The sequence below is a fragment of the Mauremys mutica genome, chromosome 5, assembly GCF_020497125.1.
Source record: "Mauremys mutica isolate MM-2020 ecotype Southern chromosome 5, ASM2049712v1, whole genome shotgun sequence".
Classification (NCBI taxonomy): Eukaryota; Metazoa; Chordata; order Testudines; family Geoemydidae; genus Mauremys; species Mauremys mutica.
Genome location: NC_059076.1, coordinates 79556317 through 79628405, shown reverse-complemented (window position 1 = coordinate 79628405; position 72089 = coordinate 79556317). Strand labels below are relative to the sequence as shown.

General features: G+C 41.3%; 2 long non-coding RNA genes across 9 annotated transcripts in view; both read right to left on the bottom strand.

The window, feature by feature from the left end:
- The window catches only part of LOC123371990, a 6388-nt gene extending 579 nt beyond the window's left edge, over window positions 1-5809 (bottom strand). For both annotated transcript variants that reach the window (XR_006580038.1, XR_006580037.1), the window contains exons 1-3: window positions 5784-5809; window positions 5125-5270; window positions 2847-3006 (exon numbers count right to left, since the gene is read on the bottom strand). This is a non-coding gene — a long non-coding RNA (uncharacterized LOC123371990). The remainder of the gene's footprint in view (window positions 1-2846; window positions 3007-5124; window positions 5271-5783) is intronic.
- Window positions 5810-20168: 14359 nt separating this feature from the next.
- On the bottom strand, window positions 20169-52176 carry LOC123371880. 7 transcript variants are annotated; one of them, XR_006579987.1, is made up of 7 exons: window positions 52087-52150; window positions 49723-49879; window positions 47758-47830; window positions 45687-45788; window positions 33345-33370; window positions 32370-32445; window positions 20169-20283 (listed from the first exon to the last, which is right to left on the bottom strand). It is a non-coding gene; the product is annotated as an uncharacterized LOC123371880 (long non-coding RNA). The 7 variants fall into 7 exon arrangements; XR_006579984.1 differs by lacking the exon at window positions 20169-20283 and adding an exon at window positions 27796-28064 and having other exon boundaries at window positions 49723-49863; window positions 52087-52176; XR_006579982.1 differs by lacking the exon at window positions 20169-20283 and adding an exon at window positions 27796-28064 and having other exon boundaries at window positions 49723-49863; window positions 52028-52155.
- Between the last annotated feature and the right edge of the window lie 19913 nt (window positions 52177-72089).

Below are 72089 nucleotides of genomic sequence, written 5' to 3'. Positions count from 1 at the left end.
CAGGGGGGATGGACTCGTTGACTTTTCAGGGTCCCTTCCAGCTCTATGAGGTAGGTATATCTCCAAATCAATTAAATTGAAGAAATAGAGGTTATTTTTCTTGGTATCTGTCAAATATATCGTTGCCCTTCCCAACTTCATATTTCTTACTTTACACTTAATAGTCTTACAGTAAGCTTCATGTACCCTTGACTCACAAGGAGGATTTGAATCTGTTTTGTATTAACATATGTTACATTAACAATTTTCTCAATCTCAATGGAAGCAAAAAATAAAAACAAAAGAGCACACCCCCATCATCAGGAAATCATTAATTAAAAACAGATTTCATCTCATGAAGCTGAAAAGCAGAAGCTACTCTTACAAAATTGATCCTCATATAAAAAGCAAGGAATGATGTAATGCTAGATACAATTTAGAAAGGATGTAGAGTCTCTCAGAGAGAAAATGGTTTGGAGACTCCATTAAAATACTTTTATCTTAACTTCTCACATTTCAACCTGCATGTTTCAAATAGATGAATGTACCTCCATCACACCCCAAAATAGCATTGGGAGATACTGCTAGGATTTAAGAATTACTCCAGAAGAGAACTAAATCAGTGGTGGCACTTTTACTTACCAGTAAAAGTTACGTTTTTGTTGGCGAGACTCTTACCAGGATATATTCATGATCAGAGTTAAATCAATGGGAATTTTGCCATTGATTTCAATGGACCCAGGCTTTGGCCTTTCACAATAGAGACCACATGAAACAGGTTGGGCTGGCTTTTCTAAGGGAATTGGTCCAAGCCCCACTTATTATCTGACCCCAGGTGATGGATTTGAATTTGGGCAGGTAGATAAGTCAAATCACCAGGATTACCTGATAGTAGTGGGCACAGGCAAGGAGTTCTGTTAAGAGGGAGCCTGTTCCTTCTCCAAGGAGAAGGAGAGAGAGCTGTAGGGAGGCTCCTACAGTGGAGCTAGATGGCACTCAGGGTCAGAGAGGACAGGGGAAGGGATTTTCTACTCCAGCCAGATGAAGCAGCCTGCAGTGAGAAGCAGGAAAAGAAGCCTAAAGAGGCTGGGGGAAATACAAAGCAGCAGGGCCAGAAGGAACTGTTATGCCCTCGCTGTCCTGACCTGAAGAAACTAGGGAACTGGGGAAAAACTTGTGTTGGTTTACATTGACATTTGAGCTGTGATATTGTATTAATAAACTAGACTCCAAGAAGTGTGTCAGTTGACTCACATGAGAACCTGAGTGTAATTATTGGGAAGCCCAAGAAGGGAAAGCTGAGGCAGCAGCAGGGTCTGACACTGAACTGGATAAATCCCTGTCACCCCCACACATCTAAAACCTTAGATAGTGAAACAGTATTACAAGCCAATTATGATTTATTTTGCCATCAACTACCAGCACTGAAACACTGGTATAAAGTTCTCTTATATTTGCTGACACATTAAACCTTTAAAAACAACTCCTGAAAGTGGAGGGAATATTGCTTCCAGATGAAACTGTCCATGCTTGTTCTCAGGCCAGAGATAACTTTCTTCTATGGAGAAGACTAGGTTGGAGGCATGTTTTGAAAGTTTCAGCAGAATCTCCCCCTACCCTCTCCCTCACTTTTTAAGGAATGCTAAATACTTAACTTATTTAAAAGTATGTTTTAAGGTGATTTTTGATTACACATCTCTCTGAAATGGCAGAAATAGTCAAAAGTCCAGGGGTATGATCTAACAAACCTTACTGACAAGATCAATCAGTTCCTGCTCACATAAGTAGCCTCACTGAACTCAAAGATTACCTAAATGAGTTAAACTTATTCATGAAACTAAGGGTCTGCAGGTCAGCCCCTAGGACCGTCTGGTTGGTTTTATTTGTTTTAACTACAGAAAAAACTAGTGTGTTTAAAAAAGTATAAATTTGCTGATGTGCTGTGGTAACATTTCTTAGTATTGGAATCTAACTACAGTGCAAAGAGTTTGACCCTGGTCAATCCAAGGTCAATGGAATCAGCTGTGGACCCTAATTTAAGTACCACAACTAGCAACCATGGAGAAAGTTTTCAGTGTTGGCATATTTCAGAGCAGAAACTTATTCTGTTTTGAAATTTCTATGTTTCTAACCTCAGTAGGCTGATCCCTTTCCCTGTAATGTTTATAAATCACAGCAAGTGCACGTTGTGGGGCTTCCAGACACAGTGAACTCAAGACCTGTAGTTCAAGACACTGAAGCTTGTAGCTTGTAAGCCTCTGGTGAAGCTTGTAAGCCTCTTAAACCTAGAAGCTGCACAGGGCATGGAAGATGAAGATGAAATCAAGGAAGCTGAGAGGAGCAAGCAGTTTTCTTAAGTAATTTAAGTAACCCAAACAGTCTTTATACTTTCTTCCCAGTTCATTATCTATTTTCATCTTAGTAGGGGCTTGGAGTACGCATGTTTTTTTTGTTTGCTTTTATTTTCATCTTACATGAATATTCCCACAGGGAACTTTATTTTTGTGATGTGGGTTGGTTTGTTGGGTTTTTTTTTAAATGAGAAATTCCACATAATTGATCGAGCTTGCTATGGAAAATATATTTTTGAGCACTGGTCTAAGGTTTATTTGTTTATGATCACCATTTTGTTAAATCACCATCTTGGATTCATACAAGTTGTTGTGTGGACTCCATTTTGGGTGTCCTTCTTGTTGAAATATTGGCACCTTTTCCCCCAAACGGCGGGAAGAAAGGACAGGAAAAGGGCACATGACTAGACTGTATAGTCAGTGCTCCCAGCACAGGGTGTTGTCCATCTGAGAGGCAGCCCGTGTACCATTTATTTGCACATACATCGTGAGTCAAGATCCATCACTGTTACTTACCTGGAAGACCATCTCCTATATCCAGATCCATGTTCCTTCTGTGTTGTTCTGTGTCCCACCAAAGCGCAGTTCGAGGTCCGGATTCGACTGGTAGCCGTGGCAGATCTGAGACACGTCCAGCTATCTGTTCATCTCCATCTGTGCACCAGAAGTCATCTACCTATAAGTAAAGTTCTGTCAATAAGCCCATAGTTTCTTAAGGGTTTATAGTGGAACCTTGGTTTCATTGCCTGTGAGAACAAACGTATGAGATGTTTTACTAGTTTCCTGTTAATAAACCCCTTTTTGCTTTTGCACCTTAACATTGAGTTGGTATTGCTTACCTGCTACCAAAGTGATAGAGATACTATTCCTGAGTCCAGAACACAACATTTCATTCAGTTTACTTTCCCTTGATAACACTGGGGCTGACTGCCACAAGGCCTGGTGCATATACTGTTCATTTTCTTAATTTTCATTTAAGATGCAGGTTTGTTTTAATTAACATTGCTAATGCTCCCAAATGTCAACAGCATGGAAAACTGAGGTGTTTTACAAAAATTATTGCATTAAATCTGTACAAATGAGGTTGCTTTTCAGTTTGGTGATATTTAGCACTTATTATTTAAACATGCTTCCTTCATACTCCACAGGGTGATTCAAATGGTAGAAATAATAGATGTCTGTGTAAGGTGGTTGCTTGGATCCCAACATTTTTGTGTTACAGTGAAGACGGTTATGCAGCACATGATTTTTACTAGAATTCAGTCTAACTGGAAGTCACTGTGAATTAGTTTATATCACATGGGCTGAGATTCTGTGCACTTTCTGGTAGTATTGTAAGTAGAAAGGGATCTTAAAGAGACATTACAGCACTTGGGCATAAGGGATATACACCTATTTTCCTACTGTGTTTATGGCTTTCGATTTCTATATGGGTAGGAGTTGAGTGAGTGCAAAAAGCAAAACAAAAAATTATGCAGGAGGAGAGACAAGTCAGGGTAACTTGCTCACTATAGAAAGGAAGGTCTCCTAAGAGGTACCAGCTGGACAAAGCCCAACTTCTGCTTGCACCTATTTTAAATATTGTGTACATAACAGCAAAGCACATGACCTTGTTGCTCTACAAATGCACATTAGGGCCTTGATCATACAAATATTTATGCATTTGCTTAAAGTGAGTAGTTTTTGCAGAAGTGTTTGCAGAATTGGAGCCTATTTATTATAACAAAAAACTTCCACTAAGTGCTCAATATGCAAATTTCAAACAGTCATAACTTTGTTAAATCAGTACCAAATTTCCTTCACGCTTAATGAAGCAAGCCCTTTTCACTGAGGACTATTTATAAGCAAGGTTTCAAGCTTTGAACTGTAGCCATTTTTAGTTATTCCAATTAAAAAACTGTGCTGCAAAATAAAATCATCATAATCAAACCTGAATACTTTACTTAAAGCCTATTAGAAAATTTGAATACAGGGATAAGCTCTATGACAAAATGTGTCAATATCTGGGCAGAAACAGAGTAAATATTCTGCACTACCAACACTACCCAATTTTTGGAGATGGAGTGAATAACAACTTTGGTAATTGAAACTACATGGGGAATTTAGTTAGGCAGAATGTAATTACTCACATTGGAATTTGGCCCAGAATCTGGATTTAACACTCCTTTGAAAAGTGGATAGAATCTTTAATGGCAAGTAAGGATCACAGTTTTACATCTCATCCAAAGGTGGCATTTCCAATGCTACACAATCAAGCTTTGGTGTTGTGTACTAATTTGCTAGTACTACTTCCTCTTGCACCTAGTGGAGTGTTTTGAAGGTGTCCCAGCCAAATACTGCTCAGATTCTACCCTCCAACCTTAGCTTTTTTATTATTATTATTATAAGCAGTGCCTGTAGTGACGCCAATATTTAAAGTTGCCGAACAGTTTCTATTATAAATCCCTGCTTTTAATTTCTTATAACATTGTTGATTATTCATCATATGAGCTGACATCCCCCCATACCTTCCCTTGCTTTCTGCCTCAGGCTGAATAATTTTGTAAAAGTTTCAGCAAGAATGTTTCAGTTATTTCTAAGAATTAAATTAGAGAAAAATAGATTTCAGAAATGTTAACACATTTCCTATCATTCCTTTGAAGAGCTTCAGACCTTCCAAGGTTTGGAGCAGCCACTTGAAATTCAGTATGGGAGTGGTCTTGGTCAGCAAGATTACTTTTGCTATCCCCATTTAAACACCTCCAGGTTTGACCAAATTATAAGCCCCAGAAAATCATCATTTATACATACTCACTCAATCTGCACTGAGTACATTCCAGCCCTTTGGAACTCCTTATAACATGGTGACCACAAACAGCAGGTTCTAGAAAGAGAGCCAGAACTCAGCAAGGAGGACACTGAACTAGATACAGCAGTAGCTGCTCCTTTTTCTTCTTTGCCCTAGGAGAAATCACGAGTTAGAGGAAGTGAGGACAGGGAGGTTTAACTAAAATGTGCTGGTAGCCAGAAGGAGAACATACATTCTAGTTTTCTCTTTTCCACTGACTGGTGTTAAATCTATACACTTCACAGACCTTAGCATTGAAGGGACAATAAGAGGCAGCCAAACATCATTTTACAGATGAGATAACTGAAAGCTTGCACAAGGTCATTTTTGGCAGCACTGGGGATAAAACCCAGGGGACAGACTCTACACTGTGTCTCTCAGGAGGTGCAGCAAAGCAGATGCAGGCTCAAGGGGAAAAGGTAGTTTTCTGCATAAGCAGCTGATTGGCCTCTGCATGTCACTGGAGTGGGGACTGGAATCTGGCCCCAGGTCTCTAATATCCAGACTAAGCCTCACCTACTTAATCACAGTTTCTTAGAGAATGAGTATGCTAAATCTGTTTAAGGTACCTATTTTGTCCCCATCACTATGGTATATGAGCATATCACAATTTTTAATGTACTTACCTTTACAGTACACATGTGACACTGGACTGGAATACTGGAGAGTTGGATTCTATTCCTGCATCTGTCACAGCATTTCCTTGTGATGTAGGCAAGGCTATCATATTGCATAGATATAAGGTTGCTTGGGTATAAAATATCTATATTATGGTTATGCAGTTGGTGTGTTGTGACTGCCGCTTTTCATACTGATGAATGTGATGTCATGGGACTTGGTCTAACTGCAACAGTTAGTACATTTGAATTAATCCACTTGAGCTAATGTAGCCTAGCTCAAGTAGAGTGACCATTCTGCAAAACAACACTATCACTATGCAGAGTGATAGCATTAACATTTGAGGAGTTATTGTAACTTGAGAAACTTCATCCCCACTAGATTACTAGCTAGAGCAGCAGCCGCACTTGAGCTTTCATTGAAGCTGTCTTGAGTTTCAAGCATCATTTAAAGTGAGTTAGAGATTTTTGTGTGTGGATATGAGTCAGGTTAAGGGCAAAAGTCAAGTTATAGCTCAAGTGAACAATGCATTGCTGCTTTCATTTGTTAACTGTATCCAATCTATGGTGTCATCTTATTCTTAGGGCTTGCCTACACTGTTACTTTAATGTGGATTAAGACGGGGTGTGACTTCAAAGTGGAGTAGCTATTCCTGATTAACTCCACATGTGGAAGGATTAATTCTAGAATAACTGTGCCCTATTCCAAATAAACAAATTGGGAATAAGGTTGTGCTGGATCCTGTGTTGTTTTTATTTGCTAAATTCTTGGTATAGTTGGTCAGTATTTTGAATCCTAATCTATTTTTGGTTTCTCTTTTGGTGTAGTCCACAATGTTTTGCTTAGCTGCTCTTTTATTTGCTCAAGGTCTTTTATTTTTCTAATCCACTTTTTTCCCTGCTTTCTAATAGTAGGGTTGGGAGACATCATTTTGCCAAATTTTGAATGTTATCAAATATTACATGCAAAATTCATCCCTGGCATCACTGTATATACTGGAGATATACCAGAGATTAATTTGGCCATGTGAGTTCACACTTTGGCAATAGAAAGAACATATTAAGATTTGTGTTCATAGAACCTTGCAACTTCCTTAATTTCATTCTTTTTATTTTATAATGTTGAGGTAGCAGTTATATTGTTCCATACATTGACCACCATATGTCTTGCAGATACAACAATGATAGTGTCCATATACATACTCAAAGCATCCTTATGCTTTCACAGTTCCTTGTCTTTCTGTCCCTATATTTACCTTTCCATTCTTCTACCCAGTGTCCTATACCCTTTATATTATCTTCCTGTCCACAGCAATCACAGACTTCCAGGATATCATTGGAGCAGCCTACAATAAAGATAGATATAACATGGGTTGTCTGGGATGTTTTGAATTAAGGACAAAACTGTAGCAAATGATCTTTCTCCACCTTCTTCAATGAGAGTGGATTGGGACTTTGAATCCATAACCAACTGTTTTTAAAACTTTTGTGAATACCATCCATTGTTTTGTCTGTCTTTCTGGATTTTTCCTATTTGTTTAATCTCAGACTTCCCCACTGTTAGAATCACAAAATCATAGAATATCAGGGTTGGATGGGACCACAAGAGGTCATCTAGTCCAACCCCTTGCTCAAAGCAGGACCAATCCCCAACTAAATCAACTCAGCCAGGGCTTTGTCAAGCCTGACCTTAAAAACCTCTAAGGAAGGAGATTCCACCACCTCTCTAGGTAACCCATTCCAGAGCTTCACCACTCTCTGAGTGAAAAAGTTTTTCTTAAAGGCAGTACATTGAAAACATACTTCAAAACTCTTGAAATCCCATGACTACATGGATTGATTTATAACAGAGTGACATCACTTACTGTATATCCTTAAGTAAGCATACTGATTTGCTCAGAGATATTTTGCACCCTAGGTGAAACTTCCACCTTGCACGCTTCTCCCTCTCCCCTCCCCCCAGAGCATTGCTTATTATAAACTTTCAAAAATGAATACAGTGGAGTCACATCTTACGCGGGGGTTAGGTTCTAAGGTCAGCATGTAAGAGGAAAATCATGTATAGTGAAAATTACCATAAAGTACAGTATATACAATATACACAGTATACACTAGAACAGGGGTCCTCAACCTATGGCATGCGTGCCAAAGGTGGCATGCGAGCTGATTTTTTTTTTAATGGCAGGCTGCGGGTCCCAGCTGCCGCTGAGCCTGCTGCAGGTCTGGGGTTCCATACGCCGGCTCCTGCCAGCCAGAGTCCTGGCCGCTGGCCTGCTCAGCCCACTGCCGGCCCCGCTCAGCCCGCTGCTGGCTGAGTGGACGGAACCCCAGGCCGGCAGTGGGCTCAGTGGCAGCCAGGACCCACAGCCTGCCATTAAAAAAAAATGGCTCACATGCCATAGGTTGAGGACCCCTGTTCTATTGCATACAATGTATACTGTGTATAAGGTGTGTACTGTACTTTATGGTAATTTTCACTATATTCAATTTTCCTCTTACGCGCTGACCTTAGAACCTAATACCCGCGTAAGATGTGACTCCACTGTAGTATAAAAAGAAATTGGGGGGCACCGCTTTTTGGCACCCCCAAATCTTGGCACCCAAGTGGCCGCCTAGTGTGCATATTGGTTACACCAGCCCTGGATTTGCTGTTTCTGTTACAACCTTTGGCTTCATTTTTAATGTTCAAATTTAATTGAAGTAACTAGAAAAGAATAAGTATTTTGTAACAGTTGCTAACAAGATGTACTCATGTATATAATGATCTTTGAGGGCAAAATTCCCATTGATTTAACTCTGATCATGAATATATCCTGGTAAGAGTCTCGCCAACAAAAACGTAACTTTTACTGATAAGTAAAAGTGCCACCACTGATTTAGTTCTCTTCTGGAGTAATTCTTAAATCCTAGCAGTATCTCCCAATGCTATTTTGGGGTGTGATGGAGGTACATTCATCTATTTGAAACATGCAGGTTGAAATGTGAGAAGTTAAGATAAAAGTATTTTAATGGAGTCTCCAAACCATTTTCTCTCTGAGAGACTCTACATCCTTTCTAAATTGTATCTAGCATTACATAATTCCTTGCTTTTTATATGAGGATCAATTTTGTAAGAGTAGCTTCTGCTTTTCAGCTTCATGAGATGAATTCTGTTTTTAATTAATGATTTCCTGACGATGGGGGTGTGCTCTTTTGTTTTTATTTTTTGCTTCCATTGAGATTGAGAAAATTGTTAATGTAACATATGTTAATACAAAACAGATTCAAATCCTCCTTGTGAGTCAAGGGTACATGAAGCTTACTGTAAGACTATTAAGTGTAAAGTAAGAAATATGAAGTTGGGAAGGGCAACGATATATTTGACAGATACCAAGAAAAATAACCTCTATTTCTTCAATTTAATTGATTTGGAGATATACCTACCTCATAGAGCTGGAAGGGACCCTGAAAAGTCAACGAGTCCATCCCCCCTGCCTTGACTAGCAGGACCAAGAACTGATTTTGCCCTAGATTCCTGAGTGGCTCCCTTAAGGAATGAATGCATAACCCTGGGTTTAGCAGGCCAATGCTCAAGCCACTGAACTATCCCTCCACCAAGCTTTGTTAAGTATGGTGAAATGCACTTCACCAAAACAGTGGAAACTTGGATAGGTTAGTCAATCTAGTTGCTCTCTATTTCCTGTCTTTTCAGGTGACAGGAAGGTTCACTTCAACATGGAGAATATATTTGGAAGGTCAGGTCAGTTGTAGACTGTAGAAACAGGCTAGGTGGGAATAATGTCTTATTATGACACTGAAGAACCAGCATTTCTCCTAGATTTTCAACTCATCACTGTGGTCTCTGGCCTCTGTAAATTCCAACTTTACATTTGTTCCTGTCACACCGTATCTTTAGGTTCATGTATGCAAAGTATAACTGCAGGATGAGTGCCCTGAAAGATTGCTCAGTTGGACTCTCTCTCTCCACTTCCAGACAGCCTCATTTTTCCTGCACTGTCACCAGAGAGAATGGACTTCTAGATTTCTAGCTCCACTAAAGAGACCGCAGCCTGCTAAAACTTTGAATGATTGCAAACTCATACTGAAAAGGTGGCTAAGGGCATATATTTTTCTACAGTTTTGCCATGTAACTTTTATTAATGCAAATGGAAATTATGTATGAATGTCTAGAGCAGAATACCCCCTTAAAATTTAATAAATAATTTCCAAGAGTGCCAGTCTCCCCAGTACATCTGTACAGGTAAGATAAGCCATGTGAAAATATAAATATTTTCTGTTGCTCTTTTGTCGTTTTATATGAATATGAATATTCCATATGCATTCACCAAGGACGATTAAGTGCAAACATTGGCACAGACCATGCTGGAAATAGAAGACGCTGTACAGTCCAAAGGCTTTGCTCCACAGCACTTTCTATTGAGCATTTTGCACAACAAATAATGGAACCGTAATGAGTACAGTAAAATATATATTTCTACTTTTTTTCCTTGTAGACTAACCTTTAGCAAATAAAATGGCCCTAGGAAGCTAGGAGATTTTTCTTAACTATAGCTATGTTTTTTTCTTAGGTAAATACCAACACCAGCAGGTGGAATTAAATGGAATGTTTGTTTCTCCCCCCATTCATTTGATGCTAAAATTTCACCAGCTAGATACACTCATAAAATGGTAGCTTAAGCAGTCATAAAACTGTGTTTTTGAATCTCATCATAATCAATCAAATATGAACTCTTGCTTAGCTAGAAAAATCTGTGTGGATCTGAGAATAAATTACTAATCTTTCCCCTTCTGAGTCCCACAGTGTTATGTACAAAGCACATTAATTTATGCCAGTGTTAATATAATTAGTTCATAATAAACTAAATTTATCAGGAAGACTTTTTGTGAATCCTAATGATGGGGAAAAATGGAAACTTGTGCTTGACCAATCATTTCTTTTTTAAAAGTTTACACTAAATTTGCATATAAAGTAAAGGTGCAGTAGTGTGGGTAGAACATCAAATGCTGTATATAGTGACAATTTCTGGTATATTTGCTGTCTTAATTCATTTCAAAGTCACTGCTGTGCACCAATTAAGTGTATACTATGAGTCTTCCCATTTCAAAGTTCAAAGGGCATCAAACTGTAGTAATTTGCAGTTTTGGATTAATCACTGGTATTTTTATGCTGTATAAAGAACTGGTGTCAAATTCTATAACCTTGATCTTACACTCAATGTCAGATCATCCTGCATTAAAGTACCAGATGTTGTCAATTTGCAATTTACACATTTAAATAATATACTAATTTAAAATACTACCTCATTAGAATTATAAAGGAAAGTATGTTTCTTTGGCATGTTACTGTTGAATAATAAAAAGCAACTGACAAGTTATTATGAAGATTTTTGACAGCATTTTAATTAAAATTGGTTACTCGGTGAATTCAGTAGATCATGTACCTAAATGCTACTTGAGCACTACAGTTTAAATTTTATATTAAATCCAGTCAATTAATGCAAAAATGTAATATGCTATACAAAGGACAAAAAAAGTCTTTTGGTAGAAGTAGGCTACATGTACAACAAAGTATTCTTCCAGCTAGCAAGCTCAAAGTAAAGTACATTAAAATGTGCAGTATCTTAAGCTTCACCTTATGTGCTTACTGTTGTTTGCCTGGTAAGTTCCTTCTTCGTACTGTGCCCAAATGTGTCCACTTAGTTCATGATGAACACAACATCAGGAGAAAAAGATTTTTCTATCATTGAGCTGACCAGAAATGTATACTTTTGGAGCTACTGGATGTGCTTCTACAAAAGGTCCCATTTTGGACAGGAAAAGATTGGACAGGAGGGGATTTTCTTGATTGAAAATGAGGAAAGGGTTCCATCAATATGCTTTTAGTGAAAGTTCCCCCCACTTCCAGAAAGTACCCAGGAGACAGAAAAATGATAATGTAGATTGACCGAATAGTTTTAACATTGGAACATAATGTTCCTGTGACAGACATATGAGATCTTCCCCAAAGTGTGCTGGGGTTTTGAGATAATGAATTTGGTATGGACTTTAAACTGTTGCATAAAACTAATTTCATGTCTGGATTGGCTTGTGGGTTTTTTTACTTTAGCTTTTTAGATTGTTTTTCTTTTTTAAGAATGGCTCAAAAATATATTTGGTGGGTGAAGAAAACATTGCAGTGGACTATATAGCAGATTTTCACCCACTATGGGGAATAAATGTTTAGCAGCACAGCTAAGGCAGATCCAGGCACCTGCAGCTGCCCCTGGAAAATACCCTGATGTGGTACTCCACAGCATGCAGCTTATCCCACAGGAAGGTTAATAAAGTCTCAGGCTCTTGAACTGCAGCCAACCTCAAGTTGCCATTTGTATCAGCTTTAGGGTTGTTTTGTGCTACCATAGCAGCACACATCAGCCTTAATACACTGGAGGATGTGACTTTCCGGCTGTAATAACTTCCCAAGTATTGGCACCACAGGGTAGGCAGTGGGAAGAGGGTTAAATGTGATGTGTGAGTTCATGCACATGGATCTTTGACCTTGTGGAGCTACCTTCACAAGGTCTGGATATGAGGCGGGATGATGGCATAGAGGAGTCTTATTCATTTTTCTGCACAGGCAGGGGCAATTCTGTGTGCAGAGGGGATCTGAAAGGCTCTATACAGACCTTAGGTTTTAAGTTATTTGGGGCAGGAACCATGTTTACTTCTGGATCTTATACAGCAATAAGCCCTCTCTTGGCAGTTCACAAAAATGTACCCAATCATTGGAAGCCTGTTGTCAAATGACCAAATCTCCCTGCACAGGAGGTGCCATAGTTCAAAGCAGTGCAATTAAAAGGGGAAATTGTAAGTGCTTTGTACAATTGAAGAGAAATGTGTAATTTCCATCTATGTCTTCTCTACAAATATCTAAAATATTCAAAAATTCAGTTATCCTACATTTGACAATTGCAGTACTTAACATGGCTGACACGTCAAAGGAGCATATAAAAAAACTGCTGACACATATAATAAAAGACATCAATTTTCTTATGATTATCTTTTTACTGGTGTGTTATTTCATTATTTCCAATTAGAAATTAAATGGAAAAAAATTTCCCTGGTGAAACTCATATTAAAATATATATTTAAAAAATCATAAAAGCTGCAGGTTTTATAATTAAGTATTCCGTAAGAACTAAACTATAATTGTCCATTTATCCTTTTCCGTAGAGACTGTCCAGTTTGGCCGATGTACATAGCAGAGGGGCATTGCTGGCATATGATGGCGTATATTACATTGGTGGACGTGCAGGTGAATGAACCCCTCAGACAGAGACCAACACCTACAAAATCTCCACCAAGCATTCTCAAAATCTCCACCAAGCATTCTCAGAACTACAGTACCCGCATGAGGAAATAAGGAAACAGATCAACAGAGCCAGACGTGTACCCAGAAGCCTCCTACTGCAAGACAAACCCAAGAAAGAAACCAACAGGACTCCTCTGGCCATCACATACAGTCCCCAGCTAAAACCCCTCCAACGCATCATCAGGGATCTACAACCCATCCTGGACAATGATCCCACACTTTCACAGGCCTTGGGTGGCAGGCCAGTCCTCGCCCACAGACAACCTGCCAACCTGAAGCATATTCTCACCAACAACTGCACACCGCACCATAGTAACTCTAGCTCAGGAACCAATCCATGCAACAAACCTCGATGCCAACTCTGCCCACATATCTACACCAGCGACACCATCACAGGACCTAACCAGATCAGCCACACCATCACCGGTTCATTCACCTGCACGTCCACCAATGTAATATATGCCATCATATGCCAGCAATGCCCCTCTGCTATGTACATCGGCCAAACTGGACAGTCTCTACGGAAAAGGATAAATGGACATAAATCAGATATTAGGAATGGCAATATACAAAAAACCTGTAGGAGAACACTTCAACCTCCCTGGCCACACAATAGCCGATCTTAAGGTGGCCATCCTGCAGCAAAAAAACTTCAGGACCAGACTTCAAAGAGAAACTGCTGAGCTTCAGTTCATCTTCAAATTTGACACCATCAGCTCAGGATTAAACAAAGACTGTGAATGGCTTGCCAACTACAGAACCATGGTTCTCCTCCCTTGGTTTTCACACCTCAGCTGCTAGAACAGGGCCTCATCCTCCCTGATTGAACTAACCTCGTTATCTCTAGCTTGCTTCTTGCTTGCATATATATATACCTGCCCCTGGAAATTTCCACTACTTGCATCTGACGAAGTGGGTATTCACCCACGAAAGCTCATGCTGCAAAACGTCTGTTAGTCTATAAGGTGCCACAGGATTCTTTGCCAGTTTTAAGTCTGTTGCATATTTTCAGGGCTGCCCAGAGGATTCAGGGGGCCTGGGGCAAAGCGGGGGAGCTGCAGCGCTTGTACTCACCCGGCGGCAGCCCGGGTCTTCGGCGGCATTTCGGCGGTGGGGGGCCCTTCAGTCGCTCTGCATCTTTGGCAGCACTGAAAGACCCCCCCGCCGCCGAAATGCCACCAAAGACCTGGAGTGACTGAAGGGCCCCCCACCGCTGAAATGCCAGCTGAAGACCCAGACCACTGCCAGGCCAGGGCTTGCGGGGTCCCTGTGGGGCCTGGGGCAAATTGCCCCACTTGCCCCCTGCTCTTCCCCCCCCGGGCGGACCTGCATATTTTTAACAATCATTCCCTTAAGGCAAAGTTATACAGCCTGATTGTTTAAAGAAGCTGAGAGTTCAAGGCTCCCTGCAAAGTGAATGGGAGCTGAAGGTACTTAGCACTTATGAAAAATCAGCTCAGTGTTTTCCCCTTCTTCAGATTGGTATTTGATATTTAAAAAACCCTTTTCATATTTCAGTCCCTTCATGGCTGCAAGACTTCAGAAGAGTCCTAGGAATTTACAGTAGATGTATATGTATTTTTTTGGAATCATAAGATTGACAGCCTAGAAGAGTGAAGTTCCCCATGTATCCAGAAAACAACATGGGTACTGCCCTTACAAATCTCTCCCTTTTCCCTTATGTGTTTCTAACCAGAAATGGAAGAAAGGTTAATTTTCATGATCCTTTGACCTATTTGTAATTGCTCACAAGGGTTCTATTCACATTCTGCTGTGATGCAGGGAGTTTTTGTGCTGTGGAAAGCTGTAGACAAGGGACTGGACTTCGACCTCCAACCCATTTCACATCTGATCGCTAGCGAACAACCCAGTTTCAATAGAACAAAAATACCTTTGTACCAGGTCTGGCATCAGTGGGGAGCTTGCCTCTGTTTAGTTCAGAATGTGAAGTTTCTGGGGCACAGATCATGGCCTTGGACAAGTCCCATTTGTGCTGTTTCAGCAGTGCAAAAAGGCTTGCAAAACTGCTCTAACAGTTTGGCTGGAATCCTGAAGTGGCACAGAGTAAGTGTGGTCAACTCCAAACCCCATCATGTGCCCTCCAGAGCATGCTAAGGGCCTGGTCATTAAAAAGGGGAAAGATCAGAGCACTGCTGGCAACCCCCAGCTGCCTTAAGAGCCCCTTGGGGGTTAGTACAGCCAGACACGAATTAGACTTCCTTATGCCAGGTATGGGATTGATTGAGTTCTCCAGGTAAAGGACAAGTGATTACATGACCCTTGGGGTAAGTTTTTTGTCTGTAGTGTGTGTGTTTGTGGTGTGCTTGCTGCTTGACAGAGATATACCGTGTGGTCTGTTTGTTTGGGGGATCATGTGCTGAGCCTAGCAACCTGCAAGGCAAGGCTGTGAGCTTCTTAAAAAGGCTTTGATCCCCATCAATCCTTAACAAGAGGGTGGGGCTACTCAGGAAGACCAGGGCTTTAAAAAGCACACTCCTAAGCAACCAGAGGAACTAGTGAACAGGAGCAGCTAACAGGGGAGTTTTGTGAGAAAATCTAGAGGGTGAGTGGTGTGCTAATACACTTAACACGCTTTAAACTTTTTTAAACTTAAAACCAAAACCATCCCCTGATGAAATAAAAAATTCAGCAAAGGAACAAGCTGCAGGAGTAAAAAGACAATGCAAGCAGAATCCAACAACAGAGTGGGGACTATCCAGTTTATTGTACTTCATGCAGCATGTAGGATCACTGCCCTGTGAGTAAAGGGCATACGTGTGCATTCAGTGCAAGGAGCTCCTGGCCCTCAGAGACTGTGTATGTGCTTTGGAGACCAGAGTGGCTGAACTGGAGGAGCTAAGGGAGACAGAGAGGTACATAGATGAGTCTTTCTGGGACACAGTAGAACTGTCCAAGCCCTGGTCTGACAGCCTCTGTGCTCTCTCAGGGAAGGAGAACATCCAACTGGAGCAGCGGGAAATGATCCCATAGTTGGGACCCTCCTTCCAGATGATGGTGTAGTATCTTCCCACACTGAGGATACCTCTCCACGGGAGGGAACACCAGTTTTTAGGAAGGTATAAGTAATGGCTGATTAGATCTTTAGAAACATAGATAGCTGGGTTTGCCATGACTGGGAGAACCGCTTGGTGACTTGCCTGCCTAGTGAGAAGGTTGCAGATCTTTTGAGACATCTAGATAGATTTATGTGTAGCGCTGGGGAGGAGCTGGTGGTTTTGGTGCATGTAAATACCAATGACATAGGGAAGAACAGGGAGAGGTCCTGGAGGCCAAATTTAGGCAGGTAAGTAAGAGATTGAAGTCCAGGACCTCCATGGTAGCATTCTCTGAAATGCTTCCAGTTCCATGCTGTAGTGGGGCGGCTCCCCCACTCCAGTGGAAAAGTGGTTAAAGTCAGCCCTGGGAGAAGGTTGCGGCTGAGAGCTGCTAGGCTGGGCTGATTGGGGAAGTGGCCGCAGCTGGGCCACGCCCCAATCAGGCCACAGCTGGCCTGTATAAAAAGGCCAAAGAGGAGTCTCTCTCCAGGATGGGAGAGAGCAGGGCCTGGCTGTCTGCAGAAAGGGTATTGGGAGTGAAGCAGGGCTGGGGAAAGGCCAGAGGATCAGGGGAGCTCCAGGCTGGCAACTCCCCAGGCTGCAGGGCCTGGTCCAAGGCCCAGAGAGGTACTAGGAGGCAGAGGAAGGCAGCAGGTCTGAACCCCCTTGCCTATGATGAATGGCTTTTACACTGCAGTCTGAGGAACTGTCCCAGATTGAGGTGTCATTAGAGGAGGTTTTGGAACAAATTGATAAATTAAACAGTAATAATTCACCAAGACCAGATGGTATTCACCCAAGAGTTCTGAAGGAACTCAAATGTGAAATTTCAGAACTAACTACTAACTGTAGTTTGTAACCTATCATTTAAATCAGCTTCTGTACCAAAAGACTGAAGGATAGCTAATGTGATGCCAATTTTTAAAAAGGGCTCCAGAGGTGATTCTGGCAATTACAGACCAGTAAGCCTAACTTCAGTACTGGGCAAACTGGCTGAAACTATAGTAAAGAAGAGAATTGTCAGACACATAGATGAACATAATTTACTGGGGAAGAGTCAACATGGTTTTTGTAAAGGGAAATCATGCCTTACCAATCTACTAGAGTTCTTATGTTTTTATGTTCTTATCAGCTGGCTCCAGGACTGAAGAAGACAGAGCTGCTTTTTCATATCCTCAGGCACTGAACCAAGAAGAAGTTGGATGGACATGTAGAGAGGGGCAAATGTCTTCTCTGTTCAGTGCATCTCTGAGAACACTGTTGCTGTTCAACAAACAAAAATAAATAAAGAACCAGAAGTATCCAGGAAACCTGCTTCTCCAATGTACCTGAACAAACTAGGATCACGCTTTGCACTATAATGATTTAAATTCAGTCTTGATAAATGAATTAGCAGGATACAACCACAATCTTGCAATGTTAAAGATCTGCCCAGTCAGAGAACATTGCTGTAAAGCATAGGCGATGACTTGTGGGTGCTCCAGGGCTGAAGTGCCCACCAAAAAAAAAAAAAAAAGCGTGCTCAGCAGTAGGTAGCAGGAGCACATATATGGCGCACAATGAAACTGGAAGGCAGAAAGGACCTGCTGGCAAAAACAAAAGTCAGCCCCTGTGCTGTAAAGGGTTGCTGTAGCATCACTTCTTTTCGGGCACTGGTCTTGACAAAGAATACCTGTCCTAAATACTATCAGTTTCTTCTCAGTTTTCTTCAGTAATCCTATGAGGACAACACAAAAAGAAACAAGATTTCTATGCTTCTTTGGAAATATTAGTAATCTAGTCTCCAGATGCACTGTAACATCAAGGCAAAAAAAATGGAGATACAGATTGTTAAAGACTGTTGAAAAGCATCAGCGGGTAACAGATCCACATTTGGCTTTATCAGCTAATAATGCAGCACTATTAGAATGTGGATTGTCTCCTGCAGAACTATTAATGGTAACTACAAAATGTTTACAGGAAGGTTTTTTTTGCATCAGTAAAGGGCAGTCCAACAATGAGGTCTTGCATACAAATGGAAGTACAAAAAAACATTTTAAGAGAACAAACCATCTAGCTTAATTGCTAAAGGATATAGCAAGTATAAAGGGACTTTAATCCTGAAACAAAAGGGCTACAATCTTAAAGCAAGCTATAACTCCACTTATATTATGTAATAATTGAGAACTGACACATTTCCAGAAGAAATAGATTCTTAGAGTAAGAAACTTTTCTGCTGAAAGAGAATCCATAACAGTGTGCTGTGGTATAATCCACCAATGAGTTATGTCATTCAAACAAGTGTCCCTGTAACACCAACAGACCCCAGTCATCGACAGGTGGAACTGAACATGAGACCTCTGAAACTTAGTACATGAGTCTCTCCTGTATGAGCTAAAAACCATATGGCTATTAGCTAAGGCTGTAGAGAAAACTCATTAATCTCTCTCTACGTGGTCTCTGTGCCACTACATGGGACAGAGCACCACATCCAGGATCTGTGTGAGTTGCATCTGCACATCTCAATGTAAGTGTGTAAGTCACTATTTTAAAGAAAAAAGAGATGATGTGTCTTATCTTGTCAAATGTTTTACCAAAGAAATCACCCCTCTGGAACCTGGGATGCTGCTTCTCATTATATTGTTGCAGGTGGCTCTGCCCCTTAGCTGGTGACTAGACTTTTGGTGTCCAGCAGTGCCCTTCCCACACTCTCTTGCTCAACCCCTCAAAGCTTCCACAGACTGAAGTGTTAAAATTAAGAAGCTGAGAAAACTCAACAGATGATTTACAACTGTTTCCTTTTTTTAATCTTAACTTTTCCATGAAAAATCAGAGACTAAAATATTTTTGCAGAAAATGTTTTGGTCAAAATTCTCAAGTTTTTTTTTTTTAATGACAGAAAAGCAAAAACCAAAAAAATAAAATTGATTAAAAAACTAACAAATTTGGAATATTTTCCCCCTTCCGCTTTTCCCCCCTATTACCAGTGGGACAGGGGAGGAGAAAAATGTGTTCCAAACAAAAAACCTAAAAAACAACAATGTATTCAGTTTTTGAGAAAGGTTTTACTAGCACTCATCATGGGTGACCTACATAATTCACTCTTGGCTTCTTCTCACGGGTAATGAAGCCATTTAAAACATATGCTAATTGAACTTTATATCGCACCATACCATGATGTATCTGTTTATAGAATGATGTAGATATTATGGACCATATGAAGATGCTAACAAGTCAAATCTATGCAGTGCATATACATAGACAAGAAACAATGTAATACATGTAAAACACCAAGTTATGACAAAGAAAAAAAAACAGAAACGGGTGAATTAAAATCAATAAAATATAGATTTTTTGCTAGAGGAAGCATATTAGCCTAGAAATTCAATTTCAGATTTTATATTTCAGTCAAGAAAAAAGAAAGTAATTGCTTTAAATAGGATTCGCTCTCTTGCTAGTAGAGTTCCTTCACCTTCCACTTATTCATTTATGACAGAACCAGTCTTTATAATCACCTTTTCCTTATGGTTTGCTACTGCTGATATTAGAGGTGAAATTCTGCTCTTGGTTTTCAGAGCTTCATGAGGATAGGGTAGGTAAGGAATTGGATGGTAGTGGCCTAGTGGATGCTCCCTGAACGACATGGTTATTCCAGTCTGCAGAGCTACTTACTGCAGCATCTAAAGGAATTTGCTTGCTTTCCCCAAGACCTGCTGGTGGATGTTGGTAGTCACACTGGTGGCCATCAGCATAGCCATGCCTCCTGCACAACCACGTAACACTGCCAGATGTATGCAAGACAGGAAGGAGTGAGGGATGAGCATGGGGTTGGGAATCAGGAGACCTTGATCTAATCAGGAGACCATGAGTTCTAATCTAATAGTCTAATACCACAGACTATGTGCCATTGCAGAAGTTACTTTGCCTTTCTGTCTCAGTTACTGTATCCATAAAACTGGTATAGTAATACTTACTTTCTTACCTCCCAAGAGTGTTTGTAAGGTTAATGGCTGTACAATGCCATGAATATCTAATACAGTAGTTAACTATCATAAGGTAGGCTTGCACCCAGCTATAGTGTGCTCCATATACCCAGCAGTTAAGACGGGAAGAGGCTTCTTTCCTGCAGTGCACAAGCACAAGACACATCAGAATTATGCTTGGTAGCCAGTATTTTTTCTTACTATAAATAGATAAATAGTTTGATATATGGGATAATTCTCCAGGAATCCTCACCTAGTACTTATGGTACTCATCCACTCACAAATCTATTTACCTACTTGACAGGCAGTTCACATCTCTAATGGAAACTGAATAATGTTTGATATTTTTTCATTATTATGTCAATTGGAACCACCTATGTTGCACAATAAATACATTAGTGATTTGAGCATCTGGTTTCTGTCATTTGTTCTACTCAGTAGGCAAGAGCAGTAAAATATGTCATACATAATCACACACAAATTGAATGATCAGAAATATATTGATACCAACAGCTGAGAACATGCTTTGAAACACAGACACTGGTTGTAACTAGGAGCTGATTTGAAGATTCTGAAGGTAATCTCAAAGAAGTGGTAACTGAGCACTGAACCCACAGAAGGAGTTAGGCACTAACTGCCAAAGTCTAAAGTCCAAAAGTTAGATCCTCAAACTCCTCCATGCTCAGCTGCCTGCTTAATACTGTAGGCATCTAATTTCCTAGGCATGTAAGTTTCCAGGGGTAAGGTCCCCTAGATGCCTACATTTTTTCCAGTTGGTGGCTCTACACATTTGCCACTACTGATCTATGGTGCCTAAGTCCCAATGTAAGTGTTTCTTGCCTTAAGGCTCTGGTGTTTCATTTATAGCTGGAGAAAATGTTCATTTTTTTTTCAAACAAAATTTAAGTTTCTGAAATGGAAAATTATTTGCCGAACCACAGAAGTTAGAGATGGGAAAGGCCTCTGTAGGCCATCCAATCCATTTCCACATTGATGTAGGATTGTTCCCTACAGCACATTCTTTAGCATATTGTCTTGTCTGGTTTTTAAATGCAGGGGCGGCTCTAGGAATTCTGCTGCCCCAAGCACAGGAGGTCTGCCGAAGCCGCGGGACCAGTGGACCCTCCGCAGGCAAGCTGCCAAGGGCAACCTGCCTGCCGCCCTCGTGGCGCCGGCAGAGCACCCCCTGCGGCGTGCCGCCCCAAGCACGCGCTTGGCGTGCTGGGGCCTGGAGCCACCCCTGTTTAAATACCCAAACAATAAAGCTTCCACCACTTGGCAACATGGTGGATCAGACCATGGGTCTACCTAGTCCAACATTCTGTTTCAGACAACAGCCTGTACCAACTGCTATAGAGAAAGGTGGAAGAAACCCTAGAGTAAGTAAACAGGTAAGTAACTGGAGGTTTCAGGGAATAAATTGCTCCAAGGGAAAAGTAAAGTAAATTTATTGCAATCATTGATAAGGTGCATCTTAATCTCCCCTCCATCCTCTGCACTGGCTCAGGTCTGTTTTCAATCTGATTGGCTGTCCACTATAGAAACTTTGAAAATAGCAATACTGACAGCTCTAGGATCTATAGTGCATATATTTATTTATTTATTTTATTTTTATTTTTCAGTGACTTATTTCCTGTTTGTGCTACTTAGCTTTCTCATGTGCGTGCTATTATTGTACTCACTCATGTTTGAAGTTCTTTCCAACTTAATATCATCTGTGATTTTTTATATTGCTGTTTAATTACATTTTAAATAATTAATGTAGATGCTAAATAAGACTAAACTTAATATTGGACCTCCCATAATCAGTACCTGGGAAGTTTCAAGCATCCATTCTTTATTTATTATCTAATTGCTAAAATTTCTGTTACTATTTTTGTCTAATTTAAGAAAATCGGTTGCAGTATAACATTGCACAGATGCTATCTAAATACTTACATTTAAGATACAGAGATATTGCTGCATTGCTTCCGGGATACTTTAATAAAAAAAAACTGTTTCTGGTTACTTAATTGAACTAGTAATTACTCTTGAACATGTGGGTTGGTTGTTGTTGGTTGGTTGTTTTCTGCTTGAAATAATTACCCAGTGAAGCCTTCACCAGGGCTATCAGCAGGAAGCAAACAATCGGTGTATTGGTAAGAGTTTATAAAGCACTTGTGTGTTTTGCCAGATGGAGGAACAGATGGGTGTATACACACAAAAACTGATTACATAATCTCAGGTCTCAACCAGCAGCCACAGCTGAAATGTACAAGAATCAGTTGCAACCACTCCACAGCTGCCTGCTTCCAAGGAGATTTTTAGATCACTGAGTCAAACAAATTCTTAAAGCACATACTCTGATTTTTACCTAAGCTTTCCTCTCCAAATTGTCAGCAAAAGGGGCTTATTCTTGCAAGGGAGGTTTATAACTACCATCAACATTCACTGAGTTATATTTGTAACTCTGTGAATTAATGGGAAACTAGTTCCCCAAATCAGAGTTCAGTCAGACTCAAACATAGGCTTAGCTATTGTTTTTGTCTTTCAATATTTGTGCTTTTTTGATCCATTGCTTTTTTGATACCTGTTCTCTGTTTACATAATTGCTGTCTTTTAACCTATGTAAAGCTGGTGCCATTCTTGTATGACTTTTTCCCATAGTTGTAAATATTCAAATATCTAATCTTGTCTATGGTACTTCTGAAATATTAATGGTTTTATACCCTGTTGTAGTGCATATTTTCCAATTAGAATGTTGCAGTTTCTGATTCCTGTCATATGTGTCAATTTTTACCCACATAAGTGCAATATTATGTCTCCTTCCCCAATAAAGCTGACATCTCAGTCTCACCATGTTAATTATAGAATAACAGTTGTATATGTAGAGTCAGAATGTGCTTTGGTTTGCCGGAAGTTATTGCTGTATTAATTTGAGGTTCAGACTTAATGCTAGCAATATGAAATACCATGAATGTTACCTAAGGGCATGTCTACACTGCACCACATTTCAGAGTAATGGGGTGCAAATAGCACTGTGCACCAAAGTACTGTGTTATAACTTGCTGTGGGTGCAAACATAAAGGTCACGAGATCACACTAACATACTCTTGTTTGAAGAGAACTACACTAGTTCATAGTCATGACCTTTACGTTTGTGCCTGCAGTATCTACGTAGGCGAATCACAATACGTCCCCCATTCTCACTGCTTAGACCAAACTGTGGTACAGCGTAGACATACCTTAAGTCAAAGTGATTACTGGAGAGAAAAATTACAGTAGATAAATAGTCTTGATCATGTGATTGGCACAGTGTAGCAATTTACAACTTTAGCACAACTTCAAGCTAGTAAGAGGTTCCATTATTTCATATTTTGGCCTCTGGATAATAGCGGGGGGGGGGGTTGTTTTTTTAAAAAGGACTATAAGGAACGAATACAACTTCTGATGAAAAGGGATGTGTGTTTCAGAAGCTCTGAAGAGATTAAATGAATAGACACCATTTACAATCCTATTTCAAATGCAACACAAATCTTTATGCCTGTAGTAGGGAACTAATACACACAGCCATGAAGGAATGTCAGGGAACAAACAGAAGGTGAACCAGAAGGATGTTCCATGCAGAAAACATAGGGCCTTAGAGTCACCACATACATCTGGAGAAACACTTTGAACAAGCACGTCAGGACATAATGAGAGTTTTAGTGAGATGCTGTTTGAATTTGCAAGGTATTAGGTAGTGTTTAGTGTTTGTGCCACAACTTCAATTTTAAAAGCAAACTAGGATGATATATTTGCAGGAGTAATTAATTTAGAAAACATTTTGACAAAATGGAAGATAAAACAGAGAATCCTATATTTAAAAAAGAAAGGCTGAGGCCTTGAAAAAATAAACAGATCACTAGCAAGCTTGCTAAAAGACAATATACTACTAAATTATTATAAGGTAGAGAACAGAGAGAACTCTAAAAAAAGAGTTTGCAAATATTTGCTTGAATCTGTAAATGAATTTGCTTTGGTCCTTCTCATATATTTTTTATGTTTGTTTTCCAGGATCTATTCCATATTCCAAGAGATTAAGATCCATTAATGTTAATTGAAAACAAGTTTCCAAGTCACATGTATGAGTACGTATGGAAACAGAATTTGCACATACAGTATAAGTAAGTATTCTTGATAGTATGCTTACTTAATTTTGGGGAAAAAACAATATTATTTGATTTATCTGAACAATTACAATGGGACAACAGAGTTCATATTTTGAGTATTGAATGCTTCAAAGAGTTATTCATGATGAATCCACCTACATAAATATGAAAAATCTGAATAAATTAAAGGAAATTATAATCTGCTGTCAGATATTCCACAAGTAGAGGGCAAGGCTAATTTTTTTCCAGAAATTATTCAGTGTGAACTATTTACTCATCAATGGCAGAGAGTTGGAAAAAATCAAATCAAGGCAAGAATTTTAAGATGATTTGGCTGTATCTGGTCATGGGGGAAGAGGCTTCATAGCTTCATAGTATTGGTTCTTGCTAAACACACTAGAAGGAAGCTTTTGATTGATGCAATACTTTTGATACTGTTGAGGTGATGATACTGGGCCATTCAGTCCCACTCAGCTCCCTTGGTGCCTCTCAGGCAGTGCAAAGTGAGAAGAGATTGCTTGTCACTTCCTTACCAGTGTAGGAAAGTTATCAGCAGGTGTAAAGTCAATGGACCTGGAGGTTTCATCACTATAGCCTTAGGTAGTGGGGAGGGGGGTAACAGGAGCATGCCAAGGCTTGTCAGAGATGGGGAGGAGCTGGAGTACATAATGCTTCTGCAACTCCAGCTGGCAAATGGTCTGTTGGGGACCACAGCCAGCTGGCACAGTTTAGAACAGTCCCCTAGCTCTTCTAACCTGTACCCAGGGCTGGGGTAGCCAGAGAATGGGGAAGGCAGAGCTGGCTTCCTGACAGCCCCTTTTCTCTTTTCCCACTGTGCAAATGAGAAGCTGAACAGAGTAGACAATCTGGCTCAATATTTCTAGCATGTTCTAGGGGAGACATCTAGGAATGGAATACTTTAGTATGATCAGCTAAGTGCTTCCTGCATGAAACATACAAGACACCTCAAGTACAATTTCTTGATCTGGCCTTAGATAATTCAGATGTTTGAAATGCATTTGTAGTAAAACGAATGTAACTGATATAACCATTTTACAGGCTCTCATGGCTATTAAGGAATTTGTATGAAAATGATGTAAAAGGTTTTTTTTATTGTAATATAAATGTGAAATATGTAATCTCTTTTTAGTAACCTTGGGGAAAATGAGACTGAAAAGTTGTCTTATTTTCTTTTTTGTATATTATTTTGGGAACTGAGAATTGTAGAGATTATAAAATGTTTGCAGGAGACTGACCCCAGAAAGTACCTCAATGAAAATAAACATTTTGGGTTATAACAAAAGGTTTAAACATTTTACAACATTACAATAACTCTACAGAAGTACAAATAAAGAGAGGCCAAACAAGCCAGCTAAAATAATCATTTTCTTGAGATGGAACTTGCAGTTTCCCACTAGTAGCTCCACCAGTAATTTCTAAAATAAATTTCTGAGGAAGTAGAGGGACAAAGGTTGCCTCGCTAAACTGCTCATATTTCATTGAGAAAAAATAATAATATAGATATGCATTTTCCTCTATACTCACTAGGGGACTCATTACAGGTCTCCCTTCATTTAATCGTGTGGCCATTCCTGTCTGATTTCACACTCACCTTTCTCCTTTCTCATTCTTCTTTTAATCCACCAGAATACCAACATACTCAAATACAAATAACACCACATCCATTAAAAAACTGTCCCTATATCTCAAATAATATCTATCAACTCTTCTTCTCCTACAGTCTTGTAAACCATTTCTATTTCTTTACATTTAGGGCCTGATTTTCAAAAGTCGTGGCTGCAATTTGCAAGTATCATCATGCCAACTGACAAACAGGGAGCTTATTTGCATGTGCAGATGATCACTGACGGAGTTGGACCCTTGAATGTGTAAATACTAATTTACACTCACTGTTCAGTGGCTGCATGCTTAGCATTTTTTAAGTTTATGCTTAATCTTTAATACCTGCTGATAACATGGTCACAGGATACATTAACATCAAATTCACAAAGGAACTTAGGAGTTGTAACACCTAACTTTTAGGTGCCTAGCTTCCCAGTGGAATCCAGGAACCCTGAGTTAGAGCCTAGACTCCCTATACAAAGAATAAGGAGATTTAGGTGTCTAAGAATGGGATCCACAAAAGCCAGCAGGTGAGGTGGGGTAGCTGCCTAAGCTAGCCAATGGCAGATGCCAAGGAGAAGGGAGTGTCTTAAACTCTGCCCATCTCAGAGAGTTAGGCATCAAAGTCTGGACTGGAGGGAGGTGCCTATCTCCATTTGTGATCCACATCTGGGAACTCCTCTCCTGCAGTCAGGTGCATATGCTGTTTCTTGCAAGAATGGCAATGGTGCCTAACTCCATACAAAGTGGAGAAAGGGAAGGAGTGACTCCCTTATAAACAGGGCTTTGGAGCTGTGCTCCAGCTCCGCTCCAGCTCCAGGCAAAAACCTGCAGCTCCATTGCTCCAGAGCTGCTCCGCGCTCCAGCTCTGGGCTCCGCTCCAAAGCCCTGCTTATAAACGTTTATTTTGGTATTTAGGGGACTCAGACAAGATGTGGGAGATCACAGTTCAGTGTCGCTCTGTGCCTGATGAGGAGAAAATATTTGAACATGAGTTTTCCACATCTCAGATGAGTTCTCTAACTGCTAGCCTATAGAGTCATTCTCTCTCACTAGCCCAGTGCATACTTAATTATTTATACACAGTGGAACAACTTCAACAGGAGAGACTCACATCTGAATATGCCATACTCCAGTAGTCCCTCCTCCCTGTTTTGTGTGGATGTTGGTGCTACTGAATTGGACCTGGCAGGCAAAATAGGTAGGATAATGCCTAATTTCACCTGGTTTGAGGATCCCACTAGGCCTTTGGCATGACAAAGGTACCCGGGCACCTAGATTGAGGCAGTGTATTAATGTTCAAAGGCAGAAATCAAGGTGGCAAGAGGAAATTTAGGCTATGTCTCCATGTATAGTGGTATGTAACATGGGTATAAGTAGCAGTGTAGACAATGAGGCACTGTTTGGATGAGTAAAGACTCCCCATAACCCTACGGTATTCACTCTACAGTGCCTCCCATGTCTCCAATGATACTTTTAGCAGTGTAGTGTCCCCCTGACTCCCTGCTACCAGACCTTTCCCCACTGCTGGAGCCTTTCACTGTGGTAGGGAAAGGCTCCAACAGCTCCTCATGATGGAGAATTTCCTTCTGCCAGAGCCTTTCACTGCTGCTGTAGCTAAACATCACAGGTGGCTGTAGCTTCCCTTTCACTATGGTGCATACACATACCTTACATGCCACTGCAAGAATAGACAATGTCTTAGGTACTAAGGGATTTTATTCACCTCCAGGATTAGGCAGCAGCCAACCAGAGGTTTTGAGGATCTCCGAGGTGCCTACATTTTGGATTTAGTTGCTTTACTTCCATTGTAGGCACTTAAGTCCTTTTGTGGATCTTGGCCTTATTCCCCAAAGCTCAATGTAGAGACACAGATCGGATGATTCATTTAATTCAAGGTCTTCCTCTCTCTCCATACCTTCTTAGTAAATTGTGTTAAATGTAGGTTGCAAGGCATACATCAGGAAAAAAAGACACTGGAATTAAGAATCGAAAGTCTCCTTCCAGCCAGATAATTGATCCATACAAGGCCGCTACATTCACAGGAAGCCTGTTGCTATGTCCCAGTCTCTTGCTACACTCTGATCTATCTGGTTCCTTGTTATGACAACCAGTCTGCATCAGGTTGGAATCCGCTCATTTTCCGTACCCATGTCTCTCCTCTCCAACTGTTAGAAGAATTCAGAAGGTCCCACTGAGCTCTCTGCCAGTCACCACTATTCACCCAAGATTCCTGTAAGTCCAATAAATTGTTCCCTGGGTCAGGGCCCAGGTATCCATGAACAGGTTCATAGGCCAGTTCTCTAAAGCACTTAATAATATGCATAATAGAGATTCCTCCACTGATAATTCTTGAGTGTGATGTGGCAAGACAAATGGACTGCCTAAGCCCAGGGCCCCAAAATTTGCAGTATCCAAAAATTCATAATTCCAAAAAAGATAGAAAATTAACATTAAAAATATCAGTTTCTTTTTAGCAGTGCTGATTTTGTCTAAACACAAAACAGCACATTTGTTTAAAAATAATTCAGTCAACTATGCAGCACCTGGCACACAGTATTTTTAGTGCACAGGGAGCTTGCTGGGATGCTTCAGGGTTCTGAGATGTTCCTTGCCATAAGGCAGTCAAAGTGTTGCCTGGAATTTAACATCATCATTAAGAAAGCACCAATCTCTGGTTGAATGCTGCAACAGATGGAAAAGTTAATATGCAGACTGTTAGTATTGGGCTGGGTGTACCAAATATAATTGTCAAAAATGAAAATGTATCTATATGAAGCAGAGCCTTCCATATGAAAGAAAAAAAGAAGACAAGAAGAAAAGGACAATGGCTTAAAATTGAGACAATTTCCCTGAAGCCTAAACAAGTGAAATTGTGACAAAGGATAAAGTTGTCAAAAACTCTTAAGGCTCATTTTTCAAAATTTAGGCTAGTAAGAGACCTATTTAAAAAGACATACAGAAAATCCCATAGTGAAAATCCCACTATGCACCGTTGTGCCTAAATCCCAGTGGGTGGTATCCATTGAGAGAGACCAGGAATAGTCCCTTAGTAACCTATGGGTATTCAGCTCATGCTCCCCACTGTAATTAATTTGAACAAAAGTGTTGTCAAGCTTAAAAAGAACAATAGTATTGTCGGTATAAGGCCTAAAACTTCCAGAAGCTTCACTAAGCAAGCCTTGTAGAATTAGCTTTAAGAAGCAAGCTTTGCAAAAGGAAACAGTCTTGTGGTCAAAATGCTCTGTTACCAGTTACCACATTATGCTAACTCCTATAAAGTGAGATAAATTGTACACCCCCCTACCCCCCGACCCCAGCTTGTCTAGCCCACATTGACCATATTTAGAACATTTGGCTATTAGACAAACCACAGTCAAGACAATGGGCTATATGCACATAAGTTATCTCCTTGTGCACAATTTATAAAACTAAAACAACAATTGGCTACAAAAAAAAAGTAAGCATAAATTATACAGCCAAAACAACAATTCTAATCACATTAAAGATTTGGTCTAACCTAATTGGTTGACCTGCTTCAAAACATGGCGGGCAAATAAGAATAAATGTGTAAAGGCTCAGGTGTGTGTGTGTGTGTGTGTGTCTTGGTCTAGGATGTTGTTCTCGTTGACCGTCTAACCCACACCCCCTGAACCAAGGAAACCTGAATCACACCGACTATCTGTACCTGGCCAGTGCAAAGAGCGGTCAACTAAAGGGTAAGGTATTCTCGGCAGGGTAAGGTTTTAAAATAAAATAGTCTGGTTGCATGCAAAATAAGGTAACACAGTAAAAAAGTCTGGGTTGCTCAAGCTGTTTTAATGTCAAATTGTATTAACACTATAGTATTAAAAATGGTAGTGTAGGAATAATTTAATCTGAGATTATATCAATGCTGCAGTAATAAAAGTACCTAATGTATGATATTATTTGTACTTTTGCTTGTCTTCCTGATTCAATGCTGGTCTTTAACTTTTCTTTTCCTATTCTGTCTGTGTTGCATTTATAGCCATAAGTCATTAAAACCCTTTCTTGAGGAATAATCAGTAGTTTTAATTTCTTTATGCAGACACCACTTAACCTCATTACATCTTTGTTGGGTGGTGGAAAGCAGCAATCACCCAGGACACCTTTGGGGCCCTGAGGTGTGCCTCCTCCTTTCATTAATCTCCACATCCATGTTTAGCAGATGTTTCAGCCTTCCATTCTATTTTGATATGTACACTTTCCAACTTTTCCTGGGCTGAGACAGCCATATTGAAAACTCCATTTCCGCTCAGTTTTTTTTTCTGATCCTCCTCTAGAACTTTTTAAGCTCTTTCTTCACTAAGACGGCATAGTCTATTAATTTTGTCCTGGAAGTTTTGTCTATCTTTTTCAAAGAGGGAATTCTAAGACTGATTAGCACAGCCCTAAGGGTGATATATACCAGAATTGTTGCAGAAGCCAATTATTTGCTATATATGTACAGTAGGTAAGAATGTAGAAATATTTTGAGCGCTAGTTTTCAACCCCAGCACTAATGAATTAATCACAGAAAATGCCTATTAGTTAACCTGTAGTATAGGCAAACTAATGTTTGTTCATGAAAATGGGCCATTGTGAGCACATATCAGATTAAGTGGCCACCTAAACACCACTTTGGGCATTCAGTTACTGGATTTATGTACACTGATATTAAAGTTTGCTCACATTAAGGGGTTCATGTGATGTGTGCGATTCTCCCGTTGTAAGAAGCACTGAGAATTTTGCCTTTAAAGTTCAGAGGAATAACATGAGGTTCTAAAATCATTTAGACCTCTCTAGTTTGAATTTCTATTTACATTTCATTTATGAAAAGGAGGTTTGACATAGTAGGCTTGTACCTTGTGTGAACAACTGTAGGTATATCAGGAAATGAAGGGACACAATGTTAATTTGGTTGGTTTAAAGTAAAGAAGGAGGTTGTGATTCTCAGGAAATAGAGCCTTGTCAACATGTACTTCTGTTGTTTTGGCCAAACGTATAAAATATATATTTTAGCTATAGCTTCAAAAATGGTTCGGCTATAAAAAGCAAAGAAGTTCTGCTGAAAAGGTGGAGTGCATATTGAACAAAAGCAGGATTTGGAAATCTTTGCTTATAGGATACTGGACTGAATTTAGGCCTGGATGATTCTGCTGAATGAAATAAACCGTTCTATAATTGTTCTAACTTTGTGGAAAATTGCCCAGTTAGCTAGTTAACTGACAGAACAAAATTAACACTAACTCTTTTCAAAATGTCTGACTATTTTGAAATAAACACACGGTCTAATGTTTCTTTTTTGTTAAAAGTGTTGATTTTTTGTAAAGAAATTAATATTGGTTTGGGGTGTTAGCTGGACTCCACTGATAAACATTTTTACCCTTTTTACCTTAAACAATTTTTTTGAATACATATATAAAAATCTTAGAAGATAACTGCATGAAGTGTGCCATATAATTCCTTTAACCCTGGAAAAGAAGTGGTTAAGGAGACAGAAAAATTGCAGAACACTGGCAAGAATCCAAAAATAAAATGCATTTCAAAATATAACATTATAAAAAAGTAAATATCATAACATTCAAGGGGGAAAAGAGAAAATAGGATAATTCCCCAGGAACTTTGCAATTATACATATATAGAAAGAGACTATTGTATCTTTCCAAGTTATGGATAGCTTAATATTTTGAGCTTGTGCATTTTTCCCATCAGAAAGCAAGAAACCCAGAAATGTTTTAGTTCATCCTTTCAGTGGAAATTTTATACACAAGCGGTATTTTAGCAATAGATTTGAAGGAAGAGCCATGTTTTTGACAAGTAGTATATAAAAGTATTTAACAATAACTTATGGGGAAAACTGTGTATTAAAACATTTTATCTTGTAGAATTAGAACATTCTCTGATGTTTGTATAAAAAAAACCATTTAAACCAGTATAGACTGATATACTATCAGGTCACATACTAAGAAACGTTCAAAGGAATACAAATTCAAATTATGATAGATGTATTCTTCTAAATTATGTCTGTACTATGAAAAATGCTGTCTGAGCAGTTTGTATGAAATAACCAACTTGGAATTAGAGTTAGAAATACACAGAAACTATACACAGACTATATTGCATTTCCTTTCACTCCTTTTACCCCCAAAAGAATAGGAAGACCTTGTCCTCAAACCTGTCTGATTGGCTGATGTTGAATGCTAGCAATCAACTGTGGGATTTGGCAGTGATATATCAACTCAACAGTATATTTTAAAACCCTGAGAGTGAATCTGAAATCCTTCTCTTTTAGTGGATCTGTGTAAAAACCAAATTTGATTAAGAAATTTATCCATTGCTCACATAAAACTGTCAAAAGTTTACTAGCTAAATTAAGATTTTTATACATCCAGAAGTGATATTTCTATACTCAACAGCATGTTCTAGGATAAACACTAGGGGCTTCCGCATTTGGATTCAGATTCCTTCACCTTCAAAACCTGTTGCTTTTGGAAATTGTGTCGAAGCATCAGGAGATCAATATTGCCCATGGTTGCTGAGGCACATCTAAAAGGCAAAATACTCCAGTTACTGTACTTGCATAATCTTCTGTATTCCGCTAGCTCTGATATTCACCATATTATTTCTACAAGAGTTCTAAGCCTGCAAATCTCTAAATGAAGTACTGTGCTAAGTAATTGTAATAGGAAAATTCCCTTTATGTCTTTGGATCAAGAATTTAATAGCTTTCATAAATACTGCTATAAGAAGCATTGTGGGCCATTTTTAAAAGGATTTACAATCTAGGGCAACTTCTGAAATGAATTAGAGAATTTTTTTTAGAGTAAATGCTATGGGCAACTTTAAAAGACGTATTCCTTTTTTATGACTCTTTGCAAAATTCAAATGTTATTGGAAGGACATAATGTTTAGATGTAATAGGCACCAATCAATTGTTGAAAATAGGATTACTAGCCTTAAGTTTGTCCCTCTTGAGCTCTGAATTATTTAATTTATTTATTTATATTTTAAATGCCTAAGACTAGGGGCAGAAATTTCATGGCTTAACCCAAGAGATAGTCTGGTCTTCACTCTAACTCTAAGGCTATCAAAAGTGATACTCCCTATAAAATATTATATATTAGTGTTTAGAAACCACATAAAATATATGAAAAAACTTCAGTGTCAGTAAATATGTATTATCACTCCATATCAAACCATAAATGATGACAGTTTGAGAAACGTTGAGTTTATACTTTGGCTAGGTGTCTTGCAAATGAAAAGCTATTTAAGAGCTAAAATCAATTGGCTATATAATACCATGTTTTCTGATGGGAATAATATCGGAAAAGATGACTGGAAGTTGTTTGTTACAATTGTAAAATGAGATTTTACCTCTGGATATTATCAGCCCATACATTCATCATTATAAACTGCTTCATTTTTATTTTATTATATTGATTTACCTTAGCACCCAAGACAGTTTGTCCTCCTACAAAATTCAGAAAACATTGATTTACTTAAATTATTCAATACTTTAGTTTATGGCCATTATGTCATTTAACACTTTAGACAAATCAATGCAACTTTTATAAATTGCCATCTGCATTCAGTAGGTTTTGCTGATGTATTTTGGTGGAATCATTAATTTGGTCTAAGCTGATGTTTTATAAATAACTTATTTTAAAACAATGAGAGTGTGTATATATAGTAAAAGATGCAAATGTTTATGGATAAAGTGAATACTTTAACTTACCCTGAGATACCCTATGCATTAGAATGCAGTTTTAGGCTTGTAACAATATCATTCTCACTTAGCTGAAAGATATACTACTGTATGTTTGTATAAAGCTTTTCTTTCTTTAACTTTAAAAAGTGATCATATATGAAGATTAAACATGTTTTTAGCAGTGTTGTCCATCCTGAGAAGTTTGGAGGAAAGAGATACCAGAAGGAACAATTATTTAGATCAAATACAGTATTAGAAAGATTGTGGGAGTGCTACAGATAAGATTTTATTCAAATGTATCCAGTAGAAACATCACCTAGAGTGTGATAACCCCCATGAGGAAATAAGGCACCAGCACTATGTTCTTGTTGCAGCAGGACAGGCTTGAGACAACTGAATTAATAGAAATTATGAGCCTGATCTTCCATTCTTTGTTCACCTTAATCTCCCCAACAAGTCGCATTAAAGTCAGTGAAAAAGAGTCTGACTGATATGAATAATCTTTGGATCAGGTTCTTACACATCAATGAAGGTTTGAGTGTAGAGGCAATTGGACCTTGCATTTATATATTTTACTACATTTATACTAAAGTTGGGAAATTGTTGAGCATTCAGATCTTATAAATAAAATCATTTCTCTGAGCAGGAAAATTGTACTATTTGTTCAATGAGCTGTTCTTTCTGAAACAATGTAAACTAGTTCCTTGGGAAAAAAGCTTTAAGACCTTTACATCATCCCCATTACTACAGGTTATCAAAACACAATAGTAAATACTGTTTTCTTCATTTTGCAAGAAAAATTAATATCTAGTTTCTACATTATATGCACCCTTAGTGATAGTTTGTTCTGGATTTAGGACTTTTTAGTAAACAGATTTACACAGTAGTTGTGTTATAGAGCTTGTCCACACAATGCAGCAATGCACACTACGGGATATAATTTCTAAAGTGCACTAATTTTTGTTCACGTAGATCCTCCTAGTTTGCTTTACTGTAAAACACTAGGGAAGCGCACATTGCTATTCTGTGTAGACGTGTTCCGAGTATTCCAGTTGCAAATGTAATGATCTAACTAATGTTCTAAAGGAGCAGCTTTGCTAGCTTAGCTATAAGGAGCATGCCATCTGACCAAGTTCACATCACCTCATTTGATAACAGTGGTACATCCCTGTAATGTACTGTAATACATGGCTGCAGGTGATCCTTTAGCTCATAATTCATTTCCTAAGAAGACAAAAAACACTGGCAACTTTTTGAGCAATGGACCCAAGTAATCTGAATTGGAAGCCTTTGTCAGGTTAATGACAACATAATTCTTGATCATTTATAGCTTCTGCGTATTTTATTGTTTTACAGTATTGTTAATTAATCATTAAAATGTTATATTATATTAAATGTATATTTTTACAAAAGGATGGAAACAATTAAACTAAAGCCAGCTACTATTTTAGTGGATGGCAGGATGCATTGTTTCAAATAGGTGAACTCCTGCTCCCTCTCCCATTTGCTGTGGTTCCAGTACATAGGTTGAGGGCTGTACATGAAGAGGGTACACACAGATTCCCACTCCATGATAGACAGTCTGAGTTCTTTGGTAGCCTATTTTCCATGACTAAATATGTGTATAACCAGTGGATCTACAAACTACCAAATCCACTTCCTACAGACCCCATGTGTAGAGATATAGTTCATGGGCTCTTGTAGCCACTATTCAATATTTAAATGAAAAAATATTCACAAAAAAGAAATTATACATGATTAAATTCTGAAGAAATTGCTAATGTGAGACCATTATGTATCACAGAATCATAATTACAGATGCAGCCTATAGTTTTGATTGAGTTGTTGCTTTGTTGTTACATATACCATTCCCATACCAAAGAAACAGATTTAAAAAAACTGACATTTAGGGTGTACTGTTTGAAAGTAGTTATTTCCATCATCTTCCAAAGACATATCTCCATTACCCTCCTTTATTACTAGGCAGGCAGCAGTTGTACAAGAACATTACCAACATGCCATTTTAGTTCATTCTCATCCTTCATTCCCACAAATACAATTGCTATTATTTGCTTCTCCAAGTTAACTGTTCTTTTAGTTCTGCATTCTTGAAGCAAGAATATCAGTCATTAAATTAATCTTTAATGAGATTATTTCAGAATAATCTTATTAGAGATGATCTTATTTCTAGATAGCCTTACATAAAACATTCTCATTAACAGTGCATCAAGATGTCACCTTAGATCAATTTTGTAACAGGAGCTGAGACACATTCATTATATGCTAATCTCCCTTAAACTGAGTTTTGGTTTATATATTGTGTATTAGAAAATTAGTATTTTTGCTTCTGAAAACTGTAAATAAAGCCTTTTCTGGGTGAACTATTATGAATTTAGAGACAAGGTGAGTGAGGTAATATCTTTTATTGGGGAGAGAGACAAGTTTCAAGCTACACAGAGCTCTTCTTCAGGTCTGGAAAAGGTACAAAGAGTGTTGTTTAGCATAAGTAATTAGTACATATTCTAAGAGACCATTTAAGGTGAAGTGCCCATTAACACCCATGTAACTGTTGGACAAAAAAGGGGTGAGTGGGTTACAGATTGTTTAATAAGCTATAAATCCAGTGTCTTTATTAAGACCATGATTTTTAGCGTCTAGCAAATTAAAGCTTTTGAAAGTGTTGTTCAGGTTTTATTTAAGGATGAGGACTGATAGGTCAGATATAAGTGTTTGCTTTGTGAAAAGTGTTAGCAAGTTTTTGTCTTTTATCATTTTCCTGTGTGAGTTCACTCAAGACTGTAATGATTGTCCGGTTTCATCCACATAGTTGCTATTGAGCCATTTAGTGCACTGGAGGAGGTACACCACATGTTGTGATAGGTTTGTGTAGGATCCATGGATTTTGAAAGGTGTGTTGTGTGGGGTATTGATCATTGTAGTATGGAGATATGTCTGCAGGTCTTGCATCTGTTGTTTTAGCAGGGTCTGGTGCTGCTTTAGTTGAGGTGTCCTGGTCTGGGGGGAACATGCTTCTGATGATGAGCTTGGAGAAGTTGTGGGGTTGTTTGAAGGCCAGAAGATGGGTCCAGGAAAGATTTCTTTCAGGCTTGGTTCCTCATCAAGTATGGGTTCCAGTCTGACATTACCCTCTATGGTTTCCAGATTGGAGTGGGAGATGACTATTAGGGATGTTAAAGGGGGTTTATTTCTATATTGAATAAGGTTCTTTCAGGATATTTGAGTGGCCTGTTCCATGTATTTAATAGTGACACTCTGAGTACCTTTCCCAGACCCAAGTAAGAGCTCTGTGTAGCTCACAAGCTTGTCTCTCTTACCCACCTTGTATCTCTAATATACTGGGAATGACACAGTTACAACAATACTGCATACATTTTATTAACTTGAAATTCAAGCATGGGAGCTAAAGCAGTGCATAACCATAAGTTTCAACCTTCAAAAAGTCTCATATTTGATATATATCTTCAAATGGCTTCAGTTTTTGCTAACCATATTCTTTCTCTCTTGCTCCCGTCACCCCACTCATTACTGTAGTAACTAGTAGAAGCATCTCACAGTAATGTTTGGATGCATACAAAAACATTAAGCTTCCTAGCTCATTACTGAGTGTCTCTGCTCCTGAAAAGATGATTCAAAGTGCAAAGAGTCAGCCTCATCTAATAGCAGGATGAACAGGCACCCATGCTAGCACCTGGCCAAAAGAGGTCCACTGTGTAATCTATAATTAGTGACCAGTTACAGATGGTGATACTGCAGATCAGGAAAGGACAGCACTATATGTAGCTACAGTTGCGTTTTCTGTATACTGCAACTTTAAATACAAAAAGCTGCTTGACTACCTGTCTGCTGGAGGAGGGTAGGGCTATGGTTAGATTCAAGATGGGGGAAATGAAGGCTGATACAGAGAAGGTAAAAAAAAAATTCCTCTATGGTCAGGGTTCCCAAACTTGGTTCGCGGCTTGTTCAGGGTGAGCCCCTGGTGGGCCATGAGACGCTTTATTTACCTGAGTGTCTGCAGGTACTGCCGTTCACAGCTCCCAATGGCCACAGTTCACAGTTTCCACATAGCCTCTTCAGGGGCTGGTGTGGGGGAACAGGACATTCGAGGAACCACCCTATCATCAGTAGCTCTCTTTTGTACTGAGAGGAGGACTCCAGCTCAGACAACTCAGCTGGCTTTAACCATGATAGTATCATTCAGGGAGAGAAGTAGAGCCTGAGGCAGGTAGTTCCCAAGCCAATTAGAGTTTTATAGATCAAAAACAACATCCGATTTCCAGGTTGACTTTTTAATAGGCACTCACTGTAGGTCACAGAACACTGGTGATATGTTCATACTGAGAAACTGCTTAACAGGAGACCTGTTCTATTCTGCATCATTCAGTTTCTGAATAGATTTACATGTAGCACCAGTAATCCTGATCCCTGAATAGCAGCAACAAGTTCCACATCAGAGAGGAAAAAATGCTACAATCCAGCTAGAAGGCCAATTCCATAACAATAATCTAAAAGCGCTAAGGCACTAGAAAAGGTTCAGAAAAGGGCAACTAAAATGATTAGGGGTTTGGAGAGGGTCCCATATGAGGAAAGATTAAAGAGGCTAGGATTCTTCAGCTTGGAAAAGAGAAGATTAAGGGGGGATATGATAGAGGTATATAAAATCATGAGTGATGTTGAAAAAGTGGATAAGGAAAAGTTATTTACTTATTCCCATAATACAAGAACTAGGGGTCACCAAATGAAATTAATAGGCAGCAGGTTTAAAACAAATAAAAGGAAGTTCTTCTTCATGCAGTGCACAGTCAACTTGTGGAACTCCTTACCTGAGGAGGTTGTGAAGGCTAGGACTATAACAATGTTTAAAAGAGGACTGGATAAATTCATGGTGGCTAAGTCCATAAATGGCTATTAGCTAGGATGGGTAAGAATGGTGTCCCAAACTCTGTTCGTCAGAAGATGGAGATGGATGGCAGGAGAATGATCACTTGATCATTGCCTGTTAGGTTCACTCCCTCTGGGGCACCTGGCATTGGCCACTGTCGGTAGACAGATACTGGGCTAGATGGACCTTTGGCCGGTACGGCCGTTCTTATGTTCTTATGGATCCAAAGACATTCATCCCCACATTGCAAACACTGGTGACCAATGGCAGACTCCCCGTGAAAGCAGTTCTATTGAAATTAAGGGAAATGCTTATATGACTAGGTGTGGCTGGACTGGAACCTCAAATTGTAAAAAGAACTGTCTGCATATGAATTATAATACCTTTCAATTTGAAAAGCAATTATACATTAAATACAAAAAACTGTTAGTGAGGATTACAAGATTTGTTTTAAATAGCATTCACCAAATTAGTTTCAGAAACATTTTGTAATGAAAATTACCTATCTGATTTCAGCATACTGCACTGAAATTTCACTTCAAAATATCTGTGAAATTTCAAATGTTAATTTGAACAGACCAGAAAACCAAACTTGCATTATTTTAGAGAAACAATTATGGTAAATGGAGAGTTGCATAAAATGTTTGAAATAATGGTTAAAATGTAACTGAGCTTTACTTATAATATTGTTCATGAGCATAGTTATATTAAAGGGTTTAGGATTAGATTGCCACAAATCTTACTCAGCAGTGCAAGGGAGTGAGGGGGAGTTAGGTCACCCTCTTTGGCCTGTCCAGATTCTGACTCTGACTGTGGAAGGAGAACAGGGACTACTTGTCCAATGCTGTCTCTTGTGAACAAGGGAATTAAAAACTGGGAAGAGCTGTTATTTCCCTAGTCCCACTCACCAGCCAGAATAACTGGTCAGTTGTACAGTGGGGAATAAAGCTGTCCCACAGAAATGGGGGAAAGAGATTAATTTACTTACCTCACACCCTGCAGCACTGGAGAAGGAAGAAAGAAATTGGGACTCTGAGGGCAAGTCTACATTACAGAACTACTTCGATGCAGCTGCAACAATGCAGCTGTGCCGCTGTAGCACATTTGGTGAAGATGTGCTATGCCGACAGGAGAGTGCTCTCCATATAATCAGAGATATTGGACTCAGAAAAGTCTTTTTAGATCATCTACTTCATCCCCTTCTGAGCACCCTATTTCTTATAGTATGTTTTCTGGTGTTTTATTAAACTTTTCTTTTGGCTACAAAAATAGCACAAGTATGAGAGGATAATATGGCTCTTAGTTCAAACATTCATAAAAACTAAGTGCAATAATTTGTTATGTTTTGTTTACCCAAGAACTGCTCATTTTCCTTCTGGCAATTCTGGGGTAAAAGCTATTTCCTGCATAAGAGTATGTGTGTAGGTTACTCATATGAAGAAAAATACCAAAAACACCCATTTTGATTGCTGTAGAAACAACACTATTTGAGATTAGTTTGTTGTTACTTTTTGTATAGGAAGGATGAATCACAGCATTTGTACTTTAAAAGTTTCTTCTATTCTGAAAATTTCTACCAATCTGAGAGATATCCCCTATGTGTCAAATAGGAAATACTGCTGGAATCAGTAATAACTCTCTAAAAATGGATTACACTTCAAGTGCAACCATAGCTGCAGATGCTTTGGTATTCCCACTCTTGTGCTATGCTGTAATACCATTTGAAGAGTATTAAAGAATATGAGTAAGGATTCTGATCTGCACAAAGTTGCACCGGCACAGGCTACGGAGGGACTGCACAGCAGCTGGAGCTCCGATGTGGAATTCTAGCTGAGTCAGCCATGATTCTTCATGTCATTTCCCAGGATACATTAAATGGTAACTTAGCCAATTTGTAGAGGGTTCGCTGTGGTTCTCACTCTATTTCCAAACAGTTCTGCTTGTTGATGTAGTTGTACAGGGCCACAGCTTACTTTTAGATAAAACAGTACCAAAGCCTGTGCTAGCAGGAAATCACCGCATTCCCAATGGGATCCTGGTCTATATAGAGCCACAAGGTGGGGGGAATGAGGAACAGTTCTTCATGCACCCATATAAGGTCCAGCTGGAATCTATGCATTTACTAGTAACATATTCAAACAAATGTTTCAGATATTAAAAATAACTAAATCCTGCTTATTTCTAGAGAAGTCAATGAGACAATTCAGGCAATTAAGGCAAGTGGGGATAGCTCTACAGTCCTTTCTATTCATTCATTGCATCCGTATTTTGGATGCTATTTCAAAGAATGTTTCCGTCTTAGATGGTGTAGCGGGTAGGTTACCCGCTCCTGCCCTGAGGGGTTTAAAAAGCGGCCTGCGAGGGCCTGAAAGCTGCAGCTCTAAAAGCTGGGCTGATTGGGGAAGCGGCCGCAGCTGGGCCACACCCTAATCAGGCCACAGCTGACCTGTATAAAAAGGCCAGGGAAGCCAGGAGTAAACAGTCTTCCTCTGCCTTTAGAGGGAGAAGGGCCTGGCTGCAGGGAGCTAGATAGAGGGTACCTGAGTTGAGCAGGGCTGGGGAAAGGCAGAGGAGCTGGGGAGCTCCTGCCTGGAAAGCCCCAGGCTGTGGCCTAGCATTAGGCCAAGAGGTACTGGGGGCTGCAGAGGGCAGCCCAGGGGTAGGCAAAGGCAGCAGGTCCAAACCTCTTTGCCTATGATGAGTGGCTGATACTGCAGTGTGCCCCAGTGAACAGGGGCTAGATGGAGACTAGGCAGTAGCAATATACTGAGGCAAAGTGGGGATAGTGGGTTGGGGGTTCCCCAGGGAGGGGAGACCCAGATTGGTGGGGTACAGCCAGGAGGCAGCACCCCAGTTAAAAGGGCACTGGGGTCCAGGGAGGGACACAGGGGGCCAAGAGGACAGGTGGATCACCGGCCTGCGGAGGGCGCTCCTGATGCTGGAATGAGCTAATTCCCTGAGAAACCAGCAGGAGATGCCGCAGGGCTGAGGCCACACGTCTACAGATGGTTTCTCATGTATATATTCACTTTTCAGAGAATGTTTAAGCTCCTATCTTACATTTGCCAAATCCTAATATATCAGTCCCAGACATGCACAATTTTCTATCAGAATCAAAAGAAACACATGCAAGATATTTTGTATGCTAAAAAAATCCCAGGTTCACCTAGGGGATAAAAAAGTAAAATAAAATAAAAGCTGGGGACCATGTTTGCAAATCAACTATGAGCTTACTAGTCCCATGCTTTATTTATTTCTCTTTTAAGTAGCTTTCACTATGTTATTTTAATACTTTCCCTGACTAGTGGTGGGATACTATATATGGCTTGCTGTGGATTATAATTATGGGGAAAGAATCATATATATCACCATCTACTTTTTTTTTTTTTTAAATCACCATTTAAAAAATCAATAAATAGTGGAACCTACCAAGATAAAACCATACAGTACATCATCATTATGGTCCTTTTCCATGAAAATTTTAAAAGGGAGCAGTCTAAAAGGAGTTAACAGCAATGTGCCTAAGCCATTAAAACTGTTACTTTTGATTTATGTTTTAACACATTTACATGAGAACTAGAGAATGGATTATTCTTTGTTTGAAGTATAAAGAAATGCAGAAAATTTTAGAAAGATATATTGTGCTCCAGGAAGAAACTTATACCACCTCCTTTCACCTCTATTGTAATAATATCTAACTTGTCTTTTTTATTCAAGTATAATCACTGTTACATGAGTGAAAAATAACTTTGAACACATTTCCTTGTGCTCACAGGATAATTTAATTTATGAAATCTAGCACTGGAGCATTTCTTTACTCTATACAGAAATGAATGTGTTACTGTCATGTATCTGTGTATTTCTTCTGATTTTTGATAAGGGCCTGCCAATATCTTCCCATTGAAACCAAGATTTTCTTGAAGCATTTTCAAATGACTTCTAAAATAATATTTCTTCTGTGATTCCGTTCCTGCAGAACACTTGATAATCACAGTCTGCAGACATCTCACAGGAATAAGTGCTCCAGTGGATTCACGGTACAAGTGTTTTTACTCCAGAGCTTGATTGTCAAACATAAAAGATAAACTTTACAGCAATATGGTAGATATAAGCCAATGAAGGCATGTAAACTTAAATGTGATTTTTCTTATAGTTCTGTGTAATATTTAGGAATGACTGCAATCTTATGTACATTAGGTTTACTAGTTCACAGATACTTGTATACTCTGAATTTCCCAAATGATAATGTGAACAGAAACATGACCCTGAAATCCATTTGCTCTCACAAGAGACGTTTTAATTAACAGTCACATCTGTGCAAAAATGCTATATTTTGCAAAGTTAGCAACAACTTAAACCACATTATTAAATTATGAAAAAAAGGACAAGTCTCAATGGATCAGTTTAACGTTTCAAAAACTAGTGTACAACAATATTCCTTTCCTCCAGAGTCTGAGGCTGAAATGCCAAAAATTTATGTAATGATGTAATTAAATATTTAATAGTATAATATTTTGAGCACCTTTCCAACATAAATGACATTAAAAATTAACCTGTTTAAACTGTTAAAGGTTATCTGAGCAAATTCCATTAGAATATGCTTTCAAAGCTAATTAAAGATGACACAATATTAGAAGATGCCTTTTCTGAGAAGACTAAATTAATGTATTGACTAAAAAAATTTAAAAAATGAAGATCAAATGGAACAGCTCAATTCTGTCTGAAGTCTTTTGTTGGATTGTTGGCTAAGATTATGAAACATCGTTTAGTTAGTAACATGATACTATTGATCCTGTAGAATCCTAATCAGAGTCTAGGTACAATCCCAGGCAAATTACGTTGTTAAGTCAAAGTAAAGGTTGTAAACAGTTGTAACAGCTGTCAAATATATAAAGGGACATTGCCAACCTGAAATAAGCCCCAAAATCAGCCTTTGGAAAGATTTTCCCTCCTAAAACTTTTTAATAAAATAAAAGTTTCCATGTATTTATTTTAAATAAATCCCACTGAAAACATTACCCCTCCTCCCCCCACCCGAAATCCTATCTTTGTAGTGTATGTAACCAAAACACAAATATTGATGAGGACTGTGTGCCTGCCACAAGTCCACCTAGAATGCACAGGGCTGCCAGGGACAGAGTTCTCTTCCCCACTACATCAGGGTGCTTCATACCAGTGGGCTCTGATGATGGGCAGCACAATCTGTTGCCACTGCAGAAATATTTTCCTTTGGAAAGACAAACAGCAGCTCTAAGCACAATTCAGGATTCTCTTGCCTGGCTCCATGGGGCTGGCAATGGTGAGCAGGAGCCCATAAGACTAGGAAGCAACCCCCCCACATCCTCTCTACTGGATGGAGGAGGAGAAAGATGAGATGCCCCTTACCAGGAAGGAATATACCGTAAGCACCCACGCTGGGAACTCCTCATAGGATATTAAAGACAGATGGTGTTGCTGGTTGGTAGGGTATATCTTTCTGAGATATTTTAAAGGCCTATATCATCCTGGTATCTAAGCAATGACACTGGGACCAATTAAAATAAATAAAACAAGAGATCTCAGATTTTATCCTCTGCCAGAGTTGTGCTCAAATCAGGAGAAAGAGGCAGATGGTTACTGATTCTGAGGATAGCCCCCAAACAACATAAAGCAGTAGTAGGGGAGCTCTAATTTACACCACTGGACTATGGTGCTTAGCTTCACCACCCACCCCCACCAAGTGATGTAGGAACCAGCAAGAGCACAGATGCCCCAGCAGAGAGTTCATCTTTGCCAGAGGATTTCTGTGATGGTGATTTTTGTCCGTATGATGGCTCTTTAATGCCATCTGAGTGGCACAATGGTGCTGATAACCCACATTCTCTTTTTCAACTATTTTATTCTAATTGAAATAATCTTAAAGATTTGCTGATATTCATGCATTTAATCAATGTAAAGTCATTTCCTAGGGGAGAGAGTGCATGTGGGTTCCACGGTGGTGTGATGTTACCATGCTAGTGCACATAAGCAGCAAGTACCAGGATATACCCACAAGCACCCTTAATCTGTACGGAAATAGCATATGAAAACAACACTGTAGAAAGAAAAATCCAATTTGAAAACTAATTTCACTGAGATTTCAAAGGTATTATTTGTAACATACAGGAATATTTATTATAAACTTGAGTTTTAAGATGACAGTGTTCTGCTCAGGGAAAAAATCTTTATGAGAACATTGTACAATGAACTTTCTCAAAAATTGCAAGCTATAGTTATCATTCTGATTGTGCTTAATTTTAAAGCACAAAAGTAATCCTATTTACTTCAATCAGACTATTCACACATGCTTAACTTTAAGCATGAATAGCCCTATTAAAGTAAATACGATTACTTAGGTAATTGAAGTTAGGTATGTGCATATATATTTTCAAGATGAGGTTCAATTATTATTTGCATAGTTATAGGACACACAAAGTGCCACATGATATATAACATATTGAAAGGCATGATCACTAGCCCAAAGAGCAAGACCCAAAGATAGACAAACGGATGAAAGATGTGAGAATTCATCACAAAAACACAAGAGACCATTGGTTCTGGTCATCCCGTGTCCTACCCACAATAGTGGCCCATACTTTATGTTTCATTTTTATGTAGCCAAATAAACCTGTCTTATTTTATCAGAAATTTGGTCACAGCTGAGGCTTGGTTAGGTAGACATGTGACTTGCTAAGCTCCAATTCATTGTTACATTGGGGAGATACAGATCTCTTAGCAAAAAGGAATTGTCCTGAGCAATTGTCTTCTATCTGATTTCCTTACTTGGGGGGATCCAAAAGCCTCTGTTCTTTGAGAATTACTTATGTCTGTAAAGGTGGCAGGAATAGTTTTGTTGAGCAGTCAGTCTGTGATTACTTATTCATTTCTGAACTCACTGATGCTGTGAAGAACTGCATTGCTTCTGGATAGAATTGACTCGTAGTTTATGGTTGTTCTATTAGTGGAGACTGAGAGGCAGAGTTAAGGCTGGTGGGGTGGCAAGAAGTGATAATTTTATATGCTCATATTGACTTTCTTGTTTAATGTAATCTTCACTTTAAGTTTCCAGACATTTTAACATGCCTTTTTTAGTAAACCACTTTTCTTTTTTTAGTTTTTTTCAATTAAGTAAATGATAAATATTTACACCTTTAGTGTTACCTGAAAATTCCTTGACTTAATACATGTTTAAGAACTGCTCACTGACAGGAAATCTTGTGCTGCTTGCAGGTTGCACAGCGACTCTGGGGGTCCTTGGAAGCTCTGTAGTAACAAATAAAACTCTGTTGTTCTCCAGAGCACCCAGCACTTCCCTATCCTCTTCTTTCCTTCTGGTCCCCAGCCACCTTTGTGCCCTGTGGCTATGTGTCTCCTTGCTTCCCACTCTCCCCATCATGAAGGCCCAAATGGAGAAGTGAAGTTAAAAACTTGATTTAGCAGACGTATAGGAGGATCCATCTTTAGATTGCTAGATGAGACCCATTTCCTCACCAAACCAGATCCCGCTATGCACAATGTTTCTCTGTCTCTTTTCTCTTTCCTTCAGAGACTTTTACCTCTTTTGGTCATTCCCTCCTGGTCCCCAACCCCCTTTTCCCCATTCTCCTCAGACCATCTTCCCATCTGCCAGTGTGGTTGTCTCTCTCCAGTACCTACATATCTCCCAAATGTCTTTTCTTATTTACTTCAAATAAGTTTCCAGAAAAATTCTCTCTTTCCATAAGTAAATTTTCAGGTGGACTTAAACTGCAGTGAAGTTGAGAGGGGGGAAAGCAGTCAAAATCAGGCTTTTAATTGAATTCAAATTTAAAGTAGTAGATAGACGAGTCTTGTCTCTCCGTAATACTGTTTTAATCATCATTTGAACCAAATATCTGCAGTTTTAGGACCCAATCCTTCATACACTACTGATCATAGCACCACACTCAAGAGTAAGTGTTTCCAGGACTAGGCTATTATGTAGCACAAGAATCATTCCCCCTGTCTTTGTCTATATTTTTCTTGCCTTTCTTGCAATTGCTCATAATTTATCTCCATATCTGATACCACCCTGTTCACATTTAAGATTTTAAGTATATTTCTTGTAAGTCATTTTCTACTACCAAATCTTGTCTTTCTAATATTTTTTAAATAGAAAAGGCTTGTATTGTCCTATGTTAACATTTACCTAGGAGCTGCATTCTAGGCTGGCAAAGAACTCTCCTTTTATTAAGTAAACTCTTTTGTGTTTGTAACCATGTTATATTAATAATTTATTAGAAAACATGTCAAGTCTTAGTCCACCAGAAACATAATGAGCTTCACTTCAGGGATCAGTGTAGGTCTTGCCTAAGGGAAACTCAATTCTTTGAACAAGACAGCAGACCTATTGATTTCATGTTCAAGACTCCAAAAATTTCACTGAATATGATGTTGAAACATTGTGTGAGGCCCAACTTTTAATGGAACACTCAAATTAGGATTAATCAGAAGATCAAGGAAAGAAAATATAGAACCTTAATTACCCCATAAATTACATGGGTGTGACTCCCATTCACTTCAATGGGAGTAATCCACATAAAATGGGTGGGATAATAAGTGGTTTTCATTGCAAGGCCACTTTTCTTTTAAAATAGTTGTGTGGACTCTGGATAAAAAGGAGTTTTTATTTTGTGTGCTTTTTTAATATCAATGAATAGTAAAATATATTTACTGTGTGTTTTGCAATGATTGGCCAATTTTACAAAGATGTAGAATATTTGAAAACATATACATAATTCCTCTTTGATTGTTATTATTTGTAACACTCAAGCTGCACAGAGTATCTCTGTTATTACCTAATTCTCATCCTCCAATTGGAAGTCTAACAAACCAGCCTGGGCTCAAACAACACAGGACCACATCCCTGCCCAAATGTCTGCACATTGTGGGCCCAGTGGGGCAGAGGGCAATGAGGAGCTCTACAGAAGTTTCATGGAGCTGAAGAAATAAGCAAGCTCATGCAAACAAGAGCCCGATCTCCAAGGGACATTCAGTGGATCTTGCCTCTTTTCTCTCTCTTGCACTGCAGTAGCAATGTGGTGCAGCCATGAGGGAGAAAGACAGGTTTGGGAAGTGATGACTAACCAGCCTCCAGTGGAGGGAGGGTCTTGGAGCTTAGTAGTGAAGAAGCAATCATGCCCCCTTTATCTGATTCCTTTTCTTTGGGGGGAAAGGAGGCCTGGGATGGGGAGGGGGGAGAGTTTCAACTTACCTGGGTGACTCTCTTCTCTCACTTTGTGAGCTGTAGTGGTTAGATTCAAGGCCATAGAAGATTAATCTGAATCCTAGAGAATAATAAATGTATGTTAAATAAATAGCATGGAATTATAGATATACAGATTCCCAGGCAAATCTGATTGCTTTTTTTCACATACTATAAAATTAAGAGATGAGGGGAATGTGACCGGTTGGATCACAGAAACCCCCTTGGGGCTGCCAACTGATGTGCTAAGACTACTTCTGCCCCTGATTTCCCTGCCAGCTTGGGACTCCAGCACCCTGTGTTACTGAGACAGACATGCCACTCTGCTCCAACACACACCCAGGGTCTGGACCACATGCCCCAAAGCTGCAGACTTAATTGAAAGCAGCTTAAGTGTTCCGGTCTTTAACACTCAGATGCCCAACTCCCAATGGGGTCCAAACCCCAAATAAATCTGTTTTACCCTGAATGAAGCTTATACAGGGTAAAGTCATAAATTGTTCGCCCTCTATAACACTGATAAAGAGATATGCACAGCTGTTTGCCCCCTGATGTATTAACACCTACTCTGGGTTAATTAATAAGTAAAAAGTGATTTTATTAAATACAGAAAGTAGGATTTAAGTTGTTCCAAGTAATAGCAGACAGAACAAAGTGAATTACCAAGCAAAATAAAATAAAACATGCAAGCCTAGTACAATAATAAAACTGAATACAGATAAATCTCACCCTCAGAGATGTTTCAATACATTTCTTTCACAGACTGGATGCCTTCCTAGTCTGAGCCCAGTCCTTTCCCCTGGTACAGTTCTTGCTAGTTCCAGCTCAGGTAGTAGTTAGGGGATTTCTCATGATGGCCGCCCCCCTTTGTTCTGTTCCACCCTCTTATATATCTTTTGCATAAGGCGGGAATCCTTTGTCCCTCTCTGGGTTCCCACCCCTCCTTCTCAATGGAAAAAACACTATGTTAAAGATGGATTCTAGTTCAGGTGACATGATCACATGTCACTGTAAGACCCCAAGCCTTCATTCCTCCCAGCCTGACTCACAGGAAGGCCTGCTTGCAAACAGAGCCATCCACAGTCAATTATCCTGGTTGATGGGAGCCATCAAGATTCCAAACCACCATTAATGGCCCACACTTTGCATAACTACAAAAGGACCTCAGAGTTATATTTCATATTTCTAGTTTCAGATACAAGAATGATACATTTATACAAATAGGATGACCACACTCAGTAGATTATAAGCTTTGTAATGATACCTTACAAGAGACCTTTTGCATGAAGCATATTTTAGTTAGATTATATTCACACTCATCAGAATACTTTCATAAAATCATACAGAGTGCAACGTCACAGGGAGAACACCAAGTAAGTAATATATTTGGATTTTAGAAAAGCAATTGTAGGATAGGTGAGGCCACTGTAAAGTTTCTTCTGTGACAGTGAGGGGCTTGCATGTCTTCAGATTTTAGACCAAACATTCTATTAAATATAAACTGAATCAGGAATTAACTGTATTTAGGACTCTTTAAATGGAGACCTCTTGAATGTGCTGTCCTATGGGGATTTACCTCAGAACTGCCATGTAGATAACAGATATATTAGAAATGCTGTGACCTTCCTGCAGATTCATCAAATGATGAGCATCTCACAGGGGATTCTTCTTCCCCCACCCCCAGTACTTTAAGTGCTGTTATTCTTTTCTTAGACAACATTTAACAGTATTGCAGGTGCTACCAGAAACATCTAGAGTAAAATGTAAATACAACACATGCTATGAATGAAAAACGGAAATCAGCAGCAACGTGACATATTCTCTTTCCATTTGTGTAATGGTTTCAGAAACTATTTGGAGTGCAAATGTGTAGCCAAAACTTAGAACAAGAAAAAACTGACAAACACTAATAAGCCCCCATTCAATTTATGCAAAATCTAGAGGATGTTTATTTGCTTTTTGAATGCCACTTACATGACTCATGATGCCAACATTCGCTTCTTACTTTATTCTTGTATCTATGTGGTCTTTGGTAGATTTTGAAGGATAATTCTCAGATGTAAATAGCCAGGCTGCTATCTTCTTTTAGTTAAGTTCACCCTGCCATAATCCACCCTATATGAAATAAATTCTATATATGCACACCACATTTTTAAAAACATCAGTTAACAAATGCTCTTATCATGGATTCATAGCTTCCAAGGTGAGACAGGACCATTGTGATTTTCTAGTCTAAACTCCTGTATAACACAGGTCATAGAACTTCCCCAAAATTATTCTTAGATCATATTTTAATGTGTTTTTTCAAGTTGTAATTTGTTAATTTATAACTTGCTGTTAAGACTGCTATGATAAAAAAAATGACACATGGCTATATCATCGTGACATAATCAGATATGGCCTAGTAGAATATGGTGATACACACCAGCACATTCAAGACTAATTACTCCTCCTCTCTTGTTCGGATTCAGTACCTGCCAAGTACTTGTGTAACAATCATTCACATCTGTTTTAGAGATACAAGTACCTTAGTTAGCATTACAGGTAGTAAATTACACAGTCTACTATCAGGCTGACTAATGGATGTTCTGCTAAACCATCTGGCATGTCTCAACTAAAAAGGATTCCTGTTTTTTCAAATGGAAAAAGCCTTTCAGAAAGTCAATCCATCATAGCAGAGCTCAAAGAATCTCTGAGCTCCTAACTACTGTATCACCACTCTTCTCATATTCTTTATATTTATTGCCTCCTAACATTCCCAGTAACTCTTAGCTTTTTTATTTTTTTGCCTATGATCCCCTGATGGAAATCATTGAAAGAAAGGAAAATTTGCTAGTACAGGCAAGATATTTTTTACATGTTTTCTTCCTTTCAAATTGTGAACCAAGAATATAGGCTGATGTAGATTGCTGTCAAAGAACTTCAGTTAATTGTCTTTTTATTTGTAAATAGTTTGTAAAAGTTGAATCAAATGTCGCCCTAAAACATGAGCACTGTGACGCAGTCTGAAGAAGTATCACCCATATGTTCAGCTATTTGGGTAAACCTATATTTTTTTAAAATGTTTGCTACTAAAGTCACTAAGAAGTTCATAATAAATTAATACATTTTCCTTTTTTGATTGGTTAGAAATAATTACACAAACATGGTTTTACATTAACAAATTTAACAATAAATAAAAATCCCCTCTTGTATATCTGAAAAGTTCTACCCTATATCTTTAAAACATGTCTATCTCTATTTTCCTTTGCTTTGTGAATGCTAGCTCTGCCATGACAGTATCTGTATCTTTGAAAGGAGAAGGAAAAGGATTTCAGGACAGGGGAAGACACCAGATTGGGGGAAGTAGAGGAGGCAGAGCGAGAGAATCTGTCTCTGGCCTGGAATAGACTATGAGTTAAAGGTGTGATGTTAGAACACATTAACTAATATATTCTGATTTATTTGAAATGTCCAGAGTAGACAAGACAGTGCATACTTTAATAAATTCTAAGCTAGTCACATTAAATTCTAAGCTCCTCCCTAAGTTTTAACACATCTAAATACATGTTAAGGGCAATATGCTTTGACTACATTACACTTTTCAAACAAATCTTTTATATTAGTCTATATAAGAAGTATCTAGCTATATTTTCAGAGCAGCAAGAGGGAGTCCTCCAGCTGCTGAGGCTTTGTGTTTCAGGGCTTCTGGCCTGAACTGTACTGAAAGGGCGCAGAGGTGATAGCATTTGGGATTTTAATTTAGGAGTCCCTCCTCCTTTAGAGTTGCATTTTTTTCCTATCCAGATCCAAAGATACAAACGCTAAAATTTTCATTGTGAGGATGGTGAAAAATGGTTCTGATTCTTATTCATTTGTACTTTGAGCGAAGAGAATCAAAACTGGTTTTGTTTTTTCAAAATTGTAATCAAACAATGGTCTTCTGGATGCTAGGATGTGTTTATCTAACACCCAAAATTCAGGGAAGAGGTTCTAAATAACTAGTTTCAAATTTTGTTTAATTTCATTTTTAACATTTTACATATCTTATCTGAGTCTATTTCTACCAGTTACATAATTAGTTTTCCACACACACTGTAAATACTAAATATCAAACACATTTTAATGGCCTTACATTACTTCATTGAATTATCATTCCAACAACTGACTGTGTTTTTCAGTGGTCCACTGTTTTGTGATCTTCATGGATTATTAATCATTTTGTTCCCTGAGACCCAGACTCTATCATGGCCAGAAACACCAGATCATCATGTCCCCTACCTTCAGTTGCAGAACTTACTTTAGTCAGCCAGGCCCTTGTTATCTTTACTTTTGCATATTGACTTCATTTTGATTTACCTCTGCAAAGCAATGGGATGTTCCAGCCAGAGCTGATGGTAGCTGCCTACTCCTCCAAGGGAAGTAGGCTGGCAAGGACATATACCTGTGTTATGTTCTGGGCATTAGTTGTCAATTGATGACATAGGGGCTCAGCTCTCATAGTAATGGCATCATAATAGAGCCTGTATGGATGGAGAGATATTAACTGAATTTCAAGATGCTCATTGCTAGCTACAAAGCCCCTTCATTTACAGCCTAGACCCAAGCTAATAACAAGACCACCAACCAAATCTGACATGCCATATGTTCTATGAAAGAAATGACTGTCTCAAGGATGAGGAACAAATGTGGTAGAGAGTCAGCTCTCTTAGGAGAGAGAGAACTTCAGGATTTCCTCCACCTGACCACATTAGAAAGACATGCAAGACTCGTCTCTTTGACCAAGCTTTGAATGCATGTGAAATCCCGGGCAGTCAGACATGCTCTTCAGGGCAAAGTTTATGTTTTGTTTTTAGTATATTTTACAGGGTGTAAAATTGTGTACTGTTATGGCACTATACTGTTATAAATAACAATGCATGAAAGTGTGAGTCATTGTACACAGTAAGGACCATTAAAACTGAACATTCACCACTGACAGTAGTTAAATTTATTGCAGCTTGAGTTATTCCTATTCTAAATATATGGAATACCACAAATACTGCTATAAAAGTAAATATTGAGCTAGATAAAAATCCATTAAAAAACACTCACTAAACACTCATTATATTGCCATGTGTTATAATACCAAATTGTTATAGCATTATGTTTTCAGTGGAATAGATTTTTCCCTGAAGGATTCTCACATTATGCCACCAAAATTTGTTGTTCTGGCAGTGCCGACAAGACTTGGGCACTAATCCATGTCTACTCTTTCTGAATCACAAAAATATCACAGCATTTGGTGCATGTATGCATGAATGTGCTTGTTACAGATGCTTTAAAATTTGTCATCAGACGGCACTAGGCTATACATAGTGATGAAATACAGCTGTCTGACTTTCTTGTCTGTACCATAGTCATAACCATGGAATCTGAGCAACATTATCTTATCTTTTTCTTTCATTTTTTAAAAAAATCTTGTTTTAGGTATAGGATTAAAACATCAAATTTTATGGTCAGTTACCACATCATGGTACTACATGATTTCCTTGTACGACTAGTCTCAGAGGCCCCACTGTGGTAGCTGTTGGCCCAAACTGACTTTTTAAATGGAATTACTTGTTGTGAATAATAAGAATATGGGCTAATGGAACTGCTGAATTTACTTAGTAAAACACCCATCTGTACTCTATCGCTCCATTTTCTTTTCCTCTTTTTCATAGATCTATTTATTGGCATTTTTACTTTTTTATATATGAATATTAAGGTGTGATGTTTTCTACCAGTAAGACAAAATACCTTTCAAATATGTGGAATATGTAGGAACCCCTCCTTCCAATAATTAATTACTTGATGCCAATAGATGTTCAGAGACTGATTCACAATAGGAATTGTATTGCTTGTATTTCTCTCTCTCTACAGTGTGCTTCTATCACAGATTCTTCACTTGTAATGCTCTAATAATTTAACATAAACTGCACCATATTCTGTGACCAAATTCACATTTTCATTTGAAAGTATAGCACCTAAATTATTAAATCAAAGATTTATTCTCCTTCTGCCTCTAATTTGATCCTGGTGTTATATTGCCAGAGGAAATTGAGACTCCACTGGTAAATTTTTTTTAATCTATTGTTACTAGACAAGATGCTGGGCAGTACTACTTTAATAAAATTATATTTAAAATAGTTTTTGCTTTACATAAATATAGTGATGCAGTACAGGTTATAACAAGCTCATTGTTTGTAGATTAATCAAAGTTAACTCATGGGATTAACTAAAAAGAATTATGATTAAAAAATGAATGATGATTAATCGGAATTTTAATTGCATTGTTAAACAATAGAATACTAATTGAAATGTATTACATATTTTGGATGTTTTTCTATATTTTCAAATATATTGATTTCAATTACAACACAGAATACAAAGTGTACAGTGCTCACTATATATTATTTTTATTAAAAATATTTGCACTGTAAAACAATTAACAAAAGAAAGTATTTTTCAATTCACTTCATACAAGTACTGTAGTGCAATCTCTTTATTGTGAATGTGCAGCTTACAAATGTAAATTTTTTGTTACATAACTTCACTCAAAAACAAAACAATGCAAAACTTTAGAGCCTTCAAGTCCACTCAGTCCTACTTCTCGTTCAGCTAATTGCTAAGGCAAACAAGTTTGTTTACATTTATGGGAGATAATGCTGCTCCCTTCTTATTTACAATGTCACCTGAAAGTGAGAATAGGTGTCCACATGGCACTTTTGTAGCTGCCCTTGCAAGGTATTTACATGCCAGATATGCTAAACATTCATATTATTTTTAATTGCTTGACAGCCCTATTTGTAATTAATATTTTAGTGCCAGATTGTGCCTGGCTACTCTGTGGGGACCTGTTCCAAATCCCAGTGACTTCAAATCAGGCCTCAGGTATGCAGAAAGCTCCACTACTCATATGGCAATGCACATTCTCTGTAGATGGGGGACAAGACCCTAGCACCCTAAAGAGGTATAGCAGTGGGTGTATCTTGTGCACTGTGGAGCTCCTGATTTTCTTCCTGATTTTCCCCAAGGAGGCACAGCTTCATGCCATACCAACATGGGACTGTCCCTTCAAGGTACAATTGAGCCCTTAGTTCATCATTTAACACCCGATAGTTACTTTAAAGCTCTCGAGCTGCTATGCACAAAAATCTATTACGAAATTAAGTAGGAACATTTTACTTCTATGAACCATGTATTTGATTCTGATTTTTCTTATTCCCCATGACGTTAGTATTCATTTTGACACCATTAATAGTTATGAATTTTAGCTGCATAACCAAAAAGTAGTAGCAAAGATATAGCGACTGATTGGTATTAGAAAAATAAGTGTGATGACATGTCATTTGTAGAATATGCTAATACAATTCCAGTATAAAACTTAACTAAACATTCTAACATAAGAAATAGATGATTGCTGAAGCAATTTCAGATTATTGATTTAGAATTGTTCATGCTTATGGTCACAGTATTTAATCTTAGTTTTCTTTGTTCCAGGCAATGAGATATATTATTTCTAATTTGGGGGAAGATGAGCCTATTTATGTTTCCAAGAAAGTGATCACTGAAAACTTAGCAGTTTAACAGAAAAACAGACATGGTGACAGTTTTATATTTTATGTAGTGTGTTAATGGACATAAGAGTATCTTTACATATGCTATGCCTGAAATGGAAGAAAGTTCACATTTGTTGATTTTTCTGAGTAACACTACGTATATTCTTGCTGTAAGGCTTGGGTTCTGTGGTTACCATAAAAAATGCCTGCATTTATAAAGTTAGCATACTGTGGTCCTTTAGATGCTGAAGTTATCAAATAGTCTAAATAGAGGAGGCAAATTAAATTTCTCAGAAACAACTGTGTAGTAACGTTTACCAAATGGTGATATTTTATATTTCTCTACATTTCAACAACAGCCACATAGTAATTTCTAGCTGCCATAACCATTGACTAACAAAACATTTCCCTACCAAGTAGCAATAAATAATTTTAGACAAGTAACAGACTGGCTGCTGCAAGCACCCAAAAATGAGCATTGAAGTCAATGGGAGTTAGGTGACTAAGCTGCTTCAGTGCTTTTGAAAATCCCATTAAACACTTATGTGTATCTTTAATTGTCTACATACCATTTAAAAAGCGGGGAGTGGGGGAGAGCATGGCCTTCATTGCTCCTCCCACGGCCTCTGGTCTCAGCATCCCTTAGTGTGGATGTTGTTGATCTTATTTTTTACTTTGATAGGCAGTCTCCTATCACAGACCATTCCACTCTCTTCTCTCCATTTAGTCCATGCCTTTCCTATTTGCTTATAAGTTTGTCATTAAGTTCACCATTATTCTGTACTATCCAACCTGGGTACTTGAATGTCTATAATTTTGGTACAGAATCTGGCCCTTAGGCATTTTAGAAAATGCTGCTTTTGGTACGGAGAACTCAAATACACACGTCTGTCTCTCAAAGGGACTAATAATAGCTGACAGTGCCAAGATTTTCAAAAGCAGCTAGAGATTTAGAAGGCCTCCATTTTTGTGTACACAATTTGAAACACCTAATTTTCAGAAAGTGCTGAGCACACGTGTATGATAATTGAACTAATTAAAGCTGTTTCCCCTAAAATACCCAAAGCCTCCTGTCATTTCTGGAAATGATGGCTAAACGCTAAAGCAGAGCAAGCTCTCTAAATATAGAAAAAATACAAAAAATAGCAGTGCTCTTTCAGAAATTTATCTGGATTTGTAAAAACTGAAGAAAAGTAAAGATCTTACCCCTGTTCCCAGATGCCCTTGTCAGGGTATGTCCACTCTATAATGTAAGTCTTGACTTAAGCTCAGGCTTGAGCTCAAACTCCCTTATGTCTACGCACGTCTGACTTGGGCCAGTAAGTCCTCTGGACCCAGCAAGGTGACAGATTTGAGTTCAGATCCACAGTGTATCATTTTGCAGTGTGGCTCGAGCTTTGGCCCAAGTCTCCAGACTTGTGTCCTGAGAATAGACTAGATACTCTCACATTCTTACAAAGATGTGTTGGGGTATAAAAAACTAGTACATTTTGTTGCCTTCCTTTTTTGTACATCTCACTCTACAAATTGGCCACACCACAGGATTATGAACTTCCTGTAAACAGTAAACTGTATAAGGGAAGAGGGAATGTCATACATGGGTGGGGTGGGCGGGTGGGGGGGAGAGGGAAGGAAGGAGGATGTCTAAACTGCAGCAGTGGAGTTGTATGCAGTCCAGAAATTTGGAGGGGATGGGAAGGCTGGCTATGCAGTTCTCTGAGAGTACAAATTATCATGTATGTTTACCCATGGCCCATAGGTAGATGTAGTCACAATAGGTGTTGTGTATTTGGTTGTCATGGTTTTTGTTCCTATGGCAACTGAGTTAGATTATTAGGGGATAGTTCAGCCAGCTTCGGCCGGCTGAGTGAGCTCTCTGTGTCTGTAAATAAAATGGTAGTTTTGTTAGCTATCTGCTCTCTGGCCTCAAGTGATTTCTTCCTAAACCGGCTGCCCCCAAGGATATAACAAGTGGTGATGAGGATGGGATCCTGGTGCTGCTCCAGTAACAGAAGAAAGTAGAAGTCAAGGTAAAGAACAAACAAAGAAAAATACTGCTTGTTTACACTGACTGTGAAAGTGAAACTAAAAATCATGGCTACTCTGACCAGGGCACTGGAACCTTTTGATGAGAATATAGAGCAGTGGCATGTGTATACTGAGCGTTTTGAGCTTTTTGGTATTGCAAATGACATTACAGAAGCGAAGAAGGTGCCAATATTCTTAAGTGTTGTAGGGGCTAAAACCTACTCCCTGCTACGCAGCTTACTACACCCTGTTAAGCCTGAGACTAAATCTTACAGTGACATTGTGGAAATCCTGGGGTCCCATTTTTCCCCAAAACCACTGGTAATTGCTGAAAGATAGAGGTTCCACAAAAGAGACCAAAAGGAAGATGAAACAGTTGTACAATTTGTAACAATTTTAAAAAAGCTAGCAGAACACTGTGAATTTAAAGAGATGTTAAATGATGCCCTGCGTGACAGGTTAGTGTGTGGCCTCTACAGTGAAGCTATACGGAAGCGCCTACTGACAGAGGCTCAGCTTACATTACCGAAGGCTGTTGATATTGCTGCCTCCATGGAACTGGCTACAAGGGAGGCGCAATACATGGGTGCATCCCCTAGGGTGCAAAAAGTGTCACAAGGACCAACCCCAAAACGGTGCAGAGTCAAGAATGTTACCGCTGTGGTAAGCCGGGTCACCAGGCATCAGAATGCTGGTGTAAGGACCTGGTGTGTCGACACTGTGGCAAAAAGGGATACATTGAGTGTGTCTGTAAACAAAAGAAAAAGAGGCCTGTGGTCTGGCCGACAAAAAGAGGAACCTTGCATACCCTAGAGCAGACCCAGGATGATCAAGGTGACACCTCAGCGCAAGAGGAAGTGCCACTGCATGTTTTGTCTTTGGCAGTGGGCTCACATGAATACTGGGTAACCCCGTTATTGGATGGCAAACCTATACTCATGGAACTGGACACTGGTGCAGCCGTCTCGCTGGTCTCCGAGACTGTGTATAAAGAAAAGCTACAGCATCTTCCGCTTAAGGCAACAAAAACTGTTCTGAAGACGTATACGGGAGAAGCTGTGCCCCTGTTGGGCACTATTGATGTTAAGGTGGAGCTCAATGGACAGGCGGCTAAATTGCCACTGTTTGTGGTGAGAGGTAACTACCCAGCCTTAATGGGTAGGTCTTGGCTTGGGAAGATTCAACTGAACTGGGCAGAAGTGCACCGGATGACTAAAGAAGAAACCAGTCTAACCCCTATACTAAGGAAACATGCTGCTGTTTTTGGAGATGATTTGGGAAGTATGAAGGGAATCACTGTGACACTGCACATTAAACCTGACAGTCCACCAAAATATCTAAAAGCCCGAACTGTGCCATATGCCATCAGGCCAAAGTTGAAGCAGACCTGGAGCGCCTGGTCACCAATGGAGTCCTAATACCAGTTACCCATAGCTCATGGGCCACTCCTATCGTTCCAATAGTGAAGAAAGATGGCTCTCTCCGGATTTGCGGTGATTTTAAAGTCACTGTCAACCCAGTGTTGTGTGCAGAGCAATACCCGCTTCCCCGCATCGATGACCTCTTCGCAGGCCTGGCTGGGGGACAAAAGTTCAGTAAGATTGATCTGAGTCAAGCATATTTACAGATGCACGTCGATGAAAAGTCCCAAGAGCAGTTGACTATTGTGACTCATAAGGGGCTTTATCGATACTGTCGCCTACCCTTTGGAATAACGTCTGCTCCCGCCCTGTTCCAGAGGGCTATGGACAAGATCTTGTGTGGCTTATCAGGAGTTCAGTGCTATCTGGATGATATCCTGGTCACTGGAAGAAATGAAGAGGATCACTTAAAGAATTTAGAGGCTACCCTGCAAAGACTGGAAGACTATGGCCTACGAGTTCGCAAAGACAAGTGTGAATTCTTCAAGCCCTCTGTTGAATATTTGGGACACATCATTGATTCTGCAGGTCTTTATAAGGCCCCTGCAAAAGTTAACGCTATTGTGGAGGCTCCCCCACCTCGAAATGTAAGCCAGCTGCGCTCGTTTCTAGGACTACTGAACTATTATGGAAAGTTCATCTCACAGTTAGCCACACTGCTAAAACCACTTCATGAGCTCCTTGGGCAGAACAAGGCCTGGAAGTGGACTGAAGCCTCTGATGTTGCATTTAAAAAAGCTAAGGATGCATTGCTAAATTCTGAAGTTCTCACGCACTTTGATCCATCCATACCCCTACAATTGGCCTGCGATGCCTCCCCTTATGGAGTGGGAGCAGTCGTGTCACACATTATGCCCTCGGGAGAAGAGAGACCTATTGCTTTTGCTTCACGCACTCTAAGCAAAGGAGAAACTAACTATGCCCAAATCGAACGTGAGGCATTAGGAATTGTTTTTGGAATTCGGAAGTTTCATCAGTACCTGTTTGGGCGAAAGTTTACTCTTCTCACAGACCATCGACCTCTGACGTCAATTTTTGGACCCTACACAGGCATTCCCCCATTAGCTGCTAGTCGTATGCAACGTTGGGCATTGTTACTTTCAGCACACACATATGAAATCAAATATTGGAAATCCACTCTGCACGGCAATGCAGATGGCCTCTCAAGGTTGCCTTTGCCGGTCAAACATCAAGATAGTGCCCAAAAGGAAATCTTCTACTTTGAACAGGTAGAGAATACACCCATCACTGCTGCTCAGATAAAGAAGGCAACCCGCGTTGACCCAGTATTGTCCCAAGTTATGGACCTGGTGATGCATGGAAAATCTCGACAAACCTCTCCGGTCTCATCCGACCTTGTTCCCTACATGTCCAGGCGGACGGAGTTATCGGTCCAATCTGGTTTTTTGTTGTGGGGGAGACGTGTCATTATTCCACCACCACTGAGATCACAGCTACAGATGTTAGAACAGCTACATTCCGGTCACTGTGGAATAGTGCGCATGAAGGAAATTGCACGAAGCTATTTTTGGTGGCCTGGATTGGACAGTGCTATTGAAGAGAAGGCAAAAGCTTGTATGTCATGTCAGGGTGTGAGGAATGCACCCCAGTGGGCACCCCTACACCCATGGGACTGGCCTGAAAACCCGTGGCAACGTATTCACATTGACTTTGCTGGCCCCCTTGAAGGAAGCATGTTCTTGGTGGCAATAGATGCCCATTCTAAATGGCCAGAAGTCTCTATAATGCAGTCCACTACTGCAGAGAGTACTATCCAAAAACTACGAGGACTCTTTAGTCGTTTTGGTCTGCCAGAACCACTTGTGAGCGACAACGGACCGCAGTTCATCTCTCAGGAGTTTCAAAATTTTATGAAGGCAAATGGGATACACCACATCACGTCAGCACCATATCATCCGTCCACCAACGGATTAGCTGAAAGATTTGTGTAGACAATGAAAAACGCTTTGAAATCAGCAAGGGGACAACACTCCATTCAAAAGCATCTGGATACCTTCTTACTTTCCTACAGAAACACACCTCAGGCTACGACCCAGGCATCCCCGGCCTTTCTAATGATGGGACGACAGCTGCGCACTTGCTTTGATCTGCTGAAACCTTCTGAACCCCAACAAACTGTGCAACATCAGCAGCAATATCAAGTCATCAGACGGGCACCCAGAGCAAAAGACCGAACTTTAGCCCGGGACAGCCAGTTTTGGCTCGGAATTATACTTCCAGAGCTAAATGGGTCCCGGCCACAGTCATCACTCAAACAGGACCTGTTTCCTACACAGTCCGGACTGCAGAGAATCTTACCTGGCGGTGACATGTAGATCAGCTGTTGCCAGGTCATGCCAGTCCTCAGGACACATCTGCAGTTGACGGGTCTGACTTCACCTCTTCTGGTGAGACACCGAATCATGAATCACCTGTTCCTGACTGTTCTCCTCCATTACTGCTGGCGGCTGAGGAGCCCCTTTGCCCAGCACGAGCTGATACCACCTCCTCACCCGTTCATGCTGCGGACCCTGAGCCCATGGTACTTTCGGGTGCAACAACACCAGAAGTTCGCCATAATCCACCTAGAGACAGAAGGCCTCCTCATCGGCTGGATCTTTAGCTAGGGCGAACCCACGGTTATGGGGCAAAATAATCCTCAGGGTTTAGCCGGGAATGGAGGCAGTCTATCCTCCTTCTCTAGTCTAGTGTGTGTTTTATTTAGGGGATGTTCTTATTGCGGGGGGGGGGGGGGATATGTTGTGTATTTGGTTGTCATGGTTTTTGTTCCTATGGCAACAGAGTTAGATTATTAGGGGATAGCTCAGCCAGCTTTGGCCGTCTGAGTGAGCTCTTCAGTGTCTGTAAATAAAATGGTAGTTTTGTTAGCTATCTGCTCTCTGACCTCAAGTGATTTCTTCCTAAACCGGCTGTCCCCAAGGATATAACAATAGGTGAATCTTAAGTGATAGGGAAGCAGTAGTCAATGTAGATCCTAACACCGCATTCAGTTGATTCCACCATGAATTTTGACCCAATCCTGGGTTCTGTTAGCCACAAACATTTACCATAGTAGTAACCATACATTTAGGGTGACCAGATGTCCCAATTATATAGGGACAGTCCAGATTTTTGGGTCTTTTTCTCCTATTACCCCCCCACCCCCTGTCCCAATGTTTCACGCTTGCTGTCTGGTCACCCTACATATGTTTCTAGTTTCTAATGTGCCAGAGTGCTCCCCCTGGATCTGCCCCAGGCCCCACCCCCACTCTACCCCTTCCTCCAAAACCACACCCTTGCCCTGCCTCTTCCTGCCCCTCTCCCACCCCACTTCTTCCTCCCCGTTGTGCCTCCTCCCCCGAATGCTCTCAGCTCTCACTCCTGTTCCCGCCCTCTGAGTGCCTCCTGCATGCTACAGAAAAGACGGTTACTCACCGTAGTAACTGTTGTTCTTCGAGATGTGTTGCTCCTATCCATTCCAGTTAGGTGTGCGCGCCTCTCCAGAACATTTTTACCCTAGCAACTCCGGCGGGCCGGCTGGGCGCCCCCTGGAGTGGCGCCACTATGGCGCCGAATATATACCCCAGCCGGCCCGTCCGCTCCTCAGTTCCTTCTTGCCGGCTACTCCGACAGTGGGGAAGGAGGGCGGGTCTGGAATGGATAGGAGCAACACATCTCGAAGAACAACAGTTACTACGGCGAGTAACCGTCTTTTCTTCTTCGAGTGATTGCTCCTATGCATTCCAGTTAGGTGATTCCCAAGCTTTACCTAGGCGGTGGGGTCGGAGTGAGACGTGGCAGAGTGTAAGACTGCGGAGCCGAAGGCTGCATCGTCTCTTGATTGCTGCATCAACGCGTAATGGGAGGCGAAGGTGTGGACAGAAGACCAGGTGGCCGCTCTTCAAATGTCCTGGATGGGGACATGGGCCAGGAAGGTGGCCGACGAGGCGTACGCTCTCGTCGAGTGAGCAGTGAGGCGGCAAGGTGGCACGCGAGCAAGCTCGTAGCATGTCCGAATACACGCCGTTACCCAGGAGGAAATCCACTGGGAGGAGACCGGCTCACCCTTCATGCGGTTGGAGACTGCCACAAACAGCTGGGTCGAACACCGGAAGGGCTTTGTCCGCTCGATGTAAAAGGCCAGAGCCCTGCGGACGTCCAGGGTGTGAAGGCGTTGTTCCTGAGGGGAGGCGTGTGGCTTCGGGAAAAAGACCGGGAGGAAGATCTCCTGGTTGAGGTGGAAGGCCGACACCACCTTGGGGAGGAAGGCTGGGTGTGGTCGAAGCTGCACCTTGTCTGCGTGGAAGACGGTGTATGGTGGTCCAACCGTTAGAGCACGGAGCTCAGAGACTCGTCTTGCTGATGTGACTGCGACGAGGAAGGCCGTCTTCCAGGAGCGGTAGATCAGGGAGCACGTGGCTAGAGGCTCGAAGGGCGGTCCGATTTGGCCAGAACGAGGTTCAAATCCCAGGTCGGGGCAGGACGCCGCACCGGCGGGTACAAGTGGTCCAGGCCTTTAAGGAAGCGGGAAACCATCTGGTTAGAGAAGATGGAACAACCTCCCATGGATGGGCGAAAGGCGGACACTGCTGCCAGGTGTACTCTCAAGGAGGAGACCGCAAGACCTTGCTCCTTAAGGTACCAGAGGTAGTCGAGGATGGTAGGGACCGGGACTACGAATGGATTGAGCCCTCGTTGATCACACCAGAGTGCGAATCGCTTCCATTTCGCAAGGTAAGTGGAGCGAGTGGAAGGCTTTCTGCTCTCTAGCAGGACTTGTTGTACTGCCGCCGAACAGTCCCTCTCTGCATGGGTCAACCACTCAGGTACCAAGCTGTAAGATGGAGGGACTGCAGGTTTGGGTGGCGGAGTCTGCCGAAGTCCTGGGTGATGAGGTCCGGCCACAACGGAAGGGGGATGGGATCCCGAACGGAGAGCTCGAGCAGCAGGGTGTACCAGTGCTGCCTTGGCCAGGCCGGAGCTACGAGTATGACACGGGCTGTGTCCCTTCAAAGCTTCAGTAGCACTCGGTGCACTAGCGGGAACAGGAGGGAAGGCATAGAGGAGACGATCCGTCCAGGGGTACAGGAAGGCGTCCGACAGGGAGCCTGGCGAGCGACCCTGGAACGAGCAAAACCGGTGGCACTTCCTGTTCTCCCTGGAGGCGAATAGGTCTATCTGGGGAAACCCCCACCTCCGGAAGATTGTGTGGATGACATCTGGACGGAGGGACCACTCGTGGGAGAGGAACGACCTGCTGAGATGGTCGGCCAGCGTGTTCTGCACTCCCGGAAGAAAGGATGCTTCCAGGTGAATTGAGTGGGTCACGCAGAAGACCCACAGGAGCATCGCTTCCTTGCAGAGCGGGGAGGAGCGGGCTCCGCCTTGTTTGTTCACATAAAACATCACTGTGGTGTTGTCCGTGAACACCGCTACGCATTGGCCTCGCAGACGGGTGTGGAAGGCGTGGCACGCCAGGTGAATTGCCTGCAGCTCCCTGACGTTGATGTGGAGGGAGAGCTCCTGGGGCGACCAGAGGCCCTGGGTGTGTAGGTCGCCCAGGTGTGCCCCCCATCCCAACGCCGAGGCATCTGTCGTCAGAGTCACGGACGGACGAGGAGGGCGGAACGGGACTCCTGCACATACGACCTCTGGGTTCAGCCACCAACCGAGCGAAGCGAGGGTAGGCTTCGTGACCGTGACTACTCTGTCCATCGAGTCGCGGTGTGGGCGGTACACCGACGCCAGCCAAGATTGAAATGGGCGAAGGTGCAGCCTCGCATAGGCGGTGACGAACGTGCACGACGCCATGTGGCTCAGGAGGCGTAGGCAGGACCGAACCGTCGTAGTGGGAAAGCGTGCAGGTCTCGGATGATGGAGACCATCGTCTGGTGCCGGGCGCGAGGGAGACAGGCCCTAGCCACCGTGGAGTCGAGGACCGCTCCAATAAACTCCACCCGCTGAGATGGAGTCAGTGAGGACTTCTCCACATTGACGAGAAGGCCCAGTGCCCGAAATAGGGAGAGTATCTCGGCAACTTGGTCCGTTACCAATTGGCGGGATGGCCCGCGAACCAGCCAGTCATCGAGATAAGGGTAGACATGAACTCGACGACAGCGGAGGTCTGCAGCAACCACTGCCATGCATTTGGTGAAGACCCTCGGAGCAGTGGATAGGCCGAAGGGCAGCACCGCAAACTGGTAGTGCGCACCGTTGACCACAAAACGCAGGTAGCGTCGATGGGGAGGGTAAATAGCAATATGGAAGTATGCGTCCTTCATGTCGAGGGCGGCAAACCAGTCTCCCGGATCCAGGGAGGGAATGATGGTCCCCAAGGTCACCATGCGAAATTTGAGCTTGTTCATGTATTTGTTGAGCTCCCGGAGGTCCAGTATGGGCCTGAGGCCTCCTTTCGCCTTGGGGATGAGAAAATAACGGGAATAGAATCCCCTGCCCCGCCTGTCTTGCGGCACCTCCTCTATGGCACCCAACCTCAACAGAGCCTCGACCTCTTGCAAGAGGTATTGCTCGTGAGAGGGGTCCCTGAAGAGGGACGGGGAAGGTGGGTGGGAAGGAGGGGGCGAAATAAACTGAAGGTGGTAACCATACTGGATAATAAGGAGTACCCAGCTGTCCGACGTGATTTGGGACCACGCCGGGAGGAAGTGGGAAAGGCGGTTGCAAAATAAAGGGGTTGGATCCTGGGAATAGACTGATGAGCCGTCCTCGGGCGTCCCATCAAAATTGCTGTTTGGGCCCTTGCGGGGCCTTGGACGACGCCTGGGCCTGGTTGCGCCTGCTGCCTGAAGGTCTACAGCGGTTGAGGCCGTTGCGCTGACTATTATAAGGCCTTGACTATTAAAAGGCTGGAAGGGCTGCTGTTGGCGGAAGGAGCGCCTCTGAGTAGCCGGTGTGTGCATACCCAGAGTGCGGATAGCTACACGACCGTCCTTCAGGGTCTGTATCCTCGAATCTGTTTTCTCTGAGAACAGGCCGTGAGTCTCAAAGGGCAGGTCCTGGAGGGTATACTGCACCTCCGGCGGCAAGGTGGAGGACTGCAGCCAGGAGATTCGCCGCATAGTTACTCCAGAGGCCAGGGTTCTGGCCCCTGAGTCCGCCGAATCCAGAGCAGCCTGGATGGAAGAGCGGGAGGCTGTCCTGCCCTCTTCGACCAGAGCCGAAAAGTCCCGTCGGGAGTCCGTCGGGATCAGTTCCGTGTATTTCGTGAGGGACACGAAAATGTCGAAGGCGTACCGGGCTAAGAGGGCCAGCTGGTTTGCAATGCGCAGCTGGAGACCCCCTGCCGAATACACCTTGCGGCCCAACAAGTCCATGCGCCTGGCGTCCTTCGACTTCGGCGCTGGGGCTGGCTGTCCATGCTGCTCACGGTCGTTAACGGACTGGACGACCAGTGAGTCCGGAGCGGGGTGAGTGTAGAGATACTCGTATCCCGTGGGGGGGACCGAGTATTTACGTTCCATGCCCTTTGCCGTAGGTGGGACAGACGCCAGCGACTGCCAGATGGTCGTGGCATTTTTCTGGATTGTTTTAATAAAGGGCAGGGCCACCCGCGTTGGGGCCTCCGCGCCGATGACGTTGGTCACCGGGTCTTCAACTTCCGGGACCTCCGCCACCGGAAGGTCAATGGCCTTTGCCACCCTGCGGAGAAGGTCCTGGTGGGCTCGCAGGTCGATCGGGGGAGGGTCTACCGTAGCGGCGCCCGCCACTGCCTCGTCCGGGGAGGAGGATGACGACAGAGTCTGTACCACTACCTCTGTCGGAGGCTGCTCAGGGGCTTGTGAGGTTGACGGAAGCCCTGCGGGGTCTGATGACGGTAGGGTCTCCCCCAGTGGTGTTGGGGGAGGGCGGCTCACCATGGCCTCCGGTATCCTGCGTTCAGCACCCACTGGGCGCTGGGACAAGGGGAGCCCTTGAGACTCATAGCCGGCCCAGGGGACCCAGAAACCCCACTGCTGGTGTCCAAGATGTTGGCTCTGGGTAGGAGCCCGGAGATCTGTCTCGCTGTGCGCCTGGGAGACGACCGATGGCTGACGCGAAGGCCACGGGTGTGCAGAGGCACTGATGGAGTGCCCCGCTGAATGAGGCAGCTTATCCCCGGACGGTGCCGAGGAGCGGTGCCGGCCGTCACGGTGCCAGGACGGTGATCTGGACCGTCGGTCACTTCGGTACCGGGAACCAGAGCGTGACCTTGATCACCGGTGGCGAGAGCGGCTGCGGGAGTCGCGACGGCGAGAGCGGTACCGGGAACTGGATCTCCGACGGTGCCGTCGGTCCGGTGACCGGGACCGTGAGCGGTGCCGGGAGTGCGACCGGTACCGCGAGACTGAGCGGTACCGGGACTGCGACTGGTGCCGGGACGGGGTGCGGTACCGAGACTGTGATCGGTGCCGGGATTGGGACCGGCGTGACGGCGACCGTTGCCTGGACCGGGACCGGGTCCGAGGTTTGGAGTGTCGCCCCTCTCGTCCGTCAGGGGTCTGGGGCCGCATCATGGCAGGCTTGCCCAATGATTGAACAGCCCGCACCGGCGGTGCCAGGGGCCGGAGGCTCGGTTCCTCTACGAGCTGAATAAGCTCTCTCGCCGTCACAAACGTTTCAGGGGTGGACGGGAGATGCAGCTCTACCGCGGTCGGTGCCGGGGAGCAGGGAGGTACCGGACTCGACGGCTCTTGCGGTGCCGGAGTCAGCGGAACCGTGCACTGCTTGTGCACTACCACAGCCGGTGCCGGAGGTGCCGGAGGTGGCTGGGTAAACTGTCCCGAAGCTGCAGGTTTTGGAGCCGGGTGCGCTGTCTTCCGCTTCCTCTGGGGGGAGAGGGAACGGTGCCGGGACTTCGGTGCCATCTGCGTGCCCTTAGGAGCCTCGGTACCGGGACGGCTCGGTGCCGCTGGTGCGCTGCACGCCGAGGATGGTTTCGGCGGTGCCGGGGACGGAGCGGAGGGCTGAAGTGCCGCCTCCGTAAGGAGCTGTTTAAGTCTCGAGTCTCGCTCCTTTCTTGTGCGCGGCTTGAATGCCGTGCAAATTGGGCACTTATCAGTCCTGTGCGATTCCCCAAGGCAGCGCAGGCAGGAATCGTGCGGGTCGCCGATGGGCATAGGCCGCTGACAAGCCGCACAGGGCTTAAAGCCCGGTGCCTTGGGCATGAGCCCGCACCGGTTGTGGAAGAAGAGGGCTAACCCCTCTAATTCCCTACTATCACAACTATAACGACTTTACAACTAACTTATTCAACTAATCTTAACTATTAAACTAAGTGAAACAACTATATACACTACAGATACGGAGAAACGCTAGGGCTGTGGAGGTGAGATAGCACTCCACTGTTCCAACTGGCCGTCACGGGCGGTAAGAAGGAACTGAGGAGCGGACGGGCCGGCTGGGGTATATATTCGGCGCCATAGCGGCGCCACTCCAGGGGGCGCCCAGCCGGCCCGCCGGAGTTGCTAGGGTAAAAATGTTCCGGAGAGCCGTGCACGCGCGGCGCGCACACCTAACTGGAATGCATAGGAGCAATCACTCGAAGAAGAACAGCTGATTGCAGTGGGTGAAGGTGCTGGGGATAGGGTGCTTATGGGCAGAAGTTGCTTGGGGGAGGGGGAGGCACTGATTGGATTCCACAGGCACTTTTCTCTGAGGATGCACTGAACCTTTTTTTAAGTAGAGACAATATTTTGTTTGATGTCTGTTATCAGGACCTTCCACCTCTGCAGCCCACCTACATTCCAGCAAGAGCCTGGGATTTCAAGAGATTAACTTCATAGGGGATATCCTGGACAGGGCCAAAAAGCAGGCGACAGGATTCATGGCAAGTGGATAGGCACAGACAGGCAGCAGAGCACAAGGAGAGACTTGTAGTATGTGAGGAGAGACTTGCAGCACAGTTTTAGAGCAGTAGCATCATTTGAGGGAAGAAAAGGGAAGAGTGCAGCAGAAAGATCTGCTTGAGAGGCTACTTGTTCTAATGGCGCAAGATTCAGCCTCCTGCTCCACTCACCCCATGTCCTAAGTCCCCTCAGTGGTACCATGTCTTTCAGACCAGGAATGCATTGGACAATGCTATGTTTGGGTGGCCCATGCAACTGGGATTGAATACTAACTGGACAGGGCGAATGTACTTCCCGTAGTCCTCCAGTATCCCACCACAGCAGTAAGTGTGTGGTAAAACTTATTAAAAAGGGAAGGAAGAATTAGGGGTGGGAAAATGGGGGGAGAAGGTGTATGCAAAATTTATTTGTTTGCGGTGGTTTCATTGTTTTGCACTGTTCATTGTTTGTGTTTTGCATTTTATTTTATTACTGGTGTTTTAGTGTTGTAATAACAGCTGGCCTAGCTGGCAGTGCTTTAATTACACACACACACACACACACACACACACACACACACACCCCAAGTTCACAAATAAAGGCTTTTATTTTATTAAGAATGTTTATTACCACCACTGCATCACACTAATATGAGTATTTCAAAGAATAAATATAAAGTCAAGATAAGGCTTAATTGGGAAGTTGTATCCAAACACAATTTCTCAATATATCTAATCAGATCAGTCCATAATGAAAATCTAAAATTCATGTCATACAAACCACCATCTCCCAACATTGTATGAGAAGTCATCTCATCCACAATTAACAATCCATGATAACACAACCACCATTCATAGCATACAACAGTAATTCATTTCCTGTAAAAGTTGCTGTACAAGTACATCCATAAACATAGTAATCATTGGTCCATGAAAATCCATAATATAGGTGCTCCAGAAGAACAAGTCTACATAGGGGGCATCAGTATTTATTCTAAGAGCAGCATCAGCCAGTTTGAGTTTGCCATGTCTGTATCCTCCTTCAACAGGTGTCTTTAGTAGGTCAGAAATCACAGCCAAAATGGCAACCATCTCATGGATATCTGGCCCATTTCCTGAAATAAGAGTGAGAGTAAGACAAGTTCTTGCTGGCAAGTTAAAGAAGTATGGGCTGAATGAATGGACAATAAGGTAGATAGAAAGCTGGCTAGGGACTAGGGAATGGCTAGGCAGCAGTTCTGCAGAAAAGGACCTAGGGGTTACAGTGGACGAGAAGCTGGATATGAGTCGACAGTGTGCCCTTGTTGCCAAGAAGGCTAGTGGCATTTTGGGCTGTATAAGTAGGGGCATTGGCAGCAGATCGAGGGACATGATCATTCCCCTCTATTCGACATTGGTGAGGCCTCATCTGGAGTACTGTGTCCAGGTTTGGGCCCCACACTACAAGAAGGATGTGGAAAAATTGGAAAGAGTCCGGAGGAGGGCAACAAAAATGATTAGGGAGCTAGAACACATGACTTATGAGGAGAGGCTGAGGGAACTGGGATTGTTTAGTCTACAGAAGAGAAGAATAAGGGGGGGATTTGATAGCAGCCTTCAACTACCTGAAAGGAGGTTCCAAAGAGGATGGATCTAGACTGCTCTCTGTGGTACCAGATGACAGAACAAGGTGTAATGGTCTCAAGTTGTAGTGCGGGAGGTTTATGTTGGATATTAGGAAAAAAACTTTCACTAGAAGGGTGGTGAAGCACTGGAATGGGTTACCTAGGGAAGTGGTGGAATCTCCTTCCTTAGAGATTTTTAAGGTCAGGCTTGACAAAGCCCTGGCTGGGATGATTTAGTTGGGAATTGGTCCTGCTTTGAGCAGGGGGTTGGACTAGATGACCTCCTGAGGTCCCTTCCAACCCTGATGTTCTGTGATTCTTCTAATGGTGACTTTTCCATATTGTGGGCTCCAGTTGCCAGGAGCGTGCAGACCCAGAAAATGGCTTGGCTGGATATGTTTGCAGGCTGTGAGAACTTCCTGCAAAGCACTGTGGGATGGACAGTCTAGTTTTCCCACAGTTCTCCATGAGCAAAGGGCTAGAGTGGCTACAGCTCGGTGGTATAGATGCTTCAGTGAGGGTATGAGACCCAGGTCCATAAATTCTAAACCTGGGGCCATTATTCAGTGTGTATGCTCAAGGCCTGGCTTACAAACAACAAGCCTGCAGGCTTAGGTACCAGAAGTGTAGACAACCTTCTGTTATTTAAAAACACATCACAGGATCAAGACAAAGTGATCAACAAATGCCACCATCTAGCAGCTGAAACTAACTCCATAATGATACCCCCAGTATATACTTCATTTTTCCCCAAGTCTTCCAAACATGGTTCTCACACTGATCCATCATATGTGAATCATGAAAAGTGCAGTGAAACCTATGGAAGTACAATGAGTAAAGAAGAACTTGTTTAAGTACATTGACTTAAATGGTTCACTCTTACAATGCTAAGAGATAGTGTTTTCCAGAAGGTTCTTGGTATTTCTAGAATATTTATGGCTAGTACTAAAAACTAAATGTTCATTGCAGAAATTACTGACAATACAGTTATAGCTCTCACACCTAAAACAATGTAACCCCAACTTGTAAACATCTCTTTTCTTCAGCTGTATGTAGTCATTTTCTGTGTGTCTCTCTCTCAAGAGATATTCCTTAAGTTTTTTTTTAATCTTTCTGAAAATGAGCTAGATTTTCAAAAATAGTGCCCTAAGTCTGCATAAGTTTGTTCATGTTTTTTAGTCTGAGCTCCACAGCCATGAATAAATCTTGCATTTGTAATTGTGCTAATTTCATATACAGCAATAGGAACTGAAATGTGTGCAAGCTTCAGCCTCACTTTGTCATAATCTTATCTAATAAAAATTGTGGCCCTGTGGTGCTATGTGCTGTACAAACACAAAGTTAGAGGTAGCTCCTGTCCTGAACATCTTAACACCTAATTTAAGACAAAATTCACTAAGTTAAAGAAATTTAAGCTATCTGTAAAGAAAATTATTTTTATTGAAAAATAAGATTTAGTCAAAAACAAAATGATTTTTGCACAAATACCTAATTTTAAATTGAAAAAATAAAAAATTGATATGAAAAATTCAAGGAAAAAAATGAGTATTTTTGATTTTGAGATTGGGTAAAAGTGCCCATCATCTCTTTTTCCCCCCTTTCCTCATTAGGGAAGTGGAAAAAGTAAAACAAAACATTTAATAAACAAATTAACACTTTCACTTTTAAAAGTAACACCTTTTTGTCACTTTTTAAACTTTTACTCTTTAAAAAGAGGAAAAAAGGAGATAAAACAACACAGTCTCCTTCCCCATCCAGTCCTTCCCCTCCCCCCCATTGGAGAACATTTAGAAAATGAGAGAAAGTGAGAGGGAGAACCCACTTTTCATAATTGTTTAACTGTTCTAGCCAAAGTTTGAAAAGAGTAAGAAAATAAGCAAGTGTGGGAAAACACACTGTTCCT